This window comes from Gobius niger, assembly GCF_951799975.1.
Source record: "Gobius niger genome assembly, chromosome: 22".
Lineage (NCBI taxonomy): Eukaryota > Metazoa > Chordata > Actinopteri > Gobiiformes > Gobiidae > Gobius > Gobius niger.
In genome coordinates this window covers 14,148,267-14,205,766 of record NC_136873.1, presented here as the reverse complement: position 1 = coordinate 14,205,766, position 57,500 = coordinate 14,148,267, and the positions used below count along the sequence as shown (strand labels likewise).

The window sequence follows — 57,500 nt, the reverse complement described above, 5'->3', positions numbered from 1 at the left end:
AAATCCCATGTAGATCATAAAATAAAACATACAGTTGTGCTCAAAAGTTTACTTATATATATGCTTATTTTTCAAAGAATATGAAACATAACACAAAACATTTGCTTTTTAAAAAAAATCATAATGAAAAAAGAAGAAAGTACTAAAAATGACCCTGATCAAAAGTTTACCTGCCCCAGTTTTTAATACTGTGTACTGCTCCCTTTAACATCATTGGCCGCTTGGAGTCTTTAGTGGTGGTTGTTGAGAAGTTTCTTTATTTTTTTGGATGGTAAAGTGGCCCATTCTTCTTAAAGCAGTACTAAGTAACTCTTCCCCCTAGAGGCCATAAGCGCAACTGCAGGTGTCGTAGCAAGTTACGATTTTTTAACTTATTAATTGTCTTGGAGAGTAAATACTACGCCGACAGGAAAGGCGAAGGGAGAGAGGGTTACTGTGCATCCAATTATACAATGGAAATATTTTTTTTCACTCAAACTTTGCTGTAAATACTGTTTAAAGTGACGTTAGCCCGCAGTTAGCTTTGCCCGCAGTTAGCTTTGCCCGTTAGCCTGTTAGCTTCTTCTTCGTGATTCCTTTAGTGTGTATTGCTTTCTCCGGACCGGGGGCAGTCAAGTTGCAAACATGGTTTTCTGCCCAGAGACACCAGGGGGAGATGAAAGACCCTCCAATCATCCCATAATTGGGATGATTGGAGGGAGATCATTGACCCTCCAGGGACGACGAAAAGGATTTATTAGGGTAAACGCGTTACTTAGTACTGCTTTAACAAAAAGGATCCAGTTCCTATAAGTTCATGGGCTGTCTTGCATGGACTGCACGTTTGAGATCTTCCAACAGGGGTTCAGTTATGATATTGAGGTCAGGAGACTGAGATGGACAGAGATGCTGGAGCCACTGGCATCAGCGAAACATCTCCATATTTCAAAAGTAGGTAAGGTGCACTTTTTTGTTGTCAACAAGGCCTATGATGAAACCCCTTTGATGAAAACGAAACAGTGAAACAGTGATCGTCACATGTTCAAATCCTACCCTCCACTATGAAGGCAGGTTATCCAGAAGTGGTTCCCATGTTTCATAAAGGCCATATCATCCTTCACAAGGGCACTATAACAGAAGGGGGTTGTCTCTGTATCCTCTGTTTAAATGATTAATAAATGTCACCCTCTGGTCCTTGTGCGCTCGGCCCATTTGTAGAACTTGTGGAATCAAGTCTGAGATGCAGTTTAGCGCGTGAGAGCAGAGTCCGGAGCCGAGTGCAGAGCTCCTCGCTCACATGGAGGTAAACCAGAGGGTTCAGGGCAGAGTTCAGACTCACCAGGCCGCGGCTGACCTGTTTGGACACGTACACCGCATTAAACCAGCCGTGACACTGCCCCCTCCTGATCACCACTCGAGCCCACAGGTTGAGGTTCCTGAGGACGTGATAGGGGATGTAGCACACGGAGAACAGCAGCAGCAGAACCAGCAGCAGTTTGTAGCTCCTCTGTTTGAGCAGGCGGTCTGTGGAGCTGGAGCGGCACAGAGTCACTATGACGTGAGCGTAACAGCCCACAGTGACCAGGAACGGCAGGCAGAATCCAGTGATGGTCCAACCCACATTGTACTTCAGGTAATCCTCCGTATAGTCTTCAGTTGTGGTGTCGAAGCACTTCGCCTTTTTATGATAGGTTTTGGGGAAGAACATGTCTGGAAGGCTCTGAGCGCAGACCAACAGCCAAACCACGAGTGAGATCACCACAGAATGAGTTGAAGTCAGTCTGCCCCGAACCCTCATGGGATGGACAATGGACAAGTACCTGAACACGCTGATGCAGGTGAGGAAGCCGATGCTGCCGTAGAGATTTATGTTGAAACAGAACCTTGTGATTTTGCAAAAAACGTCTCCGAAAATCCATTTCCTCTTCATTAAGTAGTTAACCACCAGGAAAGGCAAAGTCAGCAGGTACAGGAGGTCCGCCAGCCCCAGGTTCAAGACAAAAACGTTGACAGGTCCAACTTTTTTCCAGTTTTTCCGCAAAAATTGAAGTCCAAACACGTTAGCGAGCAGGCCGACGATGAAGACCAGGATGTAGACAGGAGGAAGGAAGTCGCGTGCAAAGTCAAAGCTCACCTTAGAACAACTGGTTCCATTCATTGTCATTCAGAGGAGCGCTCCTTTTACAGGTTATGTTTTCGATGAAATGAAGAAGGCAAAAGGCAGACGTGACATGTTCGTCCGCGAAGCTTCCTGTTCCGATCTGGGATCTCAGATACAAGCTGAGAGTTTTGTTTTCACTTCAGCGTCGATGTCATTGTGTTTAGGTGACGTGCCTGGTCAGGTTAGCCACGCCAAACCCTGTTTAGCCCGAGGGAAGAGAGAGTTGCTCTGTATTACACCACAGTGCAGGCTCCATTATCTGCTGCTTGTGGGTGCTTTTAGGACATTACAACTACTCATTGAAACGGGAGGCATTACATGTATCAAAACAGTCAATCAAAGGCGTCTTTTTTGCAGAAAGTCTCACCGAAAATCAATTTATGCCCCAGGAAATCAGCAAGTATCAGCCAGTCCAAGATGCAGAACAAAGACACTGATGATTTTCAGATTTGTTCAGTTTAGCAAAAGCCGTTCGCTGTGAGGAAAAGTGGTTCCATTTATTTTTGTGCACAGAAAGGTTAAAAGTCAGATGTGTCCGCAGAGATTCCTGTACTTTTCTAAACCACTGAAAAGTTAAAAAAGTAGTGCTATTTTTCCAGCACTATTTTAACAGTACATACATTACAATGTCTAAATCTAGGCCTTGGGGCCAAATGTGCTCTTCAGATCGACATTTGTCTTGTTGAAACTACGTGAAACTTTTTTGACAAGATAACTTTATTTTTCCACTATTCCTAACTAGTAAGAGCCCCCTGCTCTTATCTCAGACAGACACTAGAGAAAAGTGACCTCTTGTGAATTCATCATTAAGGCAAAGTGCACGGTTTATTTACTGCAGAATAACTCCAGCATTAATCAATCCACTTGGGGGCAGTGTTGACCAAAAAAATCAACTTTTAGCTTTCATAATTTAAAGGGACTGAGAGCAGGATTATTTTTACATATATACAGAAGTTGATTGTTTACATCTTATTTATTTATTCATGTAATCTTTATGAATGCCCTCATAGTCTTATAGTTTTTCGAGTTTTCATAGCTTGTTTTTATCTAAATTCTGTTGTGTTTTTTGTTGCACAGAGTAAAAATCCTAGTTTGTGAACCTGGGGGGGCACTTAACTGGTGGCACTGTTGTTTAAAGAGAGTTGCACATATGACCAGAGATCTTTTTTTTTTTTTTTTAATACCAGTCAGCCCATTTTATTTCAGGTTTCAAAAAAACATTGAGATTAGTTACATTCATTGTGTCTATAACACAGTTGGTCAGACACGAGGATTAAAGATGTTCAAAGTGTACAAATAAACATTGACAAAGATTATGCTCTGCTTCAGTTTTAGTTTCATTTGCCCTGTACAAGAAATATAATCTTAAAGTAATAGTTTTAGGATTTATTAGCTAAATTTAAGGAATAAAAAAATCTTTAAAATGATTAAATGTACTACTTTTTAGATTATTTGCCTTGATTTGTTCCTTATAATAAGTGATTTAAGCTTATTTTAAGATTCAATTGTCCTGATGTGTTGCCTAGAATAAGTGTTTAAGGCTTATTTTAAGATTCAATTGTCTTCATTTGTTGCTGAGAATAAGTGTTTAAGGCTTATTTTAATATTCAATTGTCTTCATTTGTTGCTGAGAATAAGTGTTTAAGGCTTATTTTAAGATTCAATTGTCTTCATTTGTTGCTGAGAATAAGTGTTTAAGGCTTATTTTAAGATTCAATTGTCTTCATTTGTTGCCTAGAATAAGTGTTTAAGGCTTATTTTAAGATTCAATTGTCTTCATTTGTTGCTGAGAATAAGTGTTTAAGGCTTATTTTAAGATTCAATTGTCTTCATTTGTTGCCTAGAATAAGTGTTTAAGGCTTATTTTAAGATTCAATTGTCTTCATTTGTTGCCTAGAATAAGTGTTTAAGGCTTATTTTAAGATTCAATTGTCTTCATTTGTTGCCTAGAATAAGTGTTTAAGGCTTATTTTAAGATTTAATTGTCTTCATTTGTTGCTTAGAATAAGTGTAAAATACTTATTTTTAGCTTTATTTAGATCTAGATATTATTCTTATTTCAAGAAATCTTAGTAAGAAAAATTCACTTACTGCACTGGCAGATAATTTCACTTGTTTTTAGTAAATTTTCACTAGAAACAAGTGTATTTATCTAGTATTAAGGAAGTGGGATTTTGCAGTGTGTTCTCAAACAATGGCAATAAATACAAATGTAATTGTGATTCTCTTTGCGTATGTCCATACAGAGGGAGAGCAGAAACGTAGGAGCACTTCCTGGAGAATGTGGCACCACCTCAAGGCACTATATAAATAAAACTCTTCTTCTTCTTGATGGAACGTCAAGTGTTTTAAGCACTCGCGGTTCACAGATATAAGGTCCGGGTTCAATCCCCAGTCGGACGGGGCCTTTCGCTGAAGTTTGCATGTTCTCCCTGTGTCTGCGTAGGTCTCCCCCGGGGTAATCCGGTTTCCCCTACCAATAAAACATGTGTAATAGGCCAGAATGAATATAGTGTGTGTGTGAGTGAGTGGTTGGTGGAGGTCGGCACAGACTGGCTGCTTCCGTCATTCTACCCCAGGGCAGCTGTGGCTATATAAGTAGCTTACCACCACCAAGTGTGGAATGACTGAATAATGACTACAGTGCAGAAACTGGTTGTAATACAGGTTTGAAAAGTGCAATATGTCGCACACATGGCAGGGAAAGTACCTTTTAAATTTGACATTTGGATGTTTTTTGTGGTTCACACTTGATCTGTAAAGAAACTATGTTAAAAAGCACTTAATGTACTTTTTAAGTTTACTTAAGGGGAGACACTACAGGCAAATCTCAATTTTTTCAATTTTCAGTTTTTGGGCCAAATTGGTCTCTGAACATATAAGCTTTCACCCGGAAACAGAAAAAATGCCTAATCTTCACAAAAACATGTTTAAATATTGCGCTGATTCAATGTTCCCCCATAGACTTATATGGGAGAATGCAATTTCAAGGGCCTTTTTCTCAAAATACATTTTTCTGTCATTGTGGCGACACTATGTTCACGTCAGTCGGACCTAAAGACTTCACATTTTCCAGCCTTGGACTGAACAATACTTGGAAGATTTTTTCAGAGGGATTTTTTATTATTTAATCCCTTAAGCCCCATTTATTGAGTTTTGAATGTCAAAAAATAAGGCGAAAATTACATTTTTACAAATTTTTCCACTAAAAAACAGCTTATTTTAAAACTAAACAAGAAATCCAAACTCCCCTCTGAAAAAGTCTTGGCAACACATTTATCAATAAAATGAAACCATAAATTTCAATGTAGCTCTATCCATTATTCAGATTTCGTCGCCAAAAAGATGGGAAATTTGGGTCATTTTTAGGCATAAAACACCTTGTTCTTATATGAAAAGATAAAATGACAGAAAACTTGCAATGTATTTTTTTCTCACATTTATGCCAGTGATCGACAGCAACAGTTTCAAATTGATATCTGTAAATATACATGTTTTCCCTATTCACCTGCAGTGTCTCGCCTTAATGTACTTTTTAAGTAAAACAACCTACGTGAGAAAAAATGAAATGGTAAAAAAAAATTTGCACGACTTCTGAATGAACAATGCAGCAGAAAACATGTCTTAGATAAAATACTGATTTTATTACTGAATGAGTTCAGTAAATAACAACACATGTTAAAAAAGAAGCATTTGAATGTATTTTTTTCGTGGTGAAAGGCTTGTTTTATTTACAAAGGTCGTAAATGATTTGGCGAGGATAAGACAAACTGATGAAACAGGGCTCGATCTTCCACCTGGTGCGAAAACAGCGTTGCTCGAGACAAAGTTGGTATTTTTCGCACAGACAACAGTGCACCAGGGCTTTGGAAGCAGCGCCGACCAAAAAAAAAAAAGAAAAGAAAAAGTGAATGAGTAGGAAAAAAAAAACACCTACATTTAATACTGAGGACGTTTCTGGTTGTGTGTGTGTGTAATCTTCTCACTGTCAGTTCGGGGAGTTTCCGTTATTCTTGTCGAGTAAGTTGTAAATCAGGCGTCAAACAAACAACGACGCCCTCGGGCCCTTTTTTGGTGCTTCCACTTTCTGTTCTTGTAACTTGTAATTACATGAATTGGTTCTTCTGCGTATATAAAAAGAGTCTTCTTCAAAAAAAGCAACATTCTTGGTTTTAAAAAGGTGACCCCTTTTCTACAGTCCTGGACAAAGGTTTAGAAACGCTTTTTATATGCCTTAGTTTTTCTTTTATTTCAAGACTATTATTGTAGATTCTGACTGAAGGTGTCCATTTATGAATGAACACATATGGAACTATGTTTTAAACCAAAAAGTCATAACTTCTTCAAAATAGTGGCCAGCACGGTGCAGCAGCGGTTAGCGCTCAGGCTTCCCAGGTTTGATTCCCCCCCCGGACGGAGCTTTTCTGCATGAAGTTTGCAGGTTCTCCCCGTGTTTGCGTAGGTTTCCTCCAGATACTCCGGTTTCCCTTACCGTTAAAACCATGTGCAATAGGCCAGGAGGAATGAGAGTAAATTTGAGGCTTCCCCCATGTCCCAGCAATGGACAAGTGGAAGAAATTGGATGAATGGACTCCACTCTTTAGGCATTTCTTGTTAAACTGCTGCTCAACATAACTAATAAATCTTTGTAGAACGTTCATGCTGTCTTCTTAGGTTAAGACTATTACAGTTTTGTTTCTTATAGTAAGACAGAAGGTTTAGTTTACCTGCTTGACTAGTTTCGACCACTTCCTGTGATCTTCCAATAAAACAAAAGAATAATAAAAGAATAATAAATAAAAGAACAAGCAATGCAAGAAAATCTCAAATCAGCCATATCAGACCACTGTAAGAGGGAGAACCACATCATGAACTGGGACAATGCCAGGAAAGTAACAAGTACCACCGCTGAATCAGAGAAGCATCGAGATCAGGAAACACCAACATCTATGAACCGGGACGAGGGAGCGTACACCTTATCCCACACCTGGGATGCCGTCCTGGAGAAGGCGCCGGTCAGTAGGGGTCGTAAGCTCTCCCAGGTAAACTAAACCTTCTGTCTTACTATAAGAAACAAAACTGTAATAACTAATAAATGTCACCCACTGATCCATGTGCGCTCGGTCCATTTGTAGAACGTCTGAGACACAGTTTAGCCCTTGAGAGCAGAGTCCGGAGCTGAGTGCAGAGCTCCTCGCTCACATGGAGGTAAACCAGAGGGTTCAGGGCGGAGTTCAGACTCACCAGGCCGCGGCTGACCTGTTTAAACATGTACGCCCTGTTAAACCAGCCGTGACACTGCCCCCTCCTGATCACCACCCGGGACCACAGACTGAGGTTCCTGTAGACGTGATGGGGGATGTAGCACACAGAGAACAGCAGCAGCAGAACCAGCAGCAGTTTGTAGCTCCTCTGTTTGAGCAGGCGGTCTGTGGAGCTGGAGCGGCACAGAGTCACTATGACGTGAGCGTAACAGCCCACAGTGACCAGGAACGGCAGGCAGAACCCGGAGACGGTCCAGCCCACGCTGTACTTCAGGTAATCCTCCATGTAGTCGTCAGTCGTGGTGTCAAAGCACTTCGCCTTTTTATGATAGGTTTTGGGGAAGAACATGTCTGGAAGGCTCTGGGCGCTGACCAACAGCCAAACCACGAGCGAGATCACCACGGAATGAGTTGAAGTCAGTCTGCCCCGAACCCTCATGGGATGGACAATGGACAAGTACCTGAACACGCTGATGCAGGTGAGGAAGCCGATGCTGCCGTAGAGATTGATGTTGAAACAGAACCTCGTGATTTTGCAGAAAGCGTCTCCGAAGATCCACTCGCTCCTCGTGAAATGGTAAACCACCAGGAAGGGCAGAGTCAGCAGGTACAGGAGGTCCGCCAGCCCCAGGTTCAAGACAAAAACGTTGACGGGTCCTACTTTTTTCCAGTTCTTACGCAAAAATTTGAGTCCGAACGCGTTGGCGAGCAGGCCGACGATGAAGACCAGGATGTAGACGGGAGGAAGGAAGTCGCGTGCAAAGTCGTAGCTCACCTTAGAGCAACCGGTTCGATTCATCGTCACTCGGAGGCAGAGATTATGTTTTCAATTCAATGAAGGCAAAAGGCAGACGTGACACATTAGCCTGTGAAGCTTCTTGTGTGAAATCGGTGCTCTCAAATGCAAGCTAAGAGGTAACACACCGATTTGCTTTCACTTGCGACCGTTTTAAATTCATTGTGTTTATGTGACGTGCCCGGACAGGTTGCCAGCGCCAAACCCCGAGGGAGGAGAGAGTAGCTTTTGTATTACACCACGGCTCAGGCTCCGTTTACTGTAACTGCTGCTTGCGGGAGCTTTTCGGAAACTGTCCGGAGGCACTACACGCATTAAAACAACATTTTTAATCAATTTTACGACCTAGGAAATCATCAGGTGTCGGCCAGTCTGAGATTCAGAACAAAGACACTGATGGTTTTTCACATTCTTCCAGTTTGGCAGCAAATACTTAAGTCCAAGTCCATTCATTGTGAGCAATAGTGGTTCCATTCGTCTTCGAGAAAGAACAGAAAAGCAGATTGTGTATCAGCAGCCCTATCTCAGACAGACACTAGAGAAAAGTGAGCTTTTGTGAGTTCATCGATGAAGAAAATGCAGTTTATTTACAGTAGAAATAACTCCAGCATTAGTCCACTTGGAGGCACTGCTGACCAAAAAACAACTGATCCCCTTTGAAGGTACCTTTCCACATGGAACTATGAGTAGGATCTTTATTTTGTTTCTTATATAACCCAGCCTTGACCCAGATATCAAGTGCATGTACCCAAACAAATGCCGTTTTACTGATCGTCTGAATGTCTTGAGAATATGGAGGACACATAGCAAGAAGAGTACATTTTAAGTTGGACATTTGGGATGTTTTTGAGCTGCGCAGTAAAAAATTATGATAAAAAGAACATTTATGTAATGTACTTAATGTACTTTTAATATCTTAACCCCCACCTGAACAGAGCACATTTTCTCCAGTTTGGTTTTACCCAAATCTAAAAGCTTCTTGGATAAAAATAGTCAAAATAGCAACAAAAATGAGAATGAAAATGTGACAAAAAGCAACCAAAACATACCAGTAAAGGGACAAAAAAAAGCAATGGAAAAAGTGACAAAAAAAGGAACAAAAATGCCACAAAGAAGCAACAGAAAAGTGACAAAATAAAAACAAAAAAAGCAATGAATACACTCTAAGAAATAAAACGTTGAATTTAATTAATAAAGTTAAGGCAACCTTTTCCACAAAACTCTGTCAATTAATTGTAAAGCAATATGGTTGTTATCTACAATATCAATAGTCGCGTATATCAGAAGTGAAATTGTTAATTAAAGGCTACAACTTTGTGCAATTGTCACAATTTAACAGCATCAATTTGAACCTATTCAAGCTTTGTTCATTTTATTGACAGTATTACCTTGGATTTAATCAACAACATTAATTTGGATTTAAGTGTACCATTTATATTGCGCTTTGGACCCAATTAATTCTGTTAATTATGATTTAATTAATAGTTGTGTTTATATGTTAAATGTTAATATTTATGTGCTATTAAAACTAGTGTAAAAAGGTTCTTGAGCTGTCATCTGTACTCTGTAGTTAGACCTTTCAGAGATCCCCAGGAAAGGTCCAACACTTAACTACAGAGTACAGATGACAGCTCAAGAACCTTTTTACACTAGTTTACAAAACACAGTACACATAACTATTCTGTAACACTTGATCTGCAATGGAAACGTCTTGTGCGATAAAGAGCTTACACAAAAAGTGTAAATACAAATTGTTTTGCATTAACTTTATTAACAAAAGCCTTTCACCAGCAAAGCAAATTATTTGACCTCACTTTTCATAAACAATTTTTTAACAATGAACTTTTGCTCAGCAAGAAAATGCAGATGATTTTTTTCCCGTTCCCCTCTTTAACAGTCATTGCGCCTCCTTTTGGCAGAGTTTGTTCTTCAGCACAGTTTTTTATCTTCCAGTCCCATAAGCACTAGTCCAAACAAAAGTGCAGACCCAGTCGCCACATCTCGAAGATCCTGCAGGACACTACATCTTTCGATGATGACGCCAACATCTTCATGGGAGTCATCAGGCTGTTCTCCTTTGTAGATTATTTTAGAAACGGCCACATCAATCCCCTAGAGTTCTTCAGCTTCCATCGAGTTGACATCCTGAAAAGGGACATGGAAATATGTTTAGAATTCATTGCACATTGACTTCTTTCTATTATCTTTCTACCACAAAATTCACTTCATTTTAGTCAAATAGTTGAGATAAAACAAATAATCTATACTATAGCAACCAATTATTAAAGAGACAGACACAACGTGTCTTTTTTTTGTTGCTTTAAATCTGTTCCTCTTACCAACGTCAAGCCACTTTTATGACACTTTCATAAGTCTTTTTTTTCCTTAAAATGTGCTGATGTTGGCGCTTGGACAATTTTTGTTTCATGTGACTTGGTCCAATAATGACAAGAATTAACACACAGTTGCACACTGCAGCTTAAAACAAAACTGACCAGATACTCTGATGATGTTTAGAGGATTCTCAAAACACACAGCAGACACAGATCTATTATCACAAATGCCTGCTTTTGCAATGTACTAGAGAGCAAAACCAATTTTAATCCACTACTCAACATCAGGTATGGGGCCTTTAAGTCTGTACTAAATCCAGAACTGAAGCCAAAACCAAGACCAGAAATAGAGCCCAGGACAAGCACAAAATAACCCAAGGCAGTTACACAGACTGGTTCATGGCCAGGACTGAGGTCAATCTGCAACTAAACTAACAATGTAAAACAACAAGAATACCTGTCCAACTGCAGTGATCCGCTGCACTGTTTCCCCTCCTTTTTCCACAGCATCAGCTGGTCAGAGTAGTGGTCGAGACGGCTCATGAATGTGGACTGCAGAGGAACGGTGGTGATTCGGGTGAACTCTGTATTGATCTACAAAGTTCAAAAAATTAGATTATCAAATATTTCTGAATATTCAAAACAGGATCAAATCAAGACTAAACCTAATCTAAACCCTGACAAAATCAAGATAGAACCAGGTCTAAATCAAAGTCAGATTCAGGACTAAAAACCAGGGTCAAATCAAATCAGCACAAAGATAAAATCTGAACACAGAACTTTTCTGTTCATGGCCATAGTTTCAAACCAAGACTCAAACTCTTACCTCAGGTACTTTGAAAAGAGGGCGGGCCATTGGCTTTGGAGCTCCCCCATGACAGCTTACAACTCCACATTCATAACCTGAGAGACCAAATAAGAAGAGGTTTAACCAGTAAAATTGTGTAAACAACAAAAAGCAAATCATGTAAAAGCATTTGGTACCTTTGACACTTTCAGAGCACAGCTCAAAACTCCACAGCTACAACCTGAGAGAGAAAAGGAGGAGGAGGGAAAAAAAACAATAAACTTGTGGATACATGGGCAAAGGAGCAGCAGAAAGATGGTCTAAACTTCAAAATAATACATAATATACATACTTTCTGTTACTCATTTTACAAACCGTGCCTTCTCTCTCTCCATTCGCTTGTTATTCGCTTGTTATTCCCTTCATCCTCTGCGCGCGTTTACCGTTACCTACCAGAGCACGAGCAGCCCAGCCAGTGCGCGCGTGTACCGGTACCTACCGGAGCACGAGCAGCCCAGCCTGTGCGCGCGTTTGCCGTTACCTACCGGAACATGAGCAGCCCAGCCAGTGCGCGCGTGTACCGGTACCTACCGGAGCACGAGCAGCCCAGCCAGTGCGCGCGTTTACCGTTACCTACCGTGGCACGAGCAGCCCAGCCAGTGCGCGCGTTTACCGTTACCTACCGTGGCACGAGCAGCCCAGCCAGTGCGCGCGTTTACCGTTACCTACCGTGGCACGAGCAGCCCAGCCAGTGCGCGCGTTTACCGTTACCTACCGGAGCGTTTCAGAAATATGTACAATCTAAACGAATGCGGTTTATATCATTCTCTTCAATCAAACGGCTGTTTGAATGGACTCGTTAGCTTCACTGCATACGAGTTTGATCCCATTTCTTGCTCGCTCTAGAACTCGTGAAAACTTCACAGCTAACGCGAAGCAAGCAGTGGAGAGCTAACTTTCACCTAGCTTGATGCTGCAATAAAACAAATAAAATAAGCGTGCTTGTAGTTCGAAGGTGATTTTAAACGCAGTCGAGGCAATATTCAGGTGTACAGTAACGTCAAATATGCAAATGTTTTCGATGCTAGCAAAATGGGTTTACCTACAGAACACATAGGCTACATGTACGGCTTTTTTTTATCGAAAAAATATACTCCATATAACATCACAAAGTACTAGTTAAATAATATTCTATTAATAATAATACGATTTTACCTTAACCTTGACGGATGATTGACGATTAGTCGATCTTTCCAGACAGCATGGCCAGACCTCACAGCGGCGTGGTAGACGAAGATATGCAACTGCGCATGCTCAAAGATTTGCGTCACTTTCTGCGCATGCTCAGACATGGTGTGGAAAGGGCGCTTTGGATTTAATTAAAAATGTTCTATACATTCTACATAATTCTATCATTTAGCATTAAAACTGTTTGAATTTAATTAAATCAAGTCAAACATTATTAATTAAACCCCTAAAATTAACAATTGTATGTACATGGAAAAGAAAAGTATTAATTACATTTTAAACCCCCTATGTTTCATTTCTTAGAGTGTAGCAATGTCAAAAAAGTGACGTCAATGCGGCAACAATGTGTCAATGTCAACTTTATTTATACAGTGTAATTGTGTGTAACAGTAGGAGCTGTCTGTAGTATTGCTCCGCCCGTCAGCTGGGGGGGCGCTGTATAAAAAGGCGTGGCCTACCTGTATTCGACCTCTGACCCTTTGTTCTTCTGTCTGTCTGTCTGCCTGGCGTGGAGGCAGTGTAGCCTCGGGCTCTCATGAGCAGTTGTAGCATGACAACCCCCCCCCCCCCCCCCCCCCCCCCCCCCTGCGCGTTGAATGATGGATCCAAAAGCAGAAATTTCATCCACCAAGAACCTGCAAAACAACAACCATTGTTGCTTTGTCTACACTCTAAAGTGCTGCTGAAAGTGTGTCTGTGTGAAACTGGAAACGATGATGTGATAATCGGTGTTGACAATGGACATTTGCAAACCTGGCTTGTTTTTGAAACTTTTTAAAACTGGAAACCTGATGAACTGAAACTTGACTAAACAAAACGAAAACGAAACACATTAATCTGGAAATAAATTATGTAAAACTAATGGAACGACTTGCCTCTTTTCAATGAACGAACATCACAATTAGCTTGTGTGTTAGCCATTTATGAAGCTGTGTTGCAGATGTCAACTCGGTATAACTGCATCGTGAAGCAATTTCACTTATTGTTGTTTCTTTATATTACGGTAAAGTTGTATGTGCGGAGAGAGGGGGCGGAGTTAACTGAATTGAAGCGTTGTGTCTTCCGGGTTTGAAAAATACCTCCAGAAAACACTTATATTTATCTCAAAAATGAGTGCTCAATAGCGGTAGAGGTACAATATATCTTATACATGCCTATACTTAACTTTGGAATGGCTAAAATAGCATGATATAGATCCTTTAACTTGTGCTTTGACTCAGCCTGTCATTCGACCTCACTAATTGTCCACATGCCTATCTGTGCGCTTAGGCTTAATGATATGTAATATTGGGGCTAGAAATTAAGCGCTAGCTGTGAAGCCTCCTCCCCACTCGGTTACACAAAGGCAAGTTTATTTGTAATTCGTACACAAGGCAATTCAAAGTGCTTCACAGTTGCAAGAAAAAATACAAGAAAAAAGATCAAATCAATAAAACATCAACATCAAAAATGATCAATTACAGTAAAAGGCAAGAGTGCAGATAGAATACATTCAGTGTCGTATGCACGGGTAACGGAAAGGTCATAAATGATGTGGCAAAGATAGTAAATTACAAACTGATGTTGCAGGGCCCAATCTTCCGCCTGGCGCAACAACAATGTTTTTTTTTTTTAATACACCTACATTTGATACTGAGGAAGTTTCTGGTTGTGTGTGTGGGTCTGCTAATAGTACCGCTAATACTGCCATTTTTGTTAGAGTCTGTTTTTTTTTATTTCTCACTGGCCATACTTTTTGTCCCATAAAGTTCTTGTTAATCATTGTATATAAATATAAAGATACCACTATTTACTATTTAATTGTTTTTGACATTTCCTGCCGACCTGAGTGTTTCTGAGAGCTGAATGTAAGTGGAAGAAAATGGTTGACTGGAATGATGATGGACCATTGTGTAACACAGCCGTTCTCAACTTTTTAGAGCCGCGACCCCCCATTATAACAGTTAATTAGGATTGTGACCCCCCACCCGGGTCAGACCATGGGGAAAAACAGGGACCCCTTAACTCCCACCTGAACCGAGCACATTTTCTCCAGTTTGGCTTTACCCCCAGGCCAAAAGCTTCAGTGAAAATAGCGGCAGAACTGAGACGAAAGCAATGATGGAAATGTGACAAAAAAGTGACGAAAAATGTATGAAAAAATGGCAAAAATGTCACAAGAAATTGACAAGAAATTGACGAAAAAATGACCAAAATGTGACAAAAAAATGACCAAAATGTGACAAAAAAAGACAAAAAAATGGACAAAAATGTGACAAAAATGTGACAAAAAAATGACAAAAATGTGACAAAAAAATGACAAAAATGTGACAAAAAAATGACAGAAATGTGACAAAAAAATGACCAAAATGTGATAAAAAATGACCAAAAAAAGGACAAAAATGTGACAAAAAATTGACAAAAATGTGACAAAAAAATGACAAAAATTTGACAAAAAATGACGAAAAAAACGACAAAAAATTGACAAAAATTTGACAAAAATGTGATAAAAAAAAGACAAAAAAATGAAAAAAATGACCAAAATGTGACAAAAAATTGACAAAAATGTGACAAAAAAATTAGAAAAATGTGGTAAAAAAAATACAACAAAATGAAAAAAAAATGTGACAAAAAAATTAGAAAAATGTGACAAAATGTGACAAAAAATTACAAAAATGTGATAAAAAATTGACAAAAAAATTACAAAAAATTGACAAAAATGTGACAAAAAATGTGACAAAAATTTGACAAAAAAATTAGAAAAATGTGATAAAAAATGTATGACTTTGAATTTATGAATTTATTATTATGACAAAAAAATTAGAAAAATGTGACAAAATGTGACAAAAAATTACAAAAATGTGATAAAAAATTGACAAAAAAAATACAAAAAATTGACAAAAATGTGACAATAAATGTGACAAAAAAATGAAAAAAATGTGACAAAATGTGACACAAAAATTGACAAAAATGTGACAAAAAATGACAAAAAAAATAATGAAAAAAAATCAGATGACGTGAGGAAAAAGATCCTCTCGGTTCAGGCGGGAGTTAAGAGGTTAACCTACATAACTCTTAAAAAACAAAGAAAAAACAATGGCTAAAACAAAAATGAATTAAATTTAGAACAAATAATGGCACCCTGGTAAAATAGCATGTATGCTACGACACCATAATAATAATATTAAAATATATATTTTATCTATATGCTCTGGCGACCCCCCAAATTTGTCTCGCGACCCCCAGGTTGAGAACCCCTGGTGTAACAGAAGGACACTGTCTCTGTATCCACTCTACTTGTCAAACTACAGTTTCAGAGAATTAATAAAGATCATCCTCTGAACCTTGTGCGCTCGGTCCATTTGCAGAACGTCTCCTGAGGCACAGTGTAGCCCGTGAGAGCAGAGTCCAGAGCTGAGAGCAGAGATCCTCGCCCAAATTGAGGTAAAGCAGAGGGTTCAGGACAGAGTTCAGACTCAACAGGCCAAGGCTGACCTGCTTGGACACGTACACCGCATTAAACCAGCCGTAACACTGCCCCCTCCTGGTCAGCACCCGGGACCACAGGCTGAGGTTCCTGAGGACGTGATAGGGGACGCAGCACACGGACAACAGCAGCAGTCGAATCAGCAGCAGTTTGCATTTCCTCCGTTTGAGCGGGCTGTCTCTGGAGCGGCACAGAGTCGCAATAGCGCGAGCAGTACAGCCCACAGTGACCAGGAACGGCAGGCAGAACCCGGTGACGGTCCAACCCACGCTGTACTTCAAATAATCCTCCACAAAGGCACTAGACGTGGTGTCGAAGCACTTGGCGGCTTCTGCACCGTAGGTTTTGGGGAAGAACATGTCCGGAAGGCTCTGGGCGCAGACCAACACCCAAACCGCGAGCGAGATCACCGCGGAACGAGTTGAAGTCAGTCTGCCCAGGACCTTTATGGGATGGACGATGGACAAGTACTTGTACACGCTGCTGCAGGCGAGGAAGCCGACGCTGCCGTAGAAGTTTACGCTGAAACAGAACCTCGTGATTTTGCAGAAAGCGTCTCCGAAAACCCACTCGCTCCTCGTTAAATGGTAAACCACCAGGAAGGGCAGAGTCAGCAGGTACAGGAGGTCCGCCAGCACCAGGTTAAAGACAAAAACGTTGGCAGGTCCCACTTTTTCCCAGTATTTAAGCAAATATTTGAGTCCAAACGCGTTAGCGAGCAGGCCAGCGATGAAGACCAGGATGTAGACAGGAGGAAGGAAGTCGCGTGCAAAGTCGAAGCTCACCTTAGAACAACTGGTTCCATTCATTGTCATTCTGAGCGATGCTTCTTTTAAAGATTATGCTTTAAATGAAATCAAGAAGGCAGACGTGATGTATCAGTGTGTGAAGCTTCCTGTTCTAAGATAATACTGGTCTGAGAGTTTCCTTTGACAGGGCTCCGGTGAGAGAAGGTACATACAGGTGTGAGTGTGTGATCTATAAAAGAAACATAGAATAAAATAATATTAATAACAACTAATACAATAATAAACAGATATCAAAATACTAAAATTATATGAATTAGGTCAAATAACTTCAAAAGGCAGTAAAACAACTAATGTACAGGCACACAAAGGGTTAGTAGGGCAAAGTAGGGAAAGGATTTCGGTGGTCCCTGCCTCCCTCTAGTGGAAGCAGGCGCAACTGCACCGCATGAGGCCAGGACGTCCCAAACTGGACTCTAGGCAGGGGCGGACTGGCCACACGTCCATTCTGGAAGAGCACAGAGGGGCCACCGGCTCTAGGGCCACCGGTCCCGCCTCAACCGAGCTTTACCCAAATCTAAAAGCTAAAAAGAAAAGCATCAAAATAGCGAGAAAAAGGGGATGAAAAGTCAACAAAAACGTGAGAAAAACACAACAAAAAAGGATGGAAAAAATAGCTCAAAAAACAACAAAAATGTGACAAAAATGCGGCGACGTGACGAAAAGCTTCCATCACTTTTGTAGGTCTTAGCTTTCAAATGAGGCGTTACATTGTTGCTCTCCAGTCGAGAAGCTTTTAGATTTGGGTAAAGCCCAGTATAAAAAAACATGAATCTATAAGGAATTCCGTGGAGTATGGTGCACCACAAGGATCAATTTTGGGACCACTATTATTTATTATTTACATTAATGATTTTGCTTCTGTTTCTACGACCGCCTTTCCAGTTCTTTTTGCTGATGATACCAATCAAAAAAATAATAATAAAAAGCCAAACTGGGTAAAATGCACTCGTTAGGGCGGGGGGTAAAAGGTTAAAATATGTATTTGTGGAAGTGTCACAATTACGCTAATTTGGGCCAGGCTGGTCAGAGTCCAGGGCTGTTTTTCAGTCCCAGTCCGGCCCCTGACTCTAGGCGCGTCATTTAGCGATAGGAATAGAGGGTATAAGAAATTAAATATAGATCTGAATATACATCTTAAAGCGGAAAAAATGTCATGGAAACGATCTAGAGTCTAAAACAACTTACAACATAAGTCACGTACTGTGTTCATTTCGTCGACTAAACTATTTAGTCTTAATTTTAGTCAAAGTGATATATATAAAATTGGACTAAAACTAAATTAAACGTTTTTCATGAGGCTAAAACTGTGACTTAAATGCCCAGATATTTTAGTCTGACTAAAATAAGACTAAATAAAAATGAAAAGGAGAGACTAAAATCATCCAAACTTGTGTTGACCGTCTCATTTCATGTAAATTCTCTGCCAAAGGATCAGCTCTGAGCTTTGTTCATGTGGGAGAAGCTCCACGAAGCCGAGGAACAAGATTATAAATGATTATAATGAATATTATAAATGCAAAGTCGACTCAATTTACTTACAATTTCAGTCGACTAAAACTAGACTAAAATTTAAGATTTTTTTGACTAAATCTCGACTAAAATTGAATTACATTTTCATGAAGAGACTGTGATTAAAATCTAAATAAATAAATAAAAACATGTTGTCAAAATTAACACTGGTCACGTGATGCCTATTTAAAGTACACACAAAAGTATAAAAAAAGGACATAAGACACTAAACTAACAACGTGCATCGATCATGTCTGTGTTTCATAACCCAATGTCTTGTCCACGCCCACAGGAAGTTGCGATCATAACATCGTGATCATTGCCAAGAATGCATTTCCAAAGCTCCTCCCTGAGTCATCCAGTGGTTCAGAAGCAGAATGTGAGGATGATCCTGACTCTGGAATAGTTTTTAAACACTCTCCAACCTGTTTGAACACGCACCAGGGAGGAACTGCTCCACGTTCTTTCTTTGAGTCAAACAGATCCTGGCTTGAAAATGAACTGAAGGGTCGCTCAAAAAGTGCAGAATGTATTGATAGTAAATGAATGGTCAGTTGTTTGTAATGGAAGGGAAGACTGTGATGGTGCCATGACCAGATATGGAGCCAAGGCCGTGGGAACCCAGGGTGCTGAGGGCGCTGCAGCACCCCCTGGCGGATAGTTTGTGGACCGCAGGCGATATTAACCCCTTAACTCCCACCTGAGGCTTTCTCCAGCTTTACCCCAGTCCAAAAGCTTCTGGAAAAAAAGGTGTGAAAATAGCAACAAAACTGAGACGAAAACAAGGATGAAAATGTGAAAAAAGTGAGAAAAAATGTACAAAAAATGACAAAAAATGGACAAAAATTTGACAAAAAAGTGAGAAAAATTTGATTAAAAAAATGAGAATAATTTGACGAAAAAGTGACAAAAAAGTTACAAAAAATGACAAAAATTTTACCAAAAAGTGAGAAGATTTTGACGAAAAACTGTGGAAAAAAAGGACAAAAAAGTTATTTCAATTTGACAAAAAAAAAAGTGAATAATTTGACGAAAAAGGGACAAAAAATTTACAGAAAATGACAAAAATTGCCAAAAAACTGACAAAAAAGTGAGAAAAATTTGACGAAAAACGGCGGAAAAAAGGACGAAAAAGTGACAAGAATTTGATTTTAAAAAATGCGAAAAATTCGACAAAAAATTTACAAAAAATGACAAAAAATGACAAAAAATTGACGAAAAACTGCGGGGAAAAAAGGACGAAAAAGTGAGAAGAATGTGACAAAAAAATGCGAATAATTTGACGCAAAAGTGACAAAAAAGTGACAAAAAAGTGACAAAAATGAGACGACTGCCCAACGAAAAAAGTGATGAAAAAAAATCTGACGTGAGGAAAAAGATCAATTTAGTTTTGTAGATCTTTCAAATGAGGCGTTACACTGGCCTACAGGATTTGGGTAAAGCTGAACTGGAGAAAATGCTCTCGGTTCAGGCGGGAGTTAAGAGGTTAATAAATATTTGTTTGAACAAAGACACAGTATATCATGTGTTTCTGAAACGTGTAATTTAAACCGATTTAAACCGTTTTGTTTCTTAAAAGAAGGACCCCAGGAGGAACAAGCTGGCCCATGGGTGCAGCTAGTGGACATCCTCATAAATAAACAAATAAACAACAAACAGGAAGGCAAATAAAAGTAAACAATGTCTGAATAAGTCAGACGACAGTATTGACATCTTAGCGCAGGGTGAAACTTACTTTCGCTTTGGTTACGCACACGGAGAGGCGAGACAACTATCCCATAAACCGTGGAGTCGGGTTTGGGAAGCGCCCAGAAAGGAAATGACGTCACTACAGGCTGTTTCAGAATAAAACAACAGGAAGTGTAAGACTATGAAAAGCTTGGTTTAAACAGCATTACGTGATGTGGAATGAAGATTGGAAAGGTGGGTGTGGCTTAGTCTGGAGATCAAAAGTCCTGCCAGCTTCTGAAGTGCTGAGAAATGTCTGGTAGCTTTGGGGATGACCTGGATCAATAGAGCTAATCTAGTTTTAATGGGCTCTATGCACAGTGGCCCCACGTGATTTCCGCCTGGACAGTCAGCCAGAGGCTGTCCTTCCTGTCTGTTTTCTCTTCCCATTAAAAATTAGCAGGTCCCACAGAAATGAAGCAATAGCTTAAGATTTGGTAAAGGACAGCGAGTAAAAGTTAAGATGTGGCTGGAGCAGGTTAAAAAATATTATGTGAGACGCAACGACTTCACTGGAGGAAAACTCCGTGTTCATAACGGTGGATGTTTTTATCTTGAAGCTAACGCGGCTAACAAAATAAAAAATAAAACTAGTGCAAAGTTTAGAACGAGCCTGCGCAAAAAAGAATCGTCCTGTTAGTAGTTTAAATAATATTTACTTGTTTACATGTTATATTATCATTTTTCAACACTAGCCTTTAGCTCTAAGATAAAAGCTCCGCCCCTTACGAACGCTGGCGTTTCCTTTGGGGCTGGATTCACAGCGAACATGATGTTTGTAATACGTTGCTGTGACTGTCCATCAGTAACTCGTTGTCCTTAACCAGATCCTGAGCTATCGCTATTTTTGTGTGGGAACCTGCTAATTGTGAACGTAAACGATCGCTGACAGGAAGTGCTGCGTCTGGCTGACTGTCCAGGAAGACGTCACGTGGGGAAACTGTGCATAAGCCTATAGGATGTTGGAGGCAGAGATGTTACATTTCCATGTCAGGATGTCAGGGAGGCCTGTCTAACACATTTACCTACAAAGGGTTTTTACATTGAGCTGATCGCCCTAGAAGCGTGTTTTTTTTTTGCATTTGGAACATATTGTGTTAAAATGGTTTAGTGAAAGGCCGTGGGAACCCAGGGTGCTGAGGGCGCTACAGCACCCCCTGGTGGATCGTCTATGCATTACAAGCAATATCATTATCACAATTTTGAATATTTTTTTGTCGTTAGTACTTAGTTATTACTTTGATAATAGAAAATATGAGCTAGGCACCATGTATGACAATTGCTAACGTGAGATATGAGCTACAAACCATCTTTCACCAAAGAAAAAAAATAAAAATAAAAATAAAATAAAATAAAATAAAATAAAATAAAATAAAATAAAAAACAAAAACAAAAAAAAGAGAAAAGAGAAAAAAAAAAAAAAGAGTGGTGCGCACTGAATGGGTGCTGCTGCCGGATGCTCTCTCATCGAATGCAATTTCTCCATCTGTGAGATCAATAAAGTATCATCTTACCTTACCTTACCTTAAAATGATCAAAACCTGCCATGAGCAACGCAGGAGACATATCTTGTACAAATAGGGCTTATATGTGGATATAAAGAAGCAATACAGGAGACCTACATGGCTTATTATGCACATATATGTGCCTCAATTGTGGCATATATACGCATACAGCATATATATTATCATATATGTGCATATAAACTGCATATAGGTTTCATATATGTTCTTTCCATGTGGGTGTGTTGCTTTCGGAGGCCGATCGCAGGAAGCAGGACTTTGAAAAATGCTACAATAAGGTTTACCCCAATTCAAATCATATATGAAACAAAACTTTCAAGCATTAAAATGTGTTCCATTACACGCCTGAGGGAAGAGCGAGTCAGAGTGCTGACTGCTGCTTGTGGGAGGTTTTAGGACATTACAACACTGCTCATGGTAACTGGAGGCATTCAATTTATTACATTAGAGCCTACCAGAAATATATTAATGTGACAGGAAATAGCAGGAAGTCAACAGCTGTCAGAACGACGACACTGAGGATTTTCAGATTCTTCCAGTTTTGCAGCAAATAAACAATAATCCACGTCTATGTGAGCAATAGTGGTTCCATAATGTCGTATGTGTCAGCAGAGCTTCCAGTGCAGAAAATGCTCTCAGCAAAAAGAAATGACTTCCTTGTTGTAGAATGGGCCGATGTCCCTCTCTCCGACAGTTCCTGCATCGTTTAATTGTGATTTCCACGTGAAGGACAGAAACAGAGATTTCCATTTGTTGAAACTAACAATGTGCATTTATATTCCTAACCTAATTCCTACAGGAGAGAAGGATTTAGTGAGTTCATCAATAAGGAAAAATGCAGTTTATTCGCAGCAGATAAAATGTTAGCATTAATCATTCCACTTGGGGGCACTGTTAACCAAAAAAACAGCTGATTCCACTTTGAGAATAAGATGTTACTTTCATAATTTAAAGAAACTGTGAGCAGGATCTTTACGTAGGACCCATAGCAATGAAAGTACATTTCAAGTTTGACGTTTTTGGATGTTTTTGCGCCTTTAAGTTGAACTTGATCATGTTTAAAAGCTCTAAACGTAGGGTTTAACCTCTGAACCGAGCATATTTTCTCCAGTTTGGCATTACCCAAATTTAAAAGCTTTTTTTCTTTTTTTTTAAAGTGTCAATAGCAACAAAAATGAGACGAAAACGAAGGTGAACACGCGACAAAAAAGCAACCAAAAAATAACAGTAAAGGGACAAAAAGCAACGTAAAAGTGGCACAAATGTGACGAAAAAGTTACTAAAACACCACAAAGAAGGGACAGGAAAGTGACAAAAATGAAACAATAAAGCAATGTCAAAGAAGTAAGGAAAAAGATCTGCGTTACACTGGCTTAAAGGCCCTAACCTTTTAGATTTGAGTAAAGCTGAATTGGAGAAAATGCACTTGATTGAAGAGGTTAAAGAGTAATTTAAGTGCACAAGCTGTCGTTTTACATGGAGTAGTTATCAGTGATGTGCGGGGTTGATCCGAAATGAGTGGTTACCCCCGGTTACGAGTCATCCAAAACTATTTTTAATGATATTCGGGTCGCGGTCGGTTTGAAATAAAGATGCCTATTAAACCTTTGTCATTTATATAGTACTAGACACAATTTTCTATGAAATACATAGGCCTACACTTAGGCAGAGCCGCCTTATCCAAGGGCTGGAGCCCAGGAGTCAACCTTAAGACGAGACACTGCAGGTGAATAGGGAAAAAATGTATATTTACAGATATCAATTTGAAACTTTTGCTGTCGATCACTGGCATAAATGTAAGAAAAAAATACATGGCAAGTTTTCTGTCATTTTATCTTTTCATATAAGAACAAGGTGTTTTATGCCTAAAAATGCCCCAAATTTCCCATATTTTCAGCGACGAAATCTGAATGATATATAGAGCTACATTCAAATTTATGGTTTCATTTTATTGATGAATGAGTTACCAAGACTTTTTCAGAGGGGATTTTGGATTTCTTGTTTAGTTTTAAAATAAGCTGTTTTTTAGTGGAAAGTTTTGTAAACAATTAAATTTTCGCCTTTTTTTTCTGACATTCAAAACTCAATAAATGGGGCTTAAGGGATTAAATAATAAAAAATCCCTCTGAAAAAATCTTCCAAATATTGTTCAGTCCAAGGCTGGAAAATTTGAAGTCTTTAGGTCCGACTGACGTGGACATAGTGTCGCCACAATGTCAGAAAAATGTGTTTTGAGAAAAAGGCCCTTGAAATTGCATTCTCCCATATAAGTCTATGGGGGAACATTGAATCAGAGCAATATTTAAACATGTTATTGTGAAGATTAGGCATATTTTCTGTTTCCGGGTGAAAGCTTGTATGTTCAGAGACCAATTTGGCCCAAAACCTGAAAACTGAAAAAATTGAGTTTTGCCTGTAGTGTCTCCCCTTAAGGCCTATTCATACCCCACAAGACATGCAACTGTTTTATTGACGTGATAAATCGGCTGCTTGTGTTCAATAAAACGTTCCGGGCTAACGTTAGCGGCTAACTGCTGATACTTGTTAGCTTGGAGAGAAAACCACTAGGCTATGACCCATTGTAGATGAAATGCCAGGCTCAGTGTGTGATCATTGTTAAACGGTTCTTGCAGGTATTGGTATTATTGACTTTATTCGTGCATATTTCTTGCTTTCACGTGATGACTCTGACTGTTAACATCTGCGGGCTCGACATGCGGGGAGGGGGTTCTGCTGAGGAGCAGTGGTTGGTAACTGGGCTGGTAAACGAAAGGTCGGAGGCGTCTCCGGGAGGTGGGGGCGTTCCAAGGAAGACTAAGGCAACGCTATCCCTAAAATGGCTGCCATCGGAGTTTTACAGATTATTCAAAAAAACGTGAATGCAACACTTCAGGCATGTTTTTAATGAGCGAATGACATAACAATATGATATAGAGCTTGAAAAAGTGGATTTTACATAACACCCTCCCCCCCTTTTAACATGGCAACAAATGAACAAATACTGGAAAGAAAAAAAAAAGTTCATATTTTGTTTCATGACAGTTGACCAAATAGCATATAGCATGAACTCTGCAGATACCTTTTAGTAAAATATATAACACAAACAAAAATGAAACAGTGATCATCGTACGTCAAATCCTACCCTCTGCTACGAAGTGTATCCTTTAAGTCCCGGGGCAGATTTTCCAGAAGGGGTTCCCATGTTTCATGAAGGCCAAATCACCCTTCACAAGGGCACTTAAACTTCAATGACTCTCTCGACCATTGTATTACTGAAGGGGCTTGTCTCTGTATCCACTCTCAAGGCATTAGTTGTAAAGCTATAAGTGTCACCCTCTGGTCCTTGTGCGCTCGGCCCATTTGTGGAACCTGTGGACTCAAGTCTGAGACACACTGTAGACCGTGAGTGCAGAGTCCGGAGCTGAGAGCAGAGCTCCCGGCTCACGTGGAGGTAAACCAGAGGGTTCAGGGCAGAGTTCAGACTCACCAGGCCGCGGCTGACCTGTCTGGACGTGTACACCGCATTAAACCAGCCGTAGCACTGCCCCCTCCTTTCCAGGACCCGGGCCCACAGGTTGAGGACCCTGAGGACGTGATAGGGGATGTAGCACACAGAGAACAGCAGTATGAGAACCAGCAGCAGTTTGTAGCTCCTCTGTTTGAGCAGGCGGTCTGTGGAGCTGGAGCGGCACAGAGTCACTATGACGTGAGCGTAACAGCCCACAGTGACCAGGAACGGCAGGCAGAACCCGGAGACGGTCCAACCCACACTGTACTTCAGGTAATCCTCCATGTACTCGTCAGTTGTGGTGTCGAAGCACGTGGCATTTTTAGCATAGGTTTTGGGGAAGAACATGTCTGGAAGGCTCTGAGCGCTGACCAACAGCCAAACCACGAGCGAGATCACCGCAGAATGAGTTGAAGTCAGTCTGCCCCGAACCCTCATGGGATGGACGATGGACAAGTACCTGAACACGCTGATGCAGGTGAGGAAGCCGATGCTGCCGTAGAGATTGACTTTGAAACAGAACCTTGTGATTTTGCAAAAAACGTCTCCGAAAATCCATTCTCTCTTCATTAAGTAGTACACCACCCGGAAAGGCAAAGTCAGCAGGTAGAGAATATCCGCCAGTCCGAGATTCAGAAAAAAGATGTTGATGATTTTCTGTTTCTTCCAGTTTTGCAGCAGAGACTTGAGTCCGAGCCCGTTCGCTGCGAGGCCAATGATGAAGACCAGGATGTAGACCGGAGGAAGGAACATGCCTCCGAACTTAAAGCTCACCTCAGGGCAAACGGTTCTGTTCATCTTCGCACAGAAATGTGCTGCTTTGCAAAAGCCTGATGTTAAATTTGTATCGGCTGAGCTTCCTGTGCTAAGTGTGGCCGTCTAGGCTTCCTTCTAAACCACAGACACGGATAAAGATCAGTGCGATGAAACAAAATGCATGAGAAAATGATTAGATCTGAACATTTTTAGCAAGTTTTTTTTTACGTGGCATTTGTTCATCACAGGCTGTAATAGCAATGCAATTCACAGCAGAAGTGCCTCCGTCCACAAGACAAACTAATTTACAGAATCAGATTGACCATTGATAATTAACATGCGGAGAAGAGCGCATTACAACGTGGATGTATTAAGTAGAGGCTGTTTGTAGGAGATGTTCTGTTGACAGAGCGAGACAACAAGAGGTCAACCCCCCAAAATGATAAAGAGATACTCTTGCAGTTTTGTGCATGTGCAGGCCTTCTGTTGTATGCTATTGCAGCAAAAAGTATTGCAATCGGATCCGATACAATCTTTTGGCCCAGCTATGTATATACAGATAATAAATGGGCTGGGACAAAACTGTTAGGGTTGGTGAGTGAACCCCAAAGCAGACACAAAAGGCAACTAAGTTGAACAAAAAATGTCTTTATTTAATAAGACGTCTCCAAGTAACAAAAAACTAAACAGGCTTGACTCTACACGGTCTGGCAGGGTGTCTCTGAGGCAGGAAGGATCTGCGCGCAAAGGAACAAAATAAACTTTAGCCACAAAAACAGATGACCAAAAACTGGACTACTAAGCTTGGGTACTAACCGTGAAGAAAACGGAACAATCTGGCAGTGAGTGCAGGAAAACCAGGAGTCTATGTACAGAGCTTGATTGAAGATGGATGTCAGCTTTGCCTGCTCAGAGACACTCCCACCAGCCAAGAGCCAAGCCTGAAAAACAAAAACAGAGGGGAACAAACACAAGAGGGAGACAAAGACACTAGTCTGCCTAGCACATAACAAAAACACCAGATCAGGTCGCAACACTTTGTGCTGTAATAAGTATTGATACTTTATCAAATATTGCTTTTAATACTTGTGTTTGGAGGCATTTTATTATGCACTCTTCTGTTTTTCAGGTACAGCACTTTGTTACATTTTGTGTAAATGCACTTTTCAATCTTAACACTTTAATAAATGTTATAAACTTTGGACACATGACTGTTTCGCTTTATCCTTTTTTAGGTAAATATATTATCATAATTACTTACAGTATCACGTGATCGTGACAAAAGTGGATCATCTCTGTCCTAGAAAACACCATAAAAAAAATAACTCTGTCGTGGATGCTGTATTTGCATATTCCAGTTTAAAAATATATTTTTCTCAAAATAAGCGTATGTTGCAAGTATGTATTTACATCCAAATAGGCTTTTGTCTAGACTCTCAAAACACAACCTTTAACAATGTCGGTGAAAGGTTTCTGTGTTCTCAAGTGAAAATGTATGTCACCAACTTCATGTTTTGTAAACAAGTCAGGGGTAGGTTTAATAAGTTCTCTGAACTTCAACCTACTCCTTTTCCTCCTGTAAACATTTGTTATTGTTTTAATTGTATGCTGCTCAAACATATTAAACTAAACTAACTAAAACTAACACTTCGGTGTTGCTTTAATGCATCGGTTTTATATAGCACTTTTCTGGACACTCAAAGACGCTTTACAGTGCACTATTCGTTCACTCCATACTTGGTAATGGTAAGCTACTATTGTAGCCACAGCTGCCCTGGGGTAGACTGACGGATGCGAGGCAACCAGTCTGTGGCATCAGCCCCTCCGACCACCACTCACTCACTCACTACATTTGCCCAGGCTTCCTGGTGTTCCCAAACGGCCTCCCATCCAAGTCCTGCCAGGCCCCTCCCTGCTGAGCTTCCCAGGTCTGACAGGATTGGGCAGAGCAAAGGAGGTGTGGCTTTATATTAAAGGGTGCTGGTTAAATATTACTAGCTTAGCACAGCGGTTAGTGCTCTCGCTTCACAGCTAGAAGGTCCGGGTTCAATTCCCACCTGCACAGGGCCTTTCTTTGTGGAGTTTGCATGTTCTCCCCGTGTCTGCGTAGGTTTCCTCCGGGTTTCCCATACCACTAAAAACATGTACAATAGGCCAGGATGAATGATGTGTGTGAGTGAATAGTGGTGGTCAGAGGGACCGTTGGCGCAGACGTGTGTAGTTGTGAAAGCGCTTTTGTCAGTCTCCCCCAGGGGAAACTGAAGCTACAAACGTACCGTAACCACCACCGAGTATGGAGTGAATGTACAATTGTCTCATGTAAAAGAGCTTTGTGACCATGTCTGTGAAAGGAGCTATAGAAATAAAGATCTTCTTCTTCTTAAAGGAACAGACCGTTTTTCCTTACTGAGATATGTTCTTACCTGAGCTTAGACGAGTTGATAAGTACCTGTCTGGTCTTTGTGCCCGTGGAAGAGCGTGGTCGCTTCCAACTTCACCCCAGTTTGGAGCCATAGGAATACGCTGGAAGAGGCCAAATGCTAACAACATCTTTGGACTTTGTGCATGACTGAGCGCACGCACAAAGACCAGACAGTTACGCATCAACTCGTCTAAGCTCAGGTAAGAACATATCTCAGTATGGAAAAACAGTGGCCTGTTCCTTTAATGTTGGTCGGCCACATTAGAAGCACATTATTCATGGCCTATTAGCCTGGTATAAATCTCATCCCTAAATATAAAGCTTTACCCACAATTCTAGTTTATGTTGAGTGAACTTCTTCATTACATCTTGAGAATGTATTATGGAACAATCCACACTTGAAGGTCAAGGTCCTCTTTATTTATAAAGCACATTTAAAACAGCTTTGTTGCCCAACGTGCTGTACACAAAAATACATGTGTATAAAAATGCAACAATAATTTAAAATAGGCAAAAATGAAAGATGCAACTACAAGTATAGCACAAACATAAAACAACAACAATGTCCTGCCCAGTTTGTGTTGAAAGCCTTAGGAAACAAGTGGGTTTTCAATTAAGCATTAAACACTTAAAATGTATATAAAACTTTGACGAGGGGGAAACTGCTTCAAAACATTCAGTTTTATGCTGTAAACTGACAGTCCTACAGCTCAGTGACAGTTGCTGGTGTGCCTGGAGCTTGTTCGGAGATCGAGGACATCCTGTGGCTGTGCAGAACTCGCCGCGTCCTTGAGAACAGAGTCCGGAGCTGAGAGCAGAGCTCCTCGCTCACATGGAGGTAAACCAGAGGGTTCAGGGCGGAGTTCAGACTCACCAGGCCGCGGCTGACCTGCTGAAACACGTACACTGCGTTGAACCAGCCGTAACATTCCCCCCTCCTCTTCAGCACCCGGGCCCACAGGTTGAGGTTCCTGAGGACGTGATAGGGGATGTAGCACACAGAGAACAGCAGCAGCAGAACCAGCAGCAGTTTGTAGCTCCTCTGTTTGAGCAGGCGGTCAGTGGAGCTGGAGCGGCACAGAGTCACTATGACGTGAGCGTAACAGCCCACAGTGACCAGGAACGGCAGGCAGAACCCGGTCATGGTCCGACCCACGCTGTACTTCAGGTAGTCCTCCACAAAGGCACTAGACGTGGTGTCGAAGCAATTTCTAGATTCTTCATTGTAGGTTTTGGGGAAGAACATGTCTGGGAGGCTCTGGGCGCTGACCAGAATCCACACAAGCACCGAAACAGCCACAGAGTGAGACACTTTCAGCCTCCCGATCACTCGCACCGGATGAACTATGGCCAAATACCTGGACACGCTGATGCAGGTGAGGAAACCGATGCTGCCGTACAAGTTCATATTGAAACAGAACCTCGTGATTTTGCAGAAGACGTCTCCGAAAATCCATTTCCTCTTGAAATAGTACACCACCAGGAAAGGCAAAGTCAGCAGGGAGAGAATATCCGCCAGTCCGAGATTCAAAACAAAGATGTTGATGATTTTCAGTTCCTTCCAGTTTTGCAGCAGAGACTTAAGTCCGAGCCCGTTCGCTGTGAGGCCAATGATGAAGACCAGGATGTAGACAGGAGGAAGGAACATGCCTCCGAACTTAAAGCTCACCTGAGGGCAAGTGGTTCTGTTCATCTTCGCACAGAAATGTGCTCCTTTTAGAGAAAATGTTTTTAAAACAACTGAAAAGTGCAACAGGCAGATGTGTAATCTGCATCTGCTGAGCTTCCTGTGTATAAAGTGTGGCCAAGCAACAGGATAACATGCAGGCCTCCTCCTACACCACAGATAAGGATCAAAACCAAGTCTTATATGAAACAAAAAATGAGAAAATGAATTGATCTTAACATTTTTAGCAATAATTAGTTTGTCATATGGGGTAATTTGTCAAACTGCTTTTTATAGCCACACCAGAGGGCGCTGTTTGCTTGTGCTGATATATAATACATGTATTGGTATTCAACCTGGATAGACTCAGACAGACAAAAGCGGCGATTAGGAAGATTTATTGACATGTATTTTGTTTTGGCGATCAGACCCCGGCGGTAACATCGATGTATGCACTGATGTCCGAATGCTTAGAGTTAGGGATGTCTTCCCCGGGGCCTGGACACTGGTGGTGGTATGGAGACCCGTGAAGATGGAGCAGGTAGAAGCCGGAGGCGGAAGAGGTGGAGAAGGGGCGGAGGTGGGTCGCAGTGCAGCTGGAAAGCGAATGATCCATGATTGCTGGAGGCTTAAAAGCGGGACCGAGGGCGATGATTGGCTGCTACGGAGGTGCGGCTCCAACGCTGACGGGCTGAGGTGGAGGTGTGGCCCTCACGGAGGCGATCATTGGCTGGAGGTTTGTTGATGCTGAAATTAGTCTCCCAGGTTGAATTAATGCATAGGCTTCATTTGTCTTCTCTTCCAATAATAATTTTCTCATTTGGACTGAAGACATGAGGAGACACATTCTAGTAGTATTTCATATTTCCCAAACTTTAATGTCTGTGTTATTTTATAGTGAGAGCTTTTCCTTTTGCTGTTTTTGTTGTGCTTTAAACAAAAGACACTGATCTGAAAAAACAGATGTTAGCTTTGATTTGAGCCGCTCTTGAGCAAATATAAATGGTGGGACATTTTTATGTTTTGTGTCTAATATGTTTTAATGACATCAAAAACTCCATTAAAAACAATTGTGACAACCAACCCCAGGAACCGCACATGGGGCACAATGTCACAGTCGATTTAGTTTTGTTTGACGATTAATAACTATTTATCTCACTATGATAAAAAAAAAAAAAAGAGAGAGAGCGAGGTCAACTTCAAGTCAAGGGTTCAAGCTTTCATTAATGCAGGTCTGATTGTTATGGGATTTTTTGCTGATGAGCAGTGAATTAAAGAAAAAAATGTGTGACAAATAGCCCCGATCTCCCCTAAATGACAATGTACGTATCAGTGGCGTGCCGTGGGGCGTAAGTCAAAAACGTACTCACTGAATATAACGACAATGCGATTTGACGAAAAACAAGCTTCTTTTTATTTGACGTGGCATTTCTACGTCAAAGGCTGCAGTAGCAAAAACAAACCTTGTCATTTACGGAAACAGATTGACAGAACAATTGACAATTAACATAGAATTAGGGCTCCAAATCTGACAGAGAATGTGCCTATTCTACTCATTTTACACATGAGCAAACGAGCGGAAAAATTACCTCTTTAAAGTACTTTACTGGGACGATACACTTTTGTCAGGATCTGATACATTGTGATACTGTAAGTAATTATAAGTAATACCTTTATAAGAAAACAGTCATGTGTCTAAAGTTCATATGCATTTTATAGTCAATAGTGATTGGCTGTTGCTTCGTAAGGGGGGTGTGCTCTTGAACTCGAAGGACATGTTCCGGGAAAGTTCGGGAAGAAGTTCTTTTGACGCCTGGATTTGAGCAGAGCGGCTGGATGCGTTCACGGACCTTGGAAACCGGGAGCGGGAGGCTCGTAGACGCGTACGAGGACTCGTGAGTTGCGCTTTCGTGAGCCAGGATCGATAGTGGGACCGTCTCGGAAATGTTTCCAGTTTTGAGAAAGTTATGTTTTGGTTGTAGCTACAGAGGCGCCTGCGCGGCCACTTCAGCAGATGAGACGGTGGCTCTTAAAGGAATAGGCCACCGTTTTTACATACTAAGACATGTTCTTACCTCACTTTAGACGTGTTAGTATATCCCCGTCTGGTCTTTGTCCGTGCGCTCTGTCAGGCAAACGGAGCACATACGCAGCCTCTCCCACATGTCCTATAGCTCCAAAAAAGCTCACGATAGAAGCTACCAAGCTCTTCCACGTGTTCCCTATTTAAATAAAGTTACGTGAAGTGTTTTCATGCGAAGTATATTTACCCAGAAATGTAGCATGTCGATTTTATAAGCAAATAAAAAGGGGAACTATATTGTGAGGCGTAATGATACGAGGAGTAAAACGTCCGCGCAGTAACTCCTAAAGGTTATTGCCGGAAGTGAGCGGGGGAAGTCTTTAGGAGTTACTACGCGGACGCTGTGCTCCTCGTATCATTACGCCTCACAATATAGTCCCCCTTTTTATTTGCTTATAAAATCGACATGCTACATTTCTGTGTAAATATACTTCGCATGAAAACACTTCACGTAACTTTATTTAAATAGGGAACACGTGGAAGAGCTTGGTAGCTTCTATCGTGAGCTTTTTCGGAGCTATGTGACATGTGGGAGAGGCTGCGTATGTGCTCCGTTTGCCTGACAGAGCGCACGGACAAAGACCAGACGGGGATATATTAACTCGACTAAAGTGAGCTAAGAACATATCTTAGTATGTAAAAACGGTGGCCTATTCCTTTAAGGCTCACTTTGCCTAAACCGTGGGCGCCGTAATCCACCAAGATAATGTAGTTGTTCAAAAACAAGACGGTACCGGGGTTTACAGCTACACCGGTAACCGTGACATCCCTACTTGGGACATCAATGTCTTCTGCGTGACCCAAACTCTCCCCACAGAATTGTCGGCCCTTTTAGATGTTTTCTGGAACAGGCAAAAAACATATGGATTTAGTAAATGGGTAAAAATCCATTTAGTCTTCAGATTATGACCATTCATCCTGGAAATGAAATTAAAGTGAAGTTCTTCAGTGTGAAAGTTGACTCACACTTAACCAAAAGTTTACAAAAGGTGTTCTGTTTTTTTCCTCTGGTTTTCTAACCTTTCAGGCCGTCCTCCATAAACCGTCAGTGACATCACACTCTGTGACCACGACTTCCTTTTCCCCATTTCTCTTACAGTGTTGTTTTTGGGAGCCATTTTAGTTTTAGTCTTTTAAAAATTCTTCATTCTTCATAATTCGTCATATTTTTGTCATTTCTAAATGATGATTTCAGTTTGATTTTAGTCAACAAAAACTCAAAACACTTCTAGTCAGTTTCATAAAAGAGAAGTCCATCCATCCATTTTCTTCCGCTTTTTCCGGGGCCGGGTCGCGGGGGCAGCAGACTCAGAGGAGATGCCCAGACTTCCCGATCCACACACACCCCCTCCAGCTGTTCTGGGGGGGGGACCCCGAGGCGACACCAGGCCAGCTCAGAGACATAGTCCCACCAGCGTGTCCTGGGCCTTTCACAAGGCCTCCTCCCAAAGAAAAGTATTTAAACAAATTAATTTAGGTGGATTAGTATTAAAAATGAGTATTAGAAATTGGGATGAAGTTAGGTTTTATTAAGCTTTTGACAGACAGATTACACCACCATGTTGTCATGGCTTTTCCCACCGGAGCGGCCGCTCTCCTCATCCTTTAATCCAGTGTTTTCCACCCCGGGTAGAGACCCCTAAGGGTACTCGAGAACTGAGCAGGTACTTGGACCCATTTCAGATTGAAAAAGAAGGCAAATCTGAACATCACTTTGAAACACATTGTATGCAGTAAAATGTATGGTTTTAGGAGTATTTTAGGTTCATTTTGAACACAGCAGAATCTTTTTACTTTCAAATAAGTGATTGCTTTACAAATAAACTACTAGAGGTAGGGGGTACACAGAATACCATTGAAGGGATTAAGACTAAAAAGGTTGAAAACCACTGCTTTAATCGAAGCTTCGAGATTTTTTTTTTTTATCAACAGCGTCTGCACATTCGTTAATCAACATGCTTTTTCAGCTCGTTGCTGTTGTGTTATTGTCATGAATAAAGATGTCTTCTTTGCCGAAAACCCTGTTCTTGTATTAGCTCTAAAACACTGAGCGACCCAACCCTCCCACTCTCCTCTACATATGGGTCCAGTAAATGTACTCTTTTCAGTATTCCACTTCAATCCAGACACCATGCGTGACAATAACGTGACACTAACTACAGTATGTTTTTCTTCTCCATTCTGTCAGAGACATGAGTGCAGGAGAAAAGTCACGCTGATTCTGCATCAGAAGGAATTTCTTGCAACTTCAGAAGGAAGTGAGAAACAACACTGGAAGTTACAGTGTTTAAAGTGTGAAAAAGGAAATGAAGTCAGTGAGGTTTTTGTTTTTTTAGTGTCTTATGACCGAAAGAGGCCTAGGAGAGTGCAGTCATTTCGTTCCTTTGTGTCATCGTTGCAGCAATCCAAACTAAAAGTATTTGTACAATAGTGCTGCCAAGGTCCTCTATGACTTAGAGGAACTGGGACAAACATTATATTAATATAATTCCAATCAAACCAAAGTGCTGTACAACAATTTACAATAACAAATGTGCAATAAACGGAAACCACGAAAACCAGATATCTTTGAGGTCTAACTGATCTACCTGGTGCCAAAAGCTAATGGTGCAAATACTCAGCAACAGACAAAGCTCTGTCTCCTCTGATCCTCTAATACTTTTTAAAAATACTTGTACTAGGCTAGCCATGAAAGACACAGTTTAAAAAAAAAAAAGTAAACAAAGAGCAGCTTCGAAAAAAACGAACATGTGCAACAGGTGAATCCTCCAGCCAGGTGTTTCTGACCTCCAGCCTGGCTCCACATTAAGCCACGGCATCCTGGGATCATTGGCCAGAAAATCACACTCACGGACACGTAATACACGCTAATAGAATCACGAAGAAGAAGCTAACAGGCTAACGGGCAAAGCTATCCGTAGGCTAGCGCCGCTCAAACGGTATTTACAGCCGAGTTTGAGTTCGTAACATCCCTCTTTCCCTTTGTCTCTTCTGTCAGCGTAGTATTTACTCTCACGGACAATTAATTAAAAGAAGTAAAAGAAACCAACATGCTAACGACACCTGCAGTGGCGCTTATGGCCTCTAGGGACGAACGAAGAGGTGTCCGGGAAAGACTTGCAGCTAATTCACAAATCTTCTATGCCTTCTATTGTTCTGACTAATGTTCGTTAACTGGAGAGTGAGACCGATTGTATTCATCCGTTACGCTGATATCCTTGCATCCTTCCTACATGGTTAAGCAATTCTATCTTTTTCTATCATGTTAAGGCTCCCAGACATGTTTGAAATGTGCACAGTGAACAGAATCTTAAAAGCAAGGATTCTGGTTCCTATTTTCAAATGATTATTTTGTTTTATTAGGCTTTCAAGCGAAGACGCCCAGGCTTCTTGAACTCCTTCTTTGTCTCATTGCTTTGTGTCTCATTTAGTCTTATCCAGTATCAGGTGATAAGACGTGTCACTCTGTAGCACCGCAGGAATTCCAGATTAAACATGTTACTTCAGTTCAAGCTGTAACTTTTCTCATGTATCAGTAATCCTGTGCGTCAGGACAAATGTTTTAACCCATATTTGGTCAGAGAAAACCACAAGGGGAAGTGTTTCTCAGGGTGATGTTGTCAGCTAAAACAGTGTCCTTAAATCTTGGCGACAAGCGCTAGCAGGGCTTTGGAGAAAACATGAACAGAACCGCTTGCCCCGAGGTGAGCTTTAAGTTCGGAGGCATGTTCCTCCCTCCTGTCTACATCCTGGTCTTCGTCGTTGGCCTCGCAGCGAACGGGCTCGGACTCAAGTCTCTGCTGCAGAACTGGAAGAAACTGAAAATCATCAACGTCTTCGTTCTGAATCTCGGACTGGCGGATATTCTCTACCTGCTGACTTTGCCTTTCCTGGTGGTGTACTACTTCATGAAGAGCAAATGGATTTTCGGAGACGTCTTCTGCAAAATCACAAGGTTCTGTTTCAATATGAACTTGTACGGCAGCATCGGTTTCCTCACCTGCATCAGCGTGTCCAGGTATTTGGCCATAGTTCATCCGGTGCGAGTGATCGGGAGGCTGAAAGTGTCTCACTCTGTGGCTGTTTCGGTGCTCGTGTGGATTCTGGTTAGCGCCCAGAGCCTCCCAGACATGTTCTTCCCCAAAACGTATAATAAAAAGGCAGCAAAGTGCTTCGACACCACGTCCGACCCCTTCATGGAGGATTACCTGAAGTACAGCGTGGGTCGGACCATGACGGGGTTCTGCCTGCCGTTCCTGGTCACTGTGGGCTGTTACGCTCACGTCATAGTGACTCTGTGCCGCTCCAGCTCCACAGACCGCCTGCTCAAACAGAGGAGCTACAAACTGCTGCTGGTTCTGCTGCTGCTGTTCTCTGTGTGTTACATCCCCTATCACGTCCTCAGGGTCCTCAACCTGTGGGCCCGGGTCCTGAAGAGGAGGGGGGAGTGTTACGGCTGGTTTAATGCAGTGTACGTGTTTCAGCAGGTCAGCCGCGGCCTGGTGAGTCTGAACTCTGCCCTGAACCCTCTGGTTTACCTCCATGTGAGCGAGGAGCTCTGCTCTCAGCTCCGGACTCTGTTCTCGAGGACGCGGCGAGTTCTGCACAGCCACAGGATGTCCTCGATCTCTGGACAAGCTTCAGCCGCACGACCCAACGTCACTGAGCAGCTGTAGGACTGTCAGTTTACAGCACAAAACTGAACTGATGTTTTGAAGCAGTTTTCCCCTCGTCAAAGTTTTACATACATTTAATGCTGTATTGAAAACCCACTTGTTTCCGAAGGCTTTCAACACAAACTGAGCAGGACATTGTTGTTATGTTTGTACGTACTTGTAGCTGCATCTTTAATGTGTGTCTATTTTAAGTTAATGTTGGCTTTTTAAACACATGTATTTTTGTGTACAGCACGTTGGGCAGCAAAGTTGTTTTAAATTTAAATGTGCTTTTTAAATAAACAGGACCTTGACCTTCAAGTGTGGATTGTTCCATAATACATTCTCAAGATGTAAAGAAGTTCACTCAACATAAACTAGAATTGTGCGTAAGGCGTTTATTGAGTGATTTATATATATAAAAAAAAAGTGTCAACATTTGCTTGTAAGCTATAAGATGAAGGAACAATATTAAATCTATTTTTTTCAAGTGGAGGTTGACCTCTCCTGTTGTCATACCTATACAATTAAATATAGTTTAAAAAAATATATATATTTAACCCTTTTATTGCCAACTTTCTGTCGCCGAGTCTCTAAAATGTTCAAATCAAAGCTAACATCTCTGTCTTTCAGATCAGTGTCTTTTGTTTAAAGGGGCTAGATGCAAGTTAGCCATTTTATGCTCACTACTGCCACCTCAGGTCTTACGTGTAGCTGCACCTTCTATATTAAGCTCGTGCATGACGGCATTTCGGACCAGAAGTAACACCGTTTTAAGTGACAGTGCGGGATTTTAGAGTCAGTTGTGGTGAACAGGTCTGAGCTCATTCTACACATTAGGACTTTGTTGGAACATGTCTTCAGTCCTAATGAGAAAATTATTATTGGAAGAGAAGACGAATGTCACTACCTGTATTATATATGAGTACCAGCGTGCAGCGCCCTCTGGTGTGGCTATAAAACGCAGTCAGACAAATCACCCCCATGACAAAAGGCCCCGGTCTCCCCGACTTATTGCTAAAAATGTTAAGATGAAGCGATTTTCTCATTTTTGTTTCGTTGGACTTGATGTTGGTCTGTGGTTTAGCAGGAGGCCTAAATGTCATCCTGTTGCTTGACCACACTTTGTGAACAGGAAGCTCAGCAGATACAGGTTACACGTCTGCCTTTCTCTAAAAGGAGCACATTTGAGAAGGAGCACAAGATGAACAGAACCGCTTGCCCCGAGGTGAGCTTTACGTTCGGAGGCATGTTCCTTCCTCCTGTCTACATCCTGGTCTTCGTCATTGGCCTCACAGCGAACGGGCTCGGACTTAAGTCTCTGCTGCAAAACTGGAAGAAACTGAAAATCATCAACGTCTTTGTTCTGAACCTCGGACTGGCGGATATTCTCTACCTGCTGACTTTGCCTTTCCTGGTGGTGTACTATTTCAAGAGGAAATGGATTTTCGGAGACGTTTTCTGCAAAATCACGAGGTTCTGTTTCAATATGAACTTGTACGGCAGCATCGGTTTTCTCCCCTGCATCAGCGTGTCCAGGTATTTGGCCATAGTTCATCCGGTGCGAGTGATCGGGAGGCTGAAAGTGTCTCACTCTGTGGCTGTTTCGGTGCTCGTGTGGATTCTGGTCAGCGCCCAGAGCCTCCCAGACATGTTCTTCACTAAAACGTACAGAAACAATACGTGGAAGTGCTTCGACACCACGTCTAGTGACTTTGTGGAGGACTACCTGAAGTACAGCGTGGGTTGGACCGTCTCCGGGTTCTGCCTGCCGTTCCTGGTCACTGTGGGCTGTTATGCTCACGTCATAGCGACTCTGTGCCGCTCCAGCTCCACAGACCGCCTGCTCAAACAGAGGAGCTACAAACTGCTGCTGGTTCTGCTGCTGCTGTTCTCTGTGTGCTACATCCCCTATCACGTCCTCAGGAACCTCAACCTGTGGGCCCGGGTGCTGAAAAGGAGGGGGCAGTGTTACGGCTGGTTCAACACAGTGTACGTGTCCAAACAGGTCAGCCGCGGCCTGGTGAGCCTGAACTCCGCCCTGAACCCTCTGGTTTACCTCCATGTGAGCGAGGAGCTCTGCTCTCAGCTCCGGACTCTGCTCTCAAGGATGCGACGAGCTCCAGCCGCACGACCCAACGTCACTGACCAGCTGTAGGACTGTCAGGCTATAGCCTAAAGCTGAACTGATGTTTTGAAGCAGTTTTCTCCTCGTCAAAGTTTTACATACATATTAAGTTTTTAATGCTGTATTGAAAACCCACTTGCTTCCAAAGGCTTTCAACACAAACTGAGCAGGACATTGTTGTTATGTTTGTACGTACTTGTAGCTGCATCTTTAATTTGTGTCTATTTTAAATTAATGTTGCATTTTTATACACATGTATTTTTGTGTACAGCACGCTGGGCAGCAAAGTTGTTTTAAATGTGCTTTTCAAATAAACAGGACCTTGACCTTCAAGTGTGGATTGTTCCATAACACGTTCTCAAGATGTAATGAAGAAGTTCACTCAACATGAACTAGAATTGTGGGTAAAGCTTTATATTTAGGGATAAGAATCAATAACGCATTAACCCTCGATCACACCCAAGCCCATTTTTGTGCTTTTGGAGTTTTATTTTTTGCATAACTCCTACATTTTTATTGAGTGATTTTTTTATTTATTTTTTGTCAGGGGTGTTGTGGGCTTGTGTGGGCTTGTAAGCTACAAGAAGAGGAAAGAACAATATTAAAACTTGTCTTTGATTTTTTCCAATGTGGAGGTTGACTTTCATGTCGTCATACTTATACAATTAATACTGTTTTGTCAATATTTTAGCCCTTTCATTGCAAACTCTGTCGCCAAGTCACTGAAATGAACTGCCGTTGTGGGAGCTTCAACTCCATAGACTTACATTCTAACGTTTCTATACAATGGATTGAAAGTGTAATTTTAAATAAACTTCTGCATTTTTTCTGAACTTTGAGGCCTGACACATTTTTTTTCCACCATGAGGTCATATGTACCTATTTACCTACCTAAGAGCAATAAAAGAACAAGCAATGCAAGAAAATCTCGAATCTGCCATATCAGACCACTGTAAGAGGGAAAACCACATCATGAACTGGGACAATGCCAGGGTCATCCGTGCCGAAAGTAACAAGTACCACCGCTGGATCAGAGAAGCCATCGAGATCAGGGAACGTGCGCCAACATCTATGAACCGGGACGAGGGAGCGTACACCTTATCCCACACCTGGGATGCCGTCCTGGAGAAGGCGCCGGAAAATCCATGTAAGCTGCCTACGACACGGCACCTCCACCACCAGGTGTCGCTTCTGAGGAAGATCACAGGAAGTGATCGAAACTAGTCAAGCAGGTAAAACTAAAACCTTCTGTCTTACTATAAGAAACAAAACTGTAATGTAGCACTTTGAGAAACATGTGACACAGGCTGATGAACCACAATGTGCCGTATTGTATGCAGTATTTCGGCCCTCGACCCAAACAAGTTCGACACCCCTGATCTAAACAGAGTAACATTTACTGTACAGCAGGATTGCCCAAACAATTCTGTTGGCCCGCCAGAGAGTGACCTATACTTTTGCCCTGCGTGTGGTTAAAACTCTTCCATTCATTTTCAATAGTAAACATGGATGCAGTAATAATAATAATAATACATTTTATTTATGTTGCACTTTACATTTCAACGAAAGTGCTACAACAGAAGAATACAATCTGATAAGAACAAAAAGAACATTCACATAGTACACTTTTTGACCACCAGCATCAGGTTGGGGGCGCTGTTTCACTCCTTTTGGAAACACTGCTGTGGCGTCTTGGTATTTATTAATCACAGTGTTGTAGCATCATTTTTCAGTTTTCCAACTTTTATTGCAAAGGTTGTTGACGTCGACAACAGTATGTTAAAAATGGACTTATAAAAGAATTGATGCTGAACTGACACTTTCAAAATAATCTAATGTGGCATTTTCTTTGAGTGAACGAATGAGGTAAAGTTACTGTAGGCGCTGTAGATCCAGGTGTTTTTTTTTTTACATTTTACACTAAATTGCACTAATTTTTTTTTCTCTAAAACTAGGCTTTTGCCATAGTTACCATTTGTTTTAGCATGTTATTTGCATAGATAGGAGTTGAAGAGCAGAGACAGGCATTCAGTAAGTTGTCTGAGCCATAGAAAGAGAAATATTAAACATCTCTAAGCATGTTTTTGATGAGGGAACAATATTGCAATGGGTTTAAAAGTCAATATTTGAATATAAAGTTTTGTCGAGCATGTATGTGAATTATTTCTGCTTCTTTGTGCATGCTATGTCAGTATTTCGCAGTCGTGCCAATGGGTAACTTTCACTTCTCTGTTTGAAGAATTCTGTTGTGAAACTGATGTGACGCATCGCGGGCACTCGGTCTTTTCCCCAATATCAAGACTTCAAGATATTTGGAAAAACAACTCTCGGTATCACGCAGAGGTGGGTGAACCAACCAAAGTACAAGGAAAAAAATTGAAATTATTGTGAAAGATTGATTTGTGACTGACAAAAGTCTGAAAAAAATCTTTGGCCAAATTGAGATTATTTTATTTTATTATTATGTCATCATTTAAAAGGCATGTTACAACAAGACGGATGGTCTCAGTGATCTCTTTCTATTTCCCGAAAACATTCAAATGACTATATCGTAGAAAGAAATACAAATGCCCTGATTTACTATTGAAAGTTCAGATGATTACCTAAGCAGTTTGTTGAACTACTTTCTCACAGTATTTCCTGTCAGAAATGTTGAGTTTGTTCTGAGAAGAGTTTCAAAGGAAGTGGTTTATGCATCAGAAATTTCCACCTGAATATGTTCGACTCCGTGATTTCAAGACTTCAATGTTCCTTAGATAGACAGATAGATTGATGCTATAGATAGATAGATAGATAGATAGATAGATAGATAGATAGATAGATAGATAGATAGATAGATAAAAAGATAGATAGATAGATAGATAGATAGATAGATAGATAGATGCTATAGATAGATAGATATGTAGATAGATAGATAGAAATATAGATAGATAGATGATAGATAGATAGATAGATAGATAGATAGATAGATAGATAGATAGATAGATAGATATGTAGATAGATAGATAGATAGATAGAAATATAGATAGATAGATGATAGATAGATAGATGCTATAGATAGATAGATAGATAGATAGATATGTAGATAGATAGATAGATAGATAGATAGATACTATAGATAGATAGATAGATAGATAGATAGATAGATATGTAGATAGATAGATAGAAATATAGATAGATAGATGATAGATAGATAGATGCTATAGATAGATAGATAGATAGATAGATAGATAGATAGATAGATAGATAGATAGATAGATAGATAGATAGATAGATAGATAGATAGATAGATAGATAGATAGAAACTATGAATCAAAAATGAATCACACTTTACTTTAGCAGGACAGACAATTTTTCAGTTTCCATTACTTAGGGACAAACAAAGCGTAAAGCCAAAAACAATTTTACCGTCAAAATTGTTTATTCACACAGGTAAGTCGACATAAACTTATTTAAAATGATCATTCTCCCATTTACACTTAAAATAAGTGAAAATGTAGGAAAAATTCAAAGAAGCATCTAAAATATGCCTCTAACAATGAATACAACCCCCAAATAAATGATGCTTGAATGCAATTAATTCATTACAATGGCCATTGTTAACTCGATTAAAGATTTTAATGGAGATTAAAGATTTGAATTGAGTCCGACCTCAACTGCCAGTACGATACTTTGATTTTTTCGATGCCAGTAGTACCAAAACATTTTCTTTCTTTTTGTTTACACCATACTGGTATTGTTTAAAGTGCATATAACAGGTATTAATGCTTTTGCAAATATGACATATTTAGATGGGTAACATATGTCAGTAATAACTATATATTTTATTTGAGGGAAGCAGCTATTTAAATAAAAGTTAGTTTCATTTGAATTTGTAAAATAAAAAAAATGAAGTGACATAGATAGAGGTAAAGAGCCAGAGCAGTTTGACTCATTTCCCATTGATGTAACATGGTTGGCACGGCAACAGTTTAAAGAGGGGGTATTATGATTTTTTCAATCACATAGCACCAGTCTATATCACACTACAATGATGACCAAACCTTCTGTTGGTCTGTAAATGCAGTAAATTAGAACAACTGCCTTGTATAAAATTGCTCTCTCAAAATGGCTGTAGTGAATGTCTTGAAATAGGCCTCTGTCTCTTTAAGAACCTCTGACCCTTTCCGAGGAGCAGTGGTTGGTTACTCGGCTGGTGACGAAAGCTCGGAGGCGTCTCCAGGAGGTGGGGGCGTTCCTAGGAAGACTCAGGCCAAACCTATCCCTAAAATCGCCGCCATCAGAGTTTTTACAGATCACTCAAAAATACGTGAATGTGCCAAGGCGACACTTCAGCCATGTTTTTAATGAGGGAATGACATAATAACATGATGTAAAGCTTGGAAAAGTCCATTTTGCATAATACCCCCCCTTTAAAATGTGTGTCTCTATCTACGTCACTGGCTGTCGGTGTCCAATAATCTTAAATATAACTGTGTTAACCATGTTTAAGCAAAAACTTGTTTCTGATTTGTCACATGTGACTCAGCCCTACACATTGACACGGTCCATTGTACAGTCTTATATCGGCCGGGACATAGATACAGACGGCATCTCTGGAATCGCCCATATATGGTCATTTTTGAAAACAGTTAAGGGGGAAAACAATTTTGAAAAACATTTAAATTTTCTCAAATCATTCAAAAACTACTATAACAAACGCTGAATTATGAACATAGTTTCTACTAAATACAGATACAAAGACATGGGGAGGAGCAAAGTGGTTCAACAGCCCATGAATACATAAATAACGGAGAATGCTAACTTGATGCTACATGTTAGCATCGGGCTAATGCTAACGGTTAGCTAGCACTAGCTACAACTGCGTTTTTTTCACTTCTACTGAACAATCAGCTGTGAGAAAATATCCATATGGGCCCGATTTACATTTGACTTTATTTACATGTGATAAATAAGTTGATATTCCACCAGAAAATGGCAAAAAAGAGGGAAAATTGTGTTTCTCTAAAGATTCTATTTTCCCCCTCGGCGAAGCCACGCCCCCTTCTATGACGAGATGCCGTCTGTATCTATGGAGATATGGAGTACTTCATTATTCTCTGCACCCTGGGGACCTATCTCCATCTTCAACTTTATTCATGGTCAGCAGTATCTGGAGGATGTACTTAACCTGAGGATATTCAGCACTTTGACAAATGTGAGGGACTCAAAGAGATCCCAGAGAAGGCGCTTTGTGTCCGCGAGCGCAGAGTCCGGAGCTGAGACCTGAGCTCCTCGCTCACGTGGAGGTAAACCAGAGGGTTCAGGGCGGAGTTCAGACTCACCAGACCACGGCTGACCTGCTGAGACACATACACCGCGTTGAACCAGCCGTAACACCGCCCCCTCCTGGTCAGCACCCGGGCCCACAGGTTGAGGTTCCTGAGGACGTGATAGGGGATGTAGCACACAGAGAACAGCAGCAGCAGAACCAGCAGCAGTTTGTAGCTCCTCTGTTTGAGCAGGCGGTCTGTGGAGCCGGAGCGGCACAGAGTCACTATGACGTGAGCGTAACAGCCCACAGTGACCAGGAACGGCAGGCAGAACCCGGAGACGGTCCAACCCACGCTGTAATTCAAATAATCCTCCACAAAGGCACTAGACGTGGTGTCGTAGCACTTCCCCGCCTTGTTCCTGTGCGTTTTAGTGAAGAACATGTCTGGAAGACTCTGGGCGCAGACCAAAGCCCAAACCACGAGCGAGATCACCACGGAGTGAGTCGGCCTCCCCCAAACCCTCATGGGATGGACGATGGACAAGTACCTGAACACGCTGATGCAGGTGAGGAAGCCAATGCTGCCGTAGAGGTTTATATTGAAACAGAACCTCGTGATTTTGCAGAAAGCGTCGCCGAAAACCCACTGTTTTCCCTTGAAGTAATAGACCATCAGGAACGGAAGCGTCAGCAGGTACAGGATGTCCGCCAGCCCCAGGTTGAAGACAAAGACGTTGACGGGTCCGACTTTCTTCCAGTTCTTCCGCAGGAATTTGAGCCCGCACGCGTTGGCGAGCAGGCCGACGATGAAGACCAGGATGTAGACGGGAGGAAGGAACTTGTCCGAGAAGGTTAGGTCCACGAGAGCGCAGGAGCTTCTGTTCGCGGTGGCGTTGGCCTCCATCGTCTCGTCTGTGCAGCACATCGTTTCAGAGTCAGCGCACTGGAGCATCTGAGCAGACTTCCTGTTCACCTGGGGAAGTGTTGCTCACTGTAGACTCGCTCTCTGTGGTTTGAGATGAACTGCAATCGACCTTTCTGAGCATGACGTGTGCAGAAGAGCACTCACAGAGCCTGATCTCCAGATAAAAGATTGCATTAACTGTGTTTTTTGGGTGATTATTTCAAACACACCTCGTTTCCTGCCTTCCATTTTGCTTCTTAGAAAAAAGCTTCATTGATTTAAAACAGATGCTTCTTGTATTTGAAAGTACAATTGTCAAACTAAGCAGTGTGCAGTGCTTGTGCCGCTCATTCATTTAGTTCTAAAACGTCTGTAATGAATTCATCGTGATTCATTGAAAAGAGTCCCAGCCCTATAATGAATTAATTGGAACAAACTGGCAATTAACACCATTAAATGTTGCTTTTTTTACAGACAGATATAAACTTAAGAATCTGATTTGTTCTACACTGAAGTATCTATCACAGCAGAGAAAGGAAAAGTCTCTGACCAGGGTTTAAAGAGGACAGTGTTTTAGGTCGTGGCCTTTTTAGAAATGGAACAGACTCATTCCATGTTTTATCCTTTCACCAAGTGTGGGCAATACTACAACATTATATTGATATTGATATAAGACAAAGGCCATCATCAACTCGATTAAAGATCTTAATCGAGTCCCACCTCTACTCTAAATGTATATATTTTTTTCGATACCAGTAGTAGGTCCACCCTAAGTTTTATCTCATACCGCACCATCATAAAGTGAATATGACAGATGGTTTTGTAAATATGACATTTTTAGATGGATAACATCTGTTGTAAGTAATAATTTAAATAATAATAATAATAATAATAATAATAATAATAATAATAATAATAATAATAATAATAATAATGATAATAATAATAATAATAATAATAATAATAATAATAATAATAATAATAATAATATTTTTTTAGATCAATAAAGGTTTATCTTATCTTATCTTATCTTAATTATCATTTTATATCAGTGAAGACGCAATTCAATGAAGACATGTTGGGGATGAAAGATATGTTTTTGTTTTTTTTGTGAACAATTTTTATATATTACATATATATATATATATATAGTACAGCGAGAGATGCACACACAAATATATAAAAATAAAATATATATATATATACATATATATAGCGCAGATACATAATGCAAACTCAAAGGCATGCTACCCCACCCCAACCATTGGGAAATCTAAGAAATCACTAAGCCATTTTTGCATAGTGACCAAATGTGGTGTCTTCCATCTACAAGCAAGTATTCGTTTGGCTGCTGTAAGACCAGCTGACCATACACGCCTCTCCATTACATTGAGGTACATTGAGGTTACATAAAGATATGTTTATTTGATTTTTGTTTAAAACATTTTTCAAGAAAGTCCATCCATCCATTCATTTTCTGCCACTTTATCGTCGTGGGGGCAGCAGTCTCAGAGGAGATGCCCAGACTTCCCGATCCACACACACCTCCTCCAGATGTTCTGGGGGGACCCTGAGGCGACACCAGGCCAGCTCGGAGACATAGTCCCACCAGCGTGTCCTGGGTCTTCCACGAGGCCTCTTCCCAATAGGACACACCTGGAACCAGGAGGCATCCGGAACAGATGCCCGAGCCACCTCAGCTGCTCCTCTCGATGTGAAGGAGCAGCGACTCTACTCCGAGCTCCTCTGGGTAACTGAGCTCTTGTCAAGGTCAAGGTCAAGGTCAAATTTATTTATAGAGCACATTTACAAACAGCTGGCACTGCCCCAAAGTGCTGTACAGATTCATAAAACAATCAACATTTAATACAGATAGAAAATAAAATCAACAAGAGAAAAATGCTCAGCTCAGCTCGTGCCGAAGGCCAGTGCAAAAAAGTGAGTCTTCAGCGAGCGCTTGAAACTCTCCAAAGATGCGGCAGTTCTAATGTGTAAAGGGAGAGAATTCCACAATTTAGGGCCGGCTACAGCGAAGGCTCGGTCCCCTCTGCTCTTCCGCTTAGACCTGGGATGGTCTAGAAGATATTGATCAGCAGACCTCAGAGTTCGGACAGGACTGTGCAAAGATATCAACTCTGACAAATAAGGAGGAGCTAATCCATTTAGACATTTAAAAACAAACAAGATTAATAAAATGGATTCTAAATCCAACAGGGAGCCAATGAAGAGATGCAAGCACAGGAGTGATGTGATCATATCGTGATGCTCCTGAGAGCAGTCGTGCAGCTGCATTTTGTACCATCTGGAGGCGCTGAATCGAGGATTGGCTCAGGCCAAAATAAAGTGAATTACAGTCGTCCAGGCGACTGGTTACAAGGGCAAGGATGACCTTTTCGAATTGGTTAGGGGGCAAGTAGCGCTTCACCTTCCCAAGAAGCCTAAGATGAAAAAAGCCAGCTCTAACCACTGCGCTCAGCTCCTTTCGGTCATTACCCAAATCTCATGACCATAGGCGAGGGTGGGAAAGCAGATCGATCGGTAAATCGAGAGCTTTGCCCCGACTCGGCTCCCTCTTCACCACCACAGTCTGATTCAGCGACCGCATCACTGCCGACGCCGCACTGACAGGAAGTGAAATAGATGAAAGTGAAGTTCCGTAGCAGGTTGATCATTTACCATTGATTTAACAGGGTTGGCATGGCAACAGTTTAACATTTGTGCCTGTATCTAGGTCACTTCCTGTCAATGTTCAATAAGGCAAACTATAAACATCACAGAAAATGTCAAACTAAAGAAAGTTGGGGAACATTTTTCTAATTTGTCGCATGCACTTTAACGTGACCCAGCCAGTCTTACAGTCTTATATTGGCCGGGACAAATGACCTCCTGAACCTCTCAGCACCGCGCTTTGGTTACTGCAGTAATCATGCATTTGTCTGATACTGTGCAAGACATGGGGTACTTCATTATTCTCTGCATTTGACCCTTGCAACCAGAGTACCTCAGCAGTATCTGGAGGATGTTCTAAACCCGAGGATATTTAGCACTTTGACAAATGTGAGGGAGTCTAGGAGATCCCTGAGAAGACGTTTTGCGTCCGCGAGAGCAGAGTCCGGAGCTGAGAGGTGAGCTCCTCGCTCACGTGGAGGTAAACCAGAGGGTTCAGGGCAGAGTTCAGACTCACCAGGCCGCGGCTGACCTGTTTGGACACATAAACTGCGTTGAACCAGCCGTAGCACAGCCCCCTCCTGGTCAGCACCCGGGACCACAAGCTGAGGACCCTGAGGACGTGATAGGGGATGTAACACACAGAGAACAGCAGCAGCAGAACCAGCAGCAGTTTGTAGCTCCTCTGTTTGAGCAGGCGGTCTGTGGAGCCGGAGCGGCACAGAGTCACTATGACGTGAGCGTAACAGCCCACAGTGACCAGGAACGGCAGGCAGAACCCGGAGACGGTCCAACCCACGCTGTACTTCAGGTAATCCTCCACAAAGTCACTAGACGTGGTGTCAAAGCACTGAGCCTTTTTAGCGTAGGTTTTGGGGAAGAACATGTCTGGAAGGCTCTGGGCGCAGACCAAAGCCCAAACCACGAGCGAGATCACCACGGAATGAGTTGAAGTCAGCCTGCCCCGACCCTTCATGGGATGGACAATGGACAAGTACCTGAACACGCTGATGCAGGTGAGGAAGCCGATGCTGCCGTAGAGATTTATGTTGAAACAGAACCTTGTGATTTTGCAGAAAGCTTCTCCGAAAACCCACTGTCGTCCCTTGAAGTAATAGACGATCAGGAACGGAAGAGTCAGCAGGTACAGGATGTCCGCCAGCCCCAGGTTGAAGACAAACACATTGACAGATCCTACTTTCTTCCAGTTCTTCTGCAGGAATTTGAGTCCACACATGTTAGTGAGCAGGCCGACGATGAAGACCAGGATGTAGACGTAGGGAAGGAACTTGTCCGAGAAGGATAAGTCCACAAGAGCGCAGGAGCTTCTGTTCGCGGTGGCGTTGGCCTCCATCGTCCCGTCTGTGCAGCAGGTTGTTTCAGATACAGTGCATCAAAGCATCTGAGCAGACTTCCTGTTCACTTGGGGAAGTGTCGCTCACTATACACCCTGTGGTTTGCGATTTCACACCTTTCCAGGCGTGACGCGGGTAGAAAAGTGCCTACACAGCCTGATCCCCAGATAAAAACACCACATTAACTGTGCTTTTGGTGATCATTTCAAACACACCTTGTTCCCTGTCTTGAATTGTATTTGCTAGAAAAGGCTTCATTGATCTAAAAACAACACATTCAAAGTTTCTCTTTCTTGATTTCCTCACACGTGACACATGTTGCAAACACGATAAAAAAAAATCCACTGTCTCCCTCAGCTCATGGATGTAATATATATGAATCAGTGGTCGATTTCATTTTACTATCGAGTTTATTGTGGCCACATTTAATTATCTTTTATGTAGGACAGAGCCGTGGGAAGATATTTTAGTTAGGGGGCGCTGAGGGACAAAATTTACCCCCAAAATACTTTTTCTGTGCATAAATCCTATTTATTAACCTCTTAACTCCCGCCTGAACCGAGAGCATTTTCTCCAGTTCAGCTTTACCCAAATCCTGTAGGCCAGTGTAACGCCTCATTTGAATAACCTACAAAACTAAATGGATCTTTTTCCTCACGTCAGATTTTTTTTCATCACATTTTTTGTTGGGCAGTCGTCTCATTTCTGTCAAATTTTCTTAACTTTTTTGTCACTTTTTCGTCCATTTTTTCTCAATTTTTCGTCAAATTTTTATCACTTTTTTGTCAATTTTTTGTCAATTTTTGTCATTTTTTAAAAAAAAATTCTCACTTTTTCGTTAAATTCTTAGCATTTTTTTGTCAATTTTTTCTCACTTTTTTGTCCAATTTTTTGTCCATTTTTGTCAATTATTTTGTAACTTTTTTGTCACTTTTTCGTCAAATTTGTCACATTTTTTGTCAAATTCTTATCACGTTTTCGTCCATTTTTTCTCAATTTTTCGTCAAATTTTTCTCACTTTTTTGTCAAATTTGTGTCCATTTTTGTTATTTTTTGTAAATTTTTTGTCACTTTTTCATCCATTTTTTCTCACTTTTTCGTCCGTTTTTTCTCACTTTTTTGTCAAATTTTTTGTCCATTTTTGTCAAATTTTCGTCACTTTTTTGTCACTTTTTTGTCCATTTTTGTTATTTTTTGTACATTTTTTGTCACTTTTTCGTCCATTTTTTCTCAATTTTTCGTCAAATTTTTCTCACTTTTTTGTCAATTTTTTGTCCATTTTTTATTCATTTTTTGTCCATTTTTTCTGACTTTTTTCACATTTTCATCCTTGTTTTCGTCTCTGTAGAGGACTGCAGAGGAGCTGGGCAGGTCCTTCATCCCCACTGCTGCTAGACTGTAATGACTGTAAACAACAAGACTGTAAAGTAACCCGTGCAATTTCCTGTTTGCAAAACCACGTTCAATAATCTCTGTAGCTGCGTCACTTTATCTGCATCACTTCATCAACCACTGTCAACCAGCACTGCTAACACTGACATTTTTATGTTTAATAGAGTCCCACATCTACTCTAAATATGTAATTTTTTTTATGACCTGCTACCGACCTGTGCAATGCTTTTATTTTTTTTCGATAGCAATAGTTCCTGAATGTTTTTTTCATACGACACTGGCATCGTAAAGTGCCTATGACAGGTATTAATACTGTTGTAAATATGACATTTAGATGGATGACATCTGTTGTAAGTAATAATTATCATTTTATTTCTGTGAAGAAGCAATTCAATGAATAAATGTTGAGGATAAAAGCTATTTTTATTTGAATTTGTAAAAACAAACAAAAAAAGTGACATAGATAAACGTAAAGTCCCACAGCAGTTTAACTCATTTCCCATTGACGTAACATGGTCGGCACGGCAACAGTTTAAAATGTGTGCCTCTATCTATGTCACTTCCTGTCAGTGTCCAATAAGGAAGTGAAACTATAAACATCACATTTTGTGGTAAAATGGTGGTCGTAGAAACAAGCAAAATCATTAATATAAATAATAAATAATAACGGTCCCAAAACTGAACCTTGTGGCACACCATACTCTACGGAATTCCTTTTAGATTCATGTTTTTTTATACTGGGCTTTACCCAAATCTAAAAGCTTCTCGACTGGAGATCAACAATGTAACGCCTCATTTGAAAGCTAAGACCTACAAAAGTGACGGAAACTTTTCGTCACGTCTTTTAGATTTGGGTAAAGCTCGGTTGAGGCGGGACTGGTGGCCCTAGAGCCAGTGGCCCTTCTGTGCTCTTCCAGAATGGACACATGGCCAGTCCGCCCCTGTCCTGGTCTCACTTGTTTATGTCATTTTTTTCGCTGGTATCACGTTATTTCAATATCATTACCTGCTAACAATACACAAATCACTTTATTTCATGATACCAATTCACAGTACAAAAATATCAGGTTATTTCATGATTCCATTTCCAACCCAGAACGAACAATCACATTATACTATGAAAATTCCTGATAAATATTATGGCGTTTCACAATAAATTGGTCCAATGAAATAACGTGATAATTTCACATCATCATATTAACATGATCCATGTATTATATATCGATACAGACGGCATCTCGTCTGAAAAATAGAAAATAGAATCTTTTGGGAAACACAACTTTTCACTCTTTTTAGTCATTTTCTGGTGGAATATGAACTTATTTATCACATACACATAAAGTCAAGTGTAAATCGGGCCTATATGGATATTTTCTCATAGCTGATTGTTCAGTGGAAGTGAAAAAACGGCAGTTGTAGCTCGCGCTAGCTAGCCGTTAGCATTAGCCCGATGCAAACATGTAGCACCATGTTAGCATTCTCCGTTATTCATGTATTTATGGCCTGTTGAACCACTTTGCTCCTCCCCATGTCTTTGTATCTTTATTTAGTAGAAAACTATATTCATAATTCAACATTTGTCAAAGTAGTTTTTGAATAATAAGAGAAAGTTTAGATTTTTATCCAAATTGTTTTCCCCCTTAACTGTTTTCAAACATGACCATATATGGGCGATTGCAGAGATGCCGTCTGTATCTATACGAACATGAAATTATCTTAAAATAATGTGATACCAGCGAAAAAATAACACATACATGAGACCAGTAACACAAGAAAACTGGGTAAAAATTTTAGCAAAATCTTACATATAATTGTGTTAACCATGTTTTAGCAAAAATGTGCTTCTAATTTGTACTTAAATGGGACCCAGACCAACACATTAACAAGATCCATTGTAGTGTCTTATATCGGCCGGGACAAATGACCTCCTGAACCTCTTCATTAATCGTGCATTTGTCTGATATTGTATAAGATATGGGGTACTTCATTATTCTCTGCATTTGACCCTTCCCCGTGCACCCTGGGGACCCATCTCCATCTCCAGCTTTAGCGAGATTCATGGTCAGCAGTACGTAATCCAAGGATATTTACCACTATGGCGATTGTGAGGGAGTCCGGGAGATCCCTGAGAAGGCGCTTTGTGTCCGTGAGCGCAGAGTCCGGAGCTGAGAGCAGAACTCCTCGCTCACGTGGAGGTAAACCAGGGGGTTCAGGGCGGAGTTCAGACACACCAGGCAGCGGCTGACCTGTTTGGACACATAAACTGCGTTGAACCAGCCGTAACATTCCCCCCTCCTCTTCAGCACCCGGGACCACAGGTTGAGGTTCCTGAGGACGTGATAGGGGATGTAACACACAGAGAACAGCAGCAGCAGAACCAGGAGCAGTTTGTAGCTCCTCTGTTTGAGCAGGCGGTCTGTGGAGCTGGAGCGGCACAGAGTCACTATGACATGAGCGTAACAGCCCACAGTGACCAGGAACGGCAGGCAGAACCCGGAGATGGTCCAACCCACACTGTACTCCAGGTAATCCTCCATGTAGTCGTCAGTTGTGGTGTCGAAGCACGAGGCATTTTTAGAGTAGGTTTTGGGGAAGAACATGTCTGGAAGGCTCTGGGCGCAGACCAACAGCCAAACCACGAGCGAGATCACCACGGAATGAGTTGAAGTCAGTCTGCCCCGAACCCTCATGGGATGGACAATGGACAAGTACCTGAACACGCTGATGCAGGTGAGGAAGCCGACGCTGCCGTAGAGATTTATGTTGAAACAGAACCTCGTGATTTTGCAGAAAGCTTCTCCGAAAATCCACCGTCTTCCGTTGACGTAGATGACGATCAGGAACGGGAGAGTCAGCAGGTACAGGATGTCCGCCAGCCCCAGGTTGAAGACAAAAACATTGACGGGTCCGACTTTCTTCCAGTTCTTCTGCAGGAATTTGAGTCCGCACATGTTGGCGAGCAGGCCGACGATGAAGACCAGGATGTAGACGGGAGGAAGCAGCTGGTCTGGGAAGTCGAAGTCCACAAGAGCGCAGGAGCTTCTGTTCACGGTGGCGTTGGCCGCCATCGTCTCGTCTGTGCAGCACGTTGTTTCAGAGTCGGTGCATTGAAGCATCTGAGCAGACTTCCTGTTCAAACCTATAAAAAGTATCGCTCACTATAGACACGTGCTCTGTGGTTTGAGATGAGTTCACAAACTGCGATCAACCTTTCCAGGCGTGATTGAAGTTAATTTGTCCTTATATACTGTACTACCGCCTGAATACTATATAAAATAAACACTGTTGTGGATTTTCGTACTAAATAAAGCTTAAGAGATGTTTGTCTAGTCAAGATGTGAAGTTTATTAGAGGATTGTCCATAACGTGAGTTCATGGTAAGCTCTGCCCGAGTCAGCTTTGGCATCACCTTATAAAGGTGAGCAGACCAAAGACAGAGCAGCACACAAACACAAAGACATGGTAATACAGTTGGAGATGTCAATGCAGGCAACGAAAAGGCTCCTTGCATGTGTGGCAGCACGGGTGGTTAAGGTGGTAGAAATTAAACATAATATACTTAAAAGTAACTAAAATACCAACAACGCCAGCTTGAATAAACAAGCACTAAAGGACACACAGGTTCGTAATTGAATAAGAGGCATTGACAGTTCCATTAAGAAAATATAGTATTTCGTTTATTTACTTTGTATTAGGTTCAATAAATTATTTCATTTCATTTCGTTTCCTCATACCCAGTACCATAAAAACATACAGTTCACAATCTCACGTTGGTTTGACAAACGTGGGCACCATCGTTTATTTAGTTTGTGGAAGTGCGCCAATGGGTCGACCACAGGGAAGGAAACAACCCAGGCGACATAGGTACAAAGCAGGAGGACGAAAGGCGAGAAGGCGAGAAGGCGAGACAGCCATGGTGTTGGTGTGGAGACCTATTTAAAAAAGAAACGTTAGGCTACGACATGATCACGTTTACCACGGCCTTGATCAAAACAAACACGTACCTCCTCCGAGCGCAGAGGCAGCGCTGTCAGGACAAACAACCGGAGGAACATACAAGGAGGACAAAAGCTAGGCCATCGGCCACCATAGCCAGCCAAAAGTGTAACAATCGCCTGATCAACAACGAGTAAGATACGATAGTTATGATAAAGAGAACTATACTGATTACCTGTGAGCCGCCCGCAGCTAACGCTCCGTGACTACCCGGAAGAGGGACGGTGAGGCGGCGTATGTGGGGGCGGTGACAGTGAAAGCAGAGGACAGTAAAGCTAAAGCAGGGGCTATTTATATTTTAGGGCTGGCGCCATCTAGTGGCAAGTCCAGCCTGCTACACATGGTAGTGCATCAGGGTGGTGTTTGGAGGCAGAAGGAGGTCTTTGTGATGTTGAGGGTGTGGTGGGGTAGCCAATATTGCCCTTGCATTAAACCAATCAGATCGTGTGTGCGCACTATAAATAGGGGGGTTATGCACTTGGCATGACCTCTCCTCCCTCTGACGTCACACGCCGCACACAGGAGGCGTCAAGCCGGCGATTTTAGGCGTCAAGCCAGCAACTAGATGTACACACAACTGTCTCACTGGTAAGCGTGTTGACCAGTTTATATTCATGCAGACTAAAGGCTCACTAGCCCTTATGCTACGACGCTATTGTGTTTTTAGCATGCTGGCGCTCCGGCCAAAGGCTACTGCATAGCTCAGGGGTGTCCAAACTTTTTTCATGGGGGGCCGAATATTGAAGCGTACACGGGGTGAGGGGGCGTAGATCGGTAGTTAGTGCCACAAAATCTTTGACTAGCAGAGGTTTAAATTGTGCTCCATACCTCGATTTAAGCTTAAAACCTTCATGCCAGCTCTGTCTCACAATAAAATGTTAGTTGTTCGGTTAGAATTGTATAGATTTATTACATTTCAAATAAAAAGGTCCATCTCTGGTGATGTGTACCGATACAGCAACTTTGGACACCCCTGGCATAGCTGGACAAGTAACATGTTCGGGGTCTCAGTACGGGTCGTTTGGGGAGTGCCATGCATCGTCGCCCTGGTAGGTCAATGGCCTCATAGCTTACATCTGCCCACACATCTGTATCTGTGCTAATGTAGATTTCCCCATTCTTAAGGTCCTGTCAGCGTTACACACCTCCTCTTCTTCTACGCATGTCTCGCCAGGGTCGTCCGCTTTTCTTTATGTTGTAGACTGTGATGTGCTGTTTTAATATGGACACTGATGTGAACGTGCTGATTCACGTGAGAGGCCGTCATGAACTGTATCCTTAACTTATTGGACAACCGATGGATGGAAACGATGGACAATTTTAACAAAACATGTAACTAATCATAAAGATCCTACTTTTGTGAATGAATGCCTCTGTCCTGCCAATTTTACGAATCTCTGTTGCCTTTTGCTGCAGGTTAAATTTAAGAGTACAGGAAGAAACCGGTCTTTCTACCTGGTTTAGTCAGAGGCCCAGCAGGAGACCCGGGTGGTTTCCAGCTTAGCTATACAATACTCACACAACTTCTGACAGTCAAAGTGTTTTTTATTTGTTTGCTGGTGAATATTGTAGATTAGGAAAATAAAAAATAGCAAATAAATATAAAAATATAGACTGAAATCTCTATAAAGCTATTTACAGAACCGTATAAAGTGCAAAGTCACATGCTACATACAGTCAATGTTCAGTGAAACATCTGTACATTATATACATCAAGCCACACTGGCCTGTTTCCTGTGAGCTGCTTTTACAAAATATTTGAACCCGAATGTTTACAGATTGTGTTTAACTAACGTCTTCAGTAACTCGATATTTGGTCACGTACAAAAACAAGGCTTGACTCATCAGATTGTGGGAATGTTGAAATTCTTTGGGGTGAGACACTTTCCAAAAGAGCTGGGAGAGGCTCATCATGCACGCATTAGGGCGACCAGATGTCCCAGTTTACCCGGGACAGTCCCAGTTTTGAGTCCTTTGTCCCACGTCCCAATAGATTTCTCCCAAACCACTGATATGTCCCAGTTTGACTCAGTCTGTGTCCAAGTTTTGCCTGGTTTGGGGCCAATATAGTCCCCAAAATAATAACACTCAAATTGAAAAAGAATGTTTTGGCCCAAATACCAAATATAAACCAATGAAAAATCTAAATTCTAGCACCCCTTCAAAGCAGACTGGTGCATGTCATGAGATTTCAACAGTTTTACCTTTCAGCATGGGAAAAGACGGTCAAGATTTGGAATCCCGGATTGTGCCCCAATTTTTAAGGGGAGACACTAAAGGCAAAACTCATTTTTTTCAGTTTTCAGGTTTTGGGCCAAATTGGTCTCTGGACATATAAGCTTTCACCCGGAAACAGAAAATATGCCTAATCTTCACAATAACATGTTTAAATATTGCGCTGATTCAATGTTCCCCCATAGACTTATATGGGAGAACACAATTTCAAGGGCCTTTTTCTCAAAACACATTTTTCTGTCATTGTGGCGACACTATGTCCACGTCAGTCGGACCTAAAGACTTCACATTTTCCAGCCTTGGACTGAACAATATTTGGAAGATTTTTTCAGAGGGATTTTTTATTATTTAATCTCTAAGCCCCATTTATTGAGTTTTGAATGTCAAAATATAAGGCGAAAATTACATTTTTACAAATTTTTCTATTCTTCTTTTTTTATTTTAAAACAAGAACAAGAAATCCTAAATCCCCTGTGAAAAAGTCTTGGCAACTCATTTATCAATAAAATAAATTTGAATGTAGCTCTATCCATTATTCAGATTTCGTCGCTGAAAAGATGGGAAATTTGGGGCATTTTTAGGCATAAAACACCTTGTTTTTATATGAAAAGATAAAATGACAGAAAACTTGCCATGTATTTTTTTCTCACATTTATGCCAGTGATCGACAGCAAAAGTTTCAAATTGATATCTGTAAATATACATTTTTTCCCTATTCACCTGCAGTGTCTCGCCTTAAGTTGGAAAATCTGGTCACCCTACACACACTACTCTTTAATTCGATAGGGAAGAAGCACTTGAGCAAATTCAACAAGCCCAAAAGCAGAAACAAGTATAAGTGCTGACCTGTTAAGTCCTAATCTGTGAGAGAGGCAA

The 57,500-nt window shown here is 41.3% G+C and overlaps 8 protein-coding genes across 8 annotated transcripts; 2 read left to right on the top strand and 6 right to left on the bottom strand.

Moving 5' to 3' along the window:
- Positions 1-1,150: 1,150 nt before the first annotated feature.
- On the bottom strand, positions 1,151-2,202 carry LOC306981519 (P2Y purinoceptor 1-like; the record flags this gene model as incomplete). Its single annotated transcript, XM_079581127.1, has 1 exon — positions 1,151-2,202. The coding sequence occupies exon 1, from the start codon at positions 2,141-2,143 to the stop codon at positions 1,151-1,153; it is 993 nt and encodes a 330-aa protein (XP_079437253.1). The 5' UTR covers positions 2,144-2,202.
- A 5,026-nt stretch (positions 2,203-7,228) lies between these two features.
- Positions 7,229-8,203, bottom strand: LOC306981518 (P2Y purinoceptor 1-like; the record flags this gene model as incomplete). Its single annotated transcript, XM_079581126.1, has 1 exon — positions 7,229-8,203. One exon carries the CDS (start codon positions 8,201-8,203, stop codon positions 7,229-7,231), a length of 975 nt encoding a protein of 324 aa, XP_079437252.1.
- Positions 8,204-15,836: 7,633 nt separating this feature from the next.
- On the bottom strand, positions 15,837-16,868 carry LOC306981385 (P2Y purinoceptor 1-like). Its single transcript, XM_079580989.1, has one exon. It carries the CDS (start codon positions 16,847-16,849, stop codon positions 15,869-15,871), a length of 981 nt encoding a protein of 326 aa, XP_079437115.1. The 5' UTR covers positions 16,850-16,868; the 3' UTR covers positions 15,837-15,868.
- A 7,973-nt stretch (positions 16,869-24,841) lies between these two features.
- On the bottom strand, positions 24,842-29,982 carry LOC306981517 (uncharacterized protein; the record flags this gene model as incomplete). The annotated part of the gene is made up of 2 exons (XM_079581125.1): positions 24,842-25,909; positions 29,008-29,982. 2 exons carry the CDS (start codon positions 29,980-29,982, stop codon positions 24,842-24,844), a joined length of 2,043 nt encoding a protein of 680 aa, XP_079437251.1.
- Positions 29,983-35,686: 5,704 nt separating this feature from the next.
- Positions 35,687-36,890, top strand: LOC306981734 (P2Y purinoceptor 1-like). The gene has a single exon (XM_079581372.1). It carries the CDS (start codon positions 35,719-35,721, stop codon positions 36,712-36,714), a length of 996 nt encoding a protein of 331 aa, XP_079437498.1. The 5' UTR covers positions 35,687-35,718; the 3' UTR covers positions 36,715-36,890.
- A 1,007-nt stretch (positions 36,891-37,897) lies between these two features.
- Positions 37,898-38,851, top strand: LOC306981516 (P2Y purinoceptor 1-like; the record flags this gene model as incomplete). The annotated part of the gene is made up of 1 exon (XM_079581124.1): positions 37,898-38,851. One exon carries the CDS (start codon positions 37,898-37,900, stop codon positions 38,849-38,851), a length of 954 nt encoding a protein of 317 aa, XP_079437250.1.
- A 5,087-nt stretch (positions 38,852-43,938) lies between these two features.
- LOC306981306 (P2Y purinoceptor 1-like) lies at positions 43,939-45,004 on the bottom strand. The gene has a single exon (XM_079580876.1). It carries the CDS (start codon positions 44,998-45,000, stop codon positions 44,002-44,004), a length of 999 nt encoding a protein of 332 aa, XP_079437002.1. The 5' UTR covers positions 45,001-45,004; the 3' UTR covers positions 43,939-44,001.
- Positions 45,005-48,029: 3,025 nt separating this feature from the next.
- LOC306981515 (uncharacterized protein) lies at positions 48,030-53,482 on the bottom strand. Its single transcript, XM_079581123.1, has 3 exons — positions 52,488-53,482; positions 52,148-52,170; positions 48,030-49,008 (listed from the first exon to the last, which is right to left on the bottom strand). The coding sequence occupies exons 1-3, from the start codon at positions 53,459-53,461 to the stop codon at positions 48,047-48,049; spliced, it is 1,959 nt and encodes a 652-aa protein (XP_079437249.1). The 5' UTR covers positions 53,462-53,482; the 3' UTR covers positions 48,030-48,046.
- Between the last annotated feature and the right edge of the window lie 4,018 nt (positions 53,483-57,500).

Excerpts from the sequence above, each read along its gene's own strand:
- LOC306981385 (XM_079580989.1), bottom strand. The coding sequence starts at position 16,849 with ATGACAATGAATGGAACCAGTTGTTCTAAGGTGAGCTTCGACTTTGCA.
- LOC306981306 (XM_079580876.1), bottom strand. The coding sequence starts at position 45,000 with ATGTGCTGCACAGACGAGACGATGGAGGCCAACGCCACCGCGAACAGA.
- LOC306981734 (XM_079581372.1), top strand. The coding sequence starts at position 35,719 with ATGAACAGAACCGCTTGCCCCGAGGTGAGCTTTAAGTTCGGAGGCATG.
- LOC306981515 (XM_079581123.1), bottom strand. The coding sequence starts at position 53,461 with ATGGCGGCCAACGCCACCGTGAACAGAAGCTCCTGCGCTCTTGTGGAC. Across the intron at positions 52,171-52,487 it reads ACTCCCTCACAATCGCCATA|TTTTCTTGTGTTACTGGTCT; the intron begins GTGGTAAATATC and ends ATTTTTACCCAG. Across the intron at positions 49,009-52,147 it reads TCTTGTGTTACTGGTCTCAT|ACGGGACGATGGAGGCCAAC; the intron begins GTATGTGTTATT and ends CCTGCTGCACAG.